At 42.2% G+C, this 72,089-nt stretch overlaps 1 long non-coding RNA gene across 1 annotated transcript; it reads right to left on the reverse strand.

The window, feature by feature from the left end:
- Positions 1 to 29,362: 29,362 nt before the first annotated feature.
- On the reverse strand, positions 29,363 to 30,254 carry LOC122723142. Its single transcript, XR_006350081.1, has 3 exons — positions 30,111 to 30,254; positions 29,897 to 30,004; positions 29,363 to 29,639 (listed from the first exon to the last, which is right to left on the reverse strand). It is a non-coding gene; the product is annotated as an uncharacterized LOC122723142 (long non-coding RNA).
- Between the last annotated feature and the right edge of the window lie 41,835 nt (positions 30,255 to 72,089).

The raw sequence follows: 72,089 nt of genomic DNA on the forward strand, positions 1-72,089 counted from the left end.
AGTTCGTGACAGCCTGTGAGGTTTGTCAGAGGGTGAAATTAGAGCATCAGAAACCAGCCGGAATGCTTAACCCATTACCGATTCCAGCGTGGAAATGGGAGAACATAGCCATGGATTTTGTAGTGGGTTTACCAGTAGCGTCCAACAGGATAGACTCGATATGGGTGATTGTGGACAGACTCACGAAATCTGCTCATTTTCTTCCAGTACGGAGTAACTATTCTGTGGATAAGTTGGCACAGGTCTATCTGGATGAGATAGTGAGATTACATGGAGTTCCAGTGTCTATAGTTTCAGACAGAGGACCTCAGTTTACCTCCCGCTTTTGGCGGAGTCTGCAAAGTGCGATGGGCACGAGATTAGAGTTTAGTACTGCTTTCCACCCACAGACTGATGGACAGTCAGAAAGGACCATCCAAACCATAGAGGATATGCTTCGCCTATGTGTGTTAGACTTTGGCGGTTCTTGGAGGCAGCATCTACCTTTGGTGGAGTTTGCCTACAATAACAGCCATCATGCGAGCATCGGGATGGCTCCTTATGAAGCTTTGTATGGGAGGAAGTGCAGATCCCCTGTTTGTTGGGAAGAGGTAGGAGAGAAGGCTCTTGCAGGGCCAGAGTTAGTAGACATTACCAGTAGAATGGTGCCCATGATCAGAGAGAGAATCAGAACAGCTCAGAGTAGACAGAAAAGTTATGCAGACGTTCGCAGAAAGCAGTTAGAGTTTCAAGAGGGTACTTGGGTATTGCTGAAAGTGTCTCCAATGAAAGGAGTGGTTCGTTTTGGCAAGAAGGGTAAATTAGCTCCACGGTACATTGGACCCTTTGAGGTGTTGCAGAGGATCGGAAATGTGTCGTATAAGCTGGATTTACCTGCTTCTATGGAGAGAATTCACCCGGTATTTCATGTTTCTATGCTACGACAGTTTGTGTCAGATCCGAATCAGGTTCTGAGTGAGCCTGAGGTGGAGATTCATACGGATCTCACCTATATAGAGCAGCCAGTGCGGATTCTGGACACGCAGATCAGACAGCTAAGGAACAAGGAGATTCCGATGGTGAAAGTTCTATGGAACCACCATAATTTAGAAGAGTGCACCTGGGAGACGCGGGAGTCTATGCTCCAGCAGTATCCATATTTGTTTTGAGGTTAGTTTTCTCCGTTTCCTATGTTCATTGTGTGTTTTACATTCGAGGACGAATGGTCTTAAGGAGGGGAGAATGTAATACCCGGCTAGCGTCCGGCACCGGAATTCTTGTCGTCCGGTGGACTCCGGGGTGTTGGGATTCTATAGAAGGGTAGGAGTTATGTGTTTCTACGTGTTATGCTGTGTTTTATGGTTTTACAGGTCGATAGTGTTGAGTTGAAATGAACATTGCACCCAAGGCAGAGGAGCCAAGTTCGGCCGCCGAAGATAAGTTCGGCCGCCGAAAGTGCCCAATGTGTGGCTTCCGAAGGTCAGGTTCGGCCCCCGAATGTTGCATGATTTTGCATGCGATTCGGCAGCCGAAGCTGAGTTGCTTAGCCAGCAGGTTTGTATCCCTTAGTCAGCATTTTGGACAGGTGTTATCACCAGATCATGTCCAGAAGTTGGCCACGTCTCTCCTGGTTTATTTGCTGAGTTTGAGCAGCTCTTGCAGAGTGTTTTGATAAGTCACAAGGTTTTGACTGTTGTGAAGCAAAAAGCTCCGTTTGTGCGAGTTTGAGAGTTTGAGGAGAGTTGGTCCGTTTTCCTTAGTTCAGAGTGTTCAGCTTCTTGGTACAGGAGGTAAGTAATGCTCTTGAACCTGTTTATGTGTTTTCTGAAGGTTGTATGGAAGTTAAGGGAGAGAGATGCATGTTTAAGTGAGAAGTAGTGGTTTTGATGAGTTATGCATGTATATATGTTTCTGTGTTATGTTTGATTTGTTGTTTGGGGTTATTAGATAGTTTTGGACCCCTGTGATCATATACGTGAGTATATGTGTGTCGAGGAGTTGGAGTATATATGGTTGAGTGGTTGAAGGGAAGGAGAAGATGGTTTGCCGTTGAAGCTGAGTTCTGGATGAACTCAGGTTCGGCAGCCGAAGGTTCATTCGGCCGCCGAACCTCTTGCATGGTGGCTTGGCTGCCACAGCCTGTTTTGCATGTTCGGCTCTGTTTGGGGGATTCGGCCGCCGAAGGTGCCGCCGAAGGTGCTTGAGTTTCGTCTCTGGAGAGGACATTCGGCCGCCGAACCTGCCGCCGAAAGTGTCCTGTCCAGCTTTCTTTTGCATGCTTTGCATGGATAGTTGAGTGAGTTTAAGGGGATTCTTGGGGCAGTTTAAGAGAGTTATTTCTACGTTTGTTTGGTCCCTCATTTGAGTCCATCTGTATAGGTACAGACCAGAGGAACCAGAGAGAGCAGCAGTGACTACTGCTCCATCAGAGCCTGCAGAGTCAGTCAGTCCAGATAGCCAGAGGTGAGTGGAACTAAACTTATGACTTTTAATTGAACCACAAACTGCTTTTAGCATATCTCATGCATCATGTTTATGCCATAAGTTGATTGCATTAGTATTCACGAATATGTTGCATTGCATCGTTATTTGGTGATGTGAGTGAATGCTGAATGATCCAATAGTCTCAGACAGGAAGTCCAGGAGCCTTTGACTACGCCCTGGCAGGTATAGCGAAGTCCAGGAGCCTTTGACTACGCCCTGGCAGGTATAGCAAAGTCCAGGAGCCTTTGACTACGCCCTGGCAATGGTAAGTACAGAGGTGTTATATACACATATACATATATGACAGGAAGACCAGGTGCTCGATTCTACGCCCTGGCACAGAGTTACTGGGACTATGTGGTGACAGGTTTACTCTTGATGTGGCTTGTCTGTGATATGGTGCATTCCATGAGATCATATTTTACTGAGATGCTTTACTGTTCTACTCACTGGGCTATAGAGCTCATCCCACTCCCTTAACCCCAGTTTTGCAGGTTCAGTGTACAGTGTACAGGGACAGTCCAGCAGAGTACAGGAAAAGTAAAGAGATCTGTAATAGCTTAGAGTGGACATGTAATATTAAAGAGATGTAATAGTTGTTGCTTGACCTAGTGATGTATGTGTTGTACATGATCTGTATATGTATATATGTTTTCCTGTATGTGACAACTAGGCTTAACAGGTATGAGTTAACCCATCTAGAGCAAGCTCTAGTCAGGGATACAGAGTACAGAGATAGTGCATGCACAGGTTAAGCCTTGGTTCAGAAAAGAGTTTTATTTTCACAGAAAATGTATGATCATGTATGAGGTTTACAGGTACACAGAGAGTATAGCAGGCTTGCTACGGGTTCTGGCGGCCTTAAGCCGACCTGAATCCTAGCGCCGGTGACGGTCCATTTTGGGGTCGTTACACCGAGGGAGAGGGTCAGCTTCTTCTTCAGCAGGTTACAGAGGGGAAGGTCCGTCAGCTCCAGCACGGATCTTCACGATGACACAGCAGGAGGCTAATACATCCAACACCGTGGTGTCAGGTAATATCATCATTGGTTGTTCAGATGTTTATGCCTTAATGGACCCGGGTGCATCTCATTCTTTTATTGCTCCGAGAGCCGTCGAAAGGTTAGGTTTGATGGTCTCTGGGTTAGAGTGTCCCCTATGGGTCAGTGGACCCAAGTGTGACCCGTCAGTGGCAGAGTCAGTCTGCCAGTATAGTCCAGTTTTTGTTGAGGGAAGATGCCTTTCTGCCGACCTTGTGGTTCTAGATTTGACAGATTTTGACGTCATTCTAGGGATGGATTGGCTATCTACCTATGGTGCTACCTTGGACTGCAGGGACAAGGTAGTCAAGTTCAGATGTTAGGATGGGTCAGAGGTCGTCTTCAGAGGAGACAAGGGGAGTACACCTAGAGGTCTGATATCAGCTCTTCAGGCTCGCAGGTTGCTTAGGAGGGGATGTCAGGGGTTTTTGGCTCACGTGAGAGAGCTGGACAGTCAGGTTAGGGAGCCCGCCTCAGTGCCTGTGGTTAGAGAGTTTTTGGATGTTTTCCAGGACGAGTTGCCAGGTTTACTGCCTGCTAGGGAGATAGAGTTCGAGATAGAACTGGTACCAGGAACTAGACTGATCTCTATCCCTCCCTACAGGATGGCGCCAGCAGAGTTGAAGGAGCTTAAGGAACAGTTGCAAGAGTTGGTAGACAAGGGTTTCATCCGATCAAGTACCTCACCATGGGGTGCTCCAGTACTGTTTATAAGAAAGAAGGATGGATCCCTTAGACTTTGTATCGACTACAGGCAGTTGAACAAGGTCACTACCAAGAACAAGTACCCGTTGCCTAGGATCGATGATCTATTTGACCAGCTAGTCGGAGCAGGTTGTTTCTCCAAGATAGATCTGAGATCCGGGTATCATCAGCTGAGGATAAGAGAGGAGGATGTACCGAAGACAGCATTCAGGACCAGATATGGGCACTATGAGTTCCTTGTAATGCCGTTCGGGTTAACAAACGCCCCTGCAGCATTCATGGATCTCATGAACAGAGTATTTAGCCAGTACCTGGATCACTTTGTTATTGTCTTCATTGATGATATCTTAGTGTATTCCAGGAATGCAGAGGAGCATGCCCATCATCTGAGGACAGTTTTGCAAACCTTGAGGGAACACGGCATGTATGCTAAGTTCTCCAAGTGTGAGTTCTGGTTGAGGAGCATTTCATTCTTGGGGCATGTGGTGTCAGAAAATGGAATAGAGGTGGACCCCAAGAAGGTAGAAGCTGTAGCTAACTGGCCTAGACCCACTACAGTGACAGAGATCAAGAGCTTCTTGGGTTTAGCAGGTTACTACAGGAGGTTCGTTTAGGACTTCTCGAAAATTGCCGCTCCTATGACCAGATTGACTAAGAAGAATCAGAAATTTGTATGGACTGACCAATGTGAAGAGAGTTTTGAAGAGCTCAAGAAGAGGTTGACTTCAGCACCAGTGTTAGCTCTGCCATCTAGTGATGAGGACTTCACAGTCTATTGCGATGCGTCCCGTGTGGGACTGGGTTGTGTGCTGATGCAAAATGAAAGGGTAATTGCTTACGCTTCTAGGCAGCTGAAAAAGCATGAGTTGAATTATCCCACACATGACCTTGAGATGGCAGCAGTAATCTTTGCACTCAAGATGTGGAGGCACTACCTTTATGGGGTAAAATGTGAGATCTTCACCGATCATAAGAGCCTGCAGTACATCCTGAGTCAGAGAGAGCTGAATTTGAGACAGAGAAGGTGGGTAGAACTGCTCAGTGATTATGATTGTAAGATTCAGTACCATCCGGGTAAGGCGAATGTTGTGGCAGACGCCTTAAGCCGAAAATCACTTGGCAGTTTGTCCCATATTTCGACAAAGAGGAGGCCACTGGTGAGGCAGTTCTTCGAACTCATGAATGAAGGTCTACAGTTGGAGTTATCTGGTACAGGTGCTTTGGTTGCCCAGATGAGAGTGGCACCCGTGTTTCTGGAGCAGGTGGCTCAGAAACAGCATGAGGACCCCGAGTTGGTAAAGATAGCAAAGGCAGTCCAGACAGGCAAGAATGAAGAGTTCAGATTTGACAACAAGGGGATCCTCCGCTATGGGAGTAGGTTGTGTGTACCAGATGATGTGGGACTGAAAGGAGACATTATGAGGGAAGCTCATAATGCCAGATACAGCATTCACCCTGGAGCCACCAAAATGTATCAGGATTTGAGGAGAGTGTATTGGTGGCCAGCAATGAAAAGAGAAGTGGCACAGTTCGTGTCAGCCTGCGAAGTATGTCAGAGGGTGAAGCTGGAACATCAGAAGCCGACTGGAATGCTTAACCCACTGCCGATTCCATAGTGGAAATGGGAGAATATTGCTATGGACTTCGTAGTGGGGTTACCGGCAGCGTCCAATAGATTAGACTCTATATGGGTGATTGTGGACAGACTGACCAAATCTGCTCACTTCATCCCTATCAGGAGTGGCTACTCTGTGGATAAGTTGGCGCAGGTGTTTGTAGATGAGATCGTCAGGTTGCATGGGGCTCATGTTTCAATAGTGTCTGATAGGGGACCCCAATTCACCTCCAGGTTTTGGCGGAGTCTGCAGAATGCCATGGGTACCAGGTTCGATTTTAGCACTGCTTTCCATCCTGAGACAGACGGACAGTCAGAGAGGACCATCCAGACTATAGAAGATATGCTTCGAATGTGTGTGCTAGATTTTGGCGGTTCTTGGAGGCAGCATCTACCTCTGGTAGAGTTTGCCTACAATAACAGCTATCATGCTAGCATAGGGATGGCTTCTTATGAAGCTTTGTATGGAAGGAAGTGCAGGTCACCTGTCTGCTGGGAAGAAGTTGGAGAAAAGGCCTTGGCAGGGCCTGAGCTAGTAGAGATCACCAGCAGGGTAGTACCCATTATCAGAGAAAGAATCAAGACTGCTGTCAGTAGGCAGAAGAGTTATGCAGACATCCGCAGAAGGCAAGTTGAGTTCCAGGAGGGGGATTTGGTATTGCTTAAGGTGTCTCCTATGAAAGGGGTGATCCGTTTTGGGAAGAAAGGTAAACTGGCTCCGCGGTACATCGGACCCTTCGAGATCTTGCAAAGGATTGGGAATGTATCGTACAAGCTGGATTTACCTGCTTCCATGGAAAGAATCCATCCGGTTTTCCATGTTTCCATGTTAAGAAAGTTCGTGTCAGATCCGGGCAAGGTTCTTAGTGAGCCTGATGTGGAGGTCCAAAAGGATCTCACTTATGTTGAGCAGCCAGTGCGGATTCTTGACACTCAGATCAGAAAGTTGAGGAACAAGGAAATCCCGATGGTGAAAGTCCTTTGGAATCACCACAACATTGAGGAATGTACCTGGGAGACACGGGAGTCCATACTCCAGCAATATCCTCATCTCTTTTAAGGTAAATGTTATGTGTTTTGTTTATGTTTTATGCTTATGTATGTTATGCCTTGTATGTATGTTTGGTGAACATTCGGGGACGAATGTTCTTAAGGGGGGAAGAATGTAATACCCGGCTAAACTCCGGTATCGGAATTCCTACCGTCCGGTGGAATCTCGGATGTCGGGAACCTCTAGAAGGGTGATATCATGTTTTTATAAAATGTTTTAATGTATTTTAAGGTTTTAAGTAAGTTTGAAATTGAGTTTTTGAATGAAAAGACCAAGGAGGCATTTGCCAGGTTCGGCCGCCGAAAGTCAAGTTCGGCCGCCGAACATGGAAAGGTTTTGGGAGTGCTTTCGGCCTCCGAAATCCTTGTTTGAATGAACCAAGGTTCGGCCGCCGAACCTCAAGTTCGGCCGCCGAACATGGGATAGTTTGGGGGGCATGTTAGGCTTCCGAAAATGGCTCAAGGTTCGGCCGCCGAACCTCATGTTCGGCCGCCGAACCTCATGTTCGGCCGCCGAACTTGCATGAGATGTGGGGGCACGTTCGGCTGCCGAAAGGTGGTCTGGCAGCCCCTATATAAGAGCTCCATGGCCGAAACGAGCGAGCTTTCTCCCCATTTTTGGCCACAATGAGTTCATGCTCTCCCATGGTTCGTTTTTGATGATTTTTCCTCCGATCTTTCATGTTTTAACAAGCTTTATGTTGATTTGAAGAGATTTGAGCAAGTTTTGGAAACTTGGAGACCAAAGAGCGGATCTCTCCCATCTCCAAGTTGGATCGTCTCTCCTCTCGTTCTACAAGAGGTAAGAGTAGATCCATAGTTCCTTTCATGTTTTAAGTTAGTTTTATGAAGTTTCTTGGGGTAGAAATGCATGTGTAGGTTTATGTTGAGTTTTTGGTTAAATGTGCATTTATGAGCAATGTATGTTAGATTTGCATGTTTGATGTGTTGTATATGGGGTTTAGGATAGTTTGAAGCCCTAGGAGCATGTATGCTTGAGTATGCATGTTCTAGAATAGGAAAATGCTTGATTGGATGGTTTGGGAGGCAAAATGTGCTTGTGAGCCGAGTTTCTGCCCTTTTGGGAGAAACCAGGTTCGGCAGCCGAACCTGCCTGACTTTCGTCTCTGGAGGGCATTTTTGGCCGCCGAAGGTGCCGCCGAACCTGCCTGACTTTCGGCTCTGGAGGGACTTTCGGCCGCCGAACCTGCCGCCGAAAGTGCCCTGTTCAGCCCTCCTTTGCATGATTTCTATGGATGTTCTAAGGTGTTTTAGGGGGTTTTTGGGGAGTATTTTAGAGTCATGTTCATGTACGTTTGGTCCCTCATTTGAGTCCACCTGTATAGGTTCGGACCCGAGGAACCGGGGACCCCAGCAGTGAGTTAGCTGCTTCTGAGTCGTCTGAGCTTCAGCTAGAGGTGAGTGGAATAAACTCTTACATTTTAAAGCAAATGAAAAATAAAAATTGAGCATGTTCATACATCACGGATGCCATGTGATATTTTAGGTTGTTTGCATTAGAATTCACGAATATGTTGCATTGCATAATTTGATGATGATGTGGATGGATGTTGGATGATCCATAGTCCTCGATATGTTACGATATGATGAGATACGGTATGATATGTATGGAAGTCCGGTTGACCCATTCTACGTCCCGGCACTATGTAAGAGAAAGTCCGGTTGTACCCATTCTACGTCCCGGCACTATGTAAGAGAAAGTCCGGTTGTACCCATTCTACGTCCCGGCATTATTGGAATGTTATGTTATGTTATGTAAGAGAAAGTCCGGTTGTACCCATTCTACGTCCCGGCACTTTGGAATGTAGAGGACTACTGGTGACAACACCATTCTTGATGTGTTTTGTTTGTGATGTGTTGCATTTCATGAAAGCATGAATTTAAATATAATGTTTTATTATTCTGCTCACTAGGCTCTAGTAGCTCACCCCTTTCCCTTAACCCCTAGGTTTGCAGGTACGGGATAGGCCAGGAGGTCAGGAAGAGTAATGTGTGGATGTTTATGTAATAGCTAGTTAGTGGACATGATAGAATGAATATGTAATGTATAGTATAGAATGATGTAATGTAATAATGTCCTTGAAGTTTAGAATTGTGCTTGACCATAGCTTGTCTTTAATCCCTTTGAGTTCATGGTTTTAAATGTTTAATGATGAATGTTTATGTTTAACCAAGCTTGATGTAGGAATCGGCAGGAGCTGTAGTACACCTGCAAGTGAGGCTGCCTCATACTTGTTCCTTTGGCAGATTAAATACTCTACTAGAAAATGTTTAATTTTTTTCATCATTCTAGGCCATAATAGGTTGGCTACAATCCTTTTATATGTTCAAAATGCTCCTGAATGACCTCGCGTTGGAGAAGTATGGAACTCAGCTAATAACTTTGGAATGCATGAAGAATTTGTAGGAATTACTAATCTTCCTTTGTAAAATAATCTATTTTTTGTCAAGGAGTAGTTTCCATGAGAATTTAACTACTTCAAGTATTGAATGATTTGTTGAAGGTTTTTTTTCAGCTTCTATTTCTTTTGCAATCACAGTCTAATCAACCCATTGAGAATAACTCAGAATTTGTAACTCACACTCTTCATCTTTTCTGGACAATACATTGGCTACAAAATTTTTTTACCCGCCTTATACAAAATTTTGAAATCATAGACAAGCAACTTAGCTCCCCAGTCTTGTTGGCCTGGTGAATGAATCTGTTGATCCAGCAGATGACACAAACAACTCTGATCAGTGTGTACAACAAATTTGTGACCCAGAAGATATGGCCTCCAATGCCGAATAGCCAATACTAAAGCCAACATTTCTTTCTCATATGTGGACTTACTAACATTTTTAGGAGAGAAGGCTTTACTAAAGTATCATATTGGGCATCAATCCTGCGTCGAAACTACCCCCACACCCCTTCCAGATGCATCACATTCGATAAAAAATATTTTAGAGAAATCAGGGGTTGAGTCAAAGGTTGAGCAATGGATCCATATCCCTTAATAAAACATCGATAATAACCAGTCAATCCAAGAAACCCCCGCACTGCTTTTAGATTCATCGGAATTGGCCACTTCAATACTCTGGAAATCTTATTAGGGTCCATTGCCACCCCCTGATGTGAAATCAAATGGCCGAGATACTCACTTACTCTCATCCTAGTGGAACTCTTTCTCTGGTTGACCTTAAACTTCTCTTTCAGTAGTAGCTGCAAAGCTATCTACAAATGTGCCAAATGGTCTACCCATGTCTTGCTAAAAATTAAGATATCATCGAAGAAAACTAGAATAAATTTTCGTAGATAGAGTAAAAAAAGATCGTTCATTGTGGCCTGAAATGTTGTTGAGCATTGGTAAGGCTGAATGACTTAACCACAAATTCATGATGACCCGAATGTGTGCAGAATGTCGTTTTAGGAATTTTTGCTTCTTTGACTCAATAGATTAGTTATGGAGATGGAAAATGCTTCTCACCACCATGTCTTTCCTTGTGATTAAATCAATTAGGGAATGTCCTCTAATCAATTACTAATTAACAAATTGCCAAGGAACGTCCTTGGGTCATAGGCATCAAAACAATTGTCAATTGCATGAAGAAATAGAGAGATTCAATCCTAACTACTCCAAACGCATGAAGATGATGCTAGATCATACAATTCCTTGGTTTTTACACCAAGTGTTCTTAGGTCAGAATATTTTCAGCAATTACAGACTAAAAATTATCCCAACTAACAATCAATTACCTTGCAATCAAGAATCAAGTGGCCAATTTGATCAAAATAACAAAGTAATCATGGAATTAAAGCATCAATTGCATGAATTTTGAACAAATCAAAGACAAATAGTTTATGATCAGATATCACAATCCATAAAACAACCTTAGTTTCAACCAATCCTCAACTAGAATAGGGGTTTCAGCCACTCATAGCTGAACCAAAACAAGAAAGTAAAGAAGAAGAGGAGAGAAGGAGGAACCGGCGATGGAGATGGTGGGCGATCGGCGGCCGAACCTTGGAGGAGATGGGGGGTGATGTAATCTGCCACTTCTTGTCTTCTTAAAGCCTTTAAATATGTCTTGAGAGGCTGCCTAGGGTTTCTTAGCAGTCCATGAGTCTTTTAGAGGTTGCCCTAAATGCCCTTGGTCCAAGGTGTGCCTTCTATGTGCATGTGTGAAGGGAAAAACGTGGAGCATGTATCAAATTGCAAGAGATGGGTTCTTTGGTCTTTTACTTGCTGCCCAAGGTCTTCAAGATGCTGCCCAAGCTGCCCAAAGATTGCCTTCACACTCTTCTTGCCGCCCATGCAATAATAAGGAAGGTGGAGCCTCCTTTTGAAATTTGAATATGCATGGCATGAAGTGGGAAACATGTGATCTTCAAGATTTGGCTTCCTTAGCAAGCTGGATTTTGAAATTTAAAATTTGAATATGAATCTTGAAGATTTGAATTTCAAAATACTTTTCTTATTTGGCCCTCCATTTATGGTAACTTAAGATATGGCTTCTTGAATAAGGAAAAGGCTACTTGGAGATTTGAAATTTGAATTTCAAATATCTTTGGCTGAATGTTTTTTTCTTCTTTGCCACTTTCCTTATTTAGAACCTTCCATATTTAGCTTTTCTTGATTTCAACTTGGCAGGCTTGCACTCTTTTGCTCCAAATAAGGCAGTTTTAGGGGCATTTTTTCCAAAGTGTCCTTTTACACTATTTTCTGCAAAACAATGCCAAGAGCACTAAATTAAGCAGAAATCATGTAAATAATCATCAATAATATCAAGATAAAATGGACTAAAATATGTTCTATCAAATACCCCCACACTTAGCCTTTTGCTTGTCCTCAAGCAAATAAACATAGTCAAACAAGCTTTTTTTGCTACTTGATCCTTATTTCCACTTTAAGCTCTGACTCAAAACACTTATTTTGAATCATTGCAATGAAGAATATATGCATGAAGATTACTCACCTTCTTTCCTTGTTTCCCTTTACTTACCATGGCTAGGATTTATTTTCTTTAAGAGAGATCATACATGCACATTTATTTGTTCAGATAAGACTTTTTTCTAGCTTTCAGAGTGACTTGCCTTACCTTGAAGTACTTTATTCAGGCTTTTGCACTTAGATTTTACTTGGAAAGGTCACAACCTATTTGATGTGAAAGTATATATTTTAAGTTGGTCACCTGTCCAAGTGGCTACTAGCCTTATTCATAGTCTTTTGACTATTGGAATAGTTTTTGGTTTGTGCTTTTGAGGTCTTTGCCTTTGTTGAATTTTCTTTCTCTCAATGATTTGGAAAAATCAACACCAATTGCTAAATCAAGTCATGTTAAGTTCATTCACACAACTTTCAATTCATTCTCTCAATTGAGGGTCATCAATATATTTTTCACCATGGAAAGCTCAAAGATTCAATTCAAAAAGAAATTCTCAAGCATGAATATAACTCATTGCAATTAATTCAACATAAGTTTAAAGAGTCATCACATCAATGGGATCATGGAAAGAAAAACTCATCCAACATAGTTCATCAGTTTGAGTAGAGCAAATCAAAAAGAAGAAGAAGGTTGTGGTTGTGTGTGTGTTATTGAAAGCAGAAACTAAAACAAACTAAAAGAAAACTGAAAGCAAAAATCGCATAAACTGAAATTGAAAGGAAGCTTAAATCGCAAATCTGAAGGAAAAAAGAGAAAAAAATTCGCAGACTGACTGTAACAAGCAAAATCGCAAATCTGAAAGGAGAAAGGAGAAGAAAAGAAGAAGAAGAAGAGAAGAAGAAGAAGAAGAGATATGCACCCCCACACCTAAATCGTGCATTGTCCTCAATGTATAAGAAAAGAAAAGAGAAAAGGAAACTGAGTACTCCCCTGGGGTGTGGTGTGCATGGTGTGATCATCCAGGCAGAATGAGTGACGAACAGATGTTCGTCTGGGAAGTCTTCTTTGATTGGACAAGGCACAGAGCTAGATGGAAGTCGGCTGAGGTGGTCAGCTACAAGATTTTTTTTGCCTTTCTTGTCTCTTATCTCCAGATCAAACTCTTGTAGGAGAAGAATCCACCTAATGAGTCTTGGTTTTGCTTCCTTTTTCTTGATCAGATATCACAAAGCTGCATGGTCAAAATAGACAATGACTTTAGTTCCCAAAAGGTAGGGTCTGAACTTTTCCAAAGCAAATACAATTGCCAAGAGCTCTTTTTCAATTGTTATGTAGTTGCTTTGTGCAGCATCCAGTGTGTGAGAGGCATAGTGAATGACATGGGGTGAGTTTCCCACATGTTGCCCCAAGACTGCTCCTACTGCATAATTGCTTGCATCACACATGATTTCAAAAGGCAAGTTCCAGTCAGGTCCCTGAATAATTGGGGCAGTCACAAGCAATTCTTTGATCAAATCAAATGCCTTTTTGCAATCTGCATCAAAATCAAATGTTACATCCTGTTGGAGCAATTTGCATAATGGTAATGTAATTTTAGAGAAATCTTTAATGAATCTTCTATAGAACTCTGCATGGCCAAGGAATGACCGAATTGCTCTAACGTTTGTGGGATAAGGCAGATTTTTGATGGTATCCACCTTAGCTTTGTCCGCTTCAATGCCCTTAGCTGAAACAACATGACCTAAGACCATACCTTGGTTAACCATAAAATGACATTTTTCATAATTAAGCACAAGGTTAGACTCAATGCATCTTTGTAAGATCTTTTCCAAGTTGGCAAGGCATTCCTCAAAAGAGTTGCCATGCACTGTGAAATCATCCATGAACACTTCAATTGTCTTACCCACATAGTCAGAGAATATGCTCATCATGCATCGCTAAAAGGTGGCAGGTGCATTGCATAGTCCAAACGGCATTCTTCTAAAGGCAAAAGTGCCAAAAGGACAAGTGAAGGTGGTCTTCTCTTGGTCCTCTAGAGTAACTGGAATCTGATAAAAACCTAAATAACCATCAAGACAGCAATAATGGGACTTACCTACAAGTCTTTCTAGCATATGATCAATGAAGGGCAGTGGGAAGTGGTCTTTTCTTGTTGCAGCATTGAGCTTCCTATAGTCCATGCATACTCTCCATCCATTTTGAACTCTAGTGGGGACAAGTTCCCCTTTAGCATTTGGAACAATGGTGATCCCAGTTTTCTTTGGGACTACATGCACAGGACTCACCCATTTGCTATCAGAGATTGGGTAGATGATACCTGCGTCAAGGAGCTTGACTATTTCTTTTTTCACTACCTCCATCATAGGTGGATTCAGTCTTCTTTGAGCATCTCTGACTGGTTTGCATTCTTCTTCCATGTGTATTCTATGTATGCATGTGGAAGGAGAGATACCTTTTATGTCATCTATGGTCCATCCTATGGCTCCTTTGTGTTTCTGCAGTACCTTCAAGAGGCTTGCTTCTTCATGTTGGTTCAATTCATTGGACACTATTACTGGTAGTGTCTTGTCAGCTCCCAAGTACATGTATTTCAGATGGTCTGGAAGAGGCTTCAAATCTGAAGAGTGTTGCAAAGATGTCTGTGCAGATGTGGTTTCAGAAGTCTCCTTCTGCGCAAGGCTTGACTGCAAAGGAGGACTGGAAGAGTTTGCTTGCGTCGGAGACTGAGGTGAGAGGTTCGGCGTCTGAAAGGCAGTCGGATTCGGCGGCCGAAAGGTGGCTGGATTCGGTGGCCGAAAGATGGTTTCAGTCTGCGATGGGAGCTGAGGTGAAGGATTCGGCGGCCGAAAGGTGGTGGAGTTCGGCGGCCAAAAGGTCATGGCTTCAGTTTGTGCGAGATCAATCTGAGATGGTGCAACAAAGTTTCCTTCAGTTTATACTTGACTGCAATTCATCTGTTGGATGCTACAGACAGTCTCTTTCAGTTTTGGTTCGTTTTGACTTTCATTCCTGTAAAGATCATCATTCAAAATAAAATCTTGATTCTCATCAAATATTTCTTGGCTCAAGCAGTCAATAACATCAAGACCATAAACAGGGGACATATCATGTGGATATTTCATAGCATCATAGACATTGAATTTAATGACTTCCCCTTCAAACTCCATAGTCAAAGTACCATCATGTACATCAATCTTAGTCTTAGCAATACTCAAGAAAGGATGTCCAAGAAGGATATTAGAACTAGTATTGCAACTGTCTTCCTTAGTATCAATCACATAAAAATCTGCAGGAAAGACAAGTTCATCTACTTGCACTAACACATCTTCTAGAATACCTATGGGATATACCACAGATCTATCAGCTAATTGAATCACAACTCTTGTGTCTTTCAGTGCACATGCATTCAGAGATTTATAGATGGAAAGAGGCATAACATTTATGGATGCACCAAGATCACACATGGCTTTCTTAATTCTAACATTCCCAATCTTGCAAGAAATAGCAAACATACCTTTGTCTTTGCATTTAGTAGGGAGTTCTCTTTTAATTACAGCAGTAACTACTTCACCTACACTTACTTTCTCTCTCTCAGCAAGCTTTCTTCTGTTGGTGCAAAGCTCTTTCAAAAGTTTTGCATACCTGGGAATCTGCTTAACAGCATCTAGTAGAGGTATGTTGATTTCCACCTTTCTGAAAGTCTCAAGGATCTCCTTTTCTTCTTTTTCTTTTTGTGTTCTTTCGAATCTTTTTGGAAAAGAAGGTGGAATATGAAAACTTACTTTTTGATCAGTCTTCTACGCAGGTGGTGTTTCAAATGGAGCTCGGCTGGCTGGCTCCTAGGGATGGGGTTGCGCAAATGCTTCAATTTGCGCAGGGATGGTCTCAGATTGCACAGGCTTTGGCGCAATTTGCTTTTCTTCCTCAGATCTTGAATTTTGAAGCTCTTTTCCACTTCTCAAAGTAATGGCACTAACATTATGTCTAGGATTAGTTTCAGTTTGAGAAGGGAGCTTACCTTGGGATTCAGATTTACTTATGGACGCAGTCAGTTGTCCTATGTCCTGTCGCATGCCTTGCATGGCATTCACCATTGTTTCCATCATTTTTTTTAAAGTTCTGGATGGAATTCTGAGGTGCTGGTTGGGCTTGATTTCTTTGATAGTCTTGGTAATCATTAGCCTCTTCATAACCGAAGTCTAGATAGGCTCCCCAACCTGGATTGTATGTGTTATGGTAGGGATCATGTCTAGGCTGTTCATAGAATCCTCCATATGCATGCACTGGTTGGTCATAGTGATAAAGTGTGGGACAGTGATCAGTTGGGTGTCCCACATATCCACAGATCCTACATGGCCTTAGTGGCTGGGATGCTTGAACCTATTGAACTAGTCCTATGGCAAAATCTTTCATAAAAGATGTCAGAAAAGAAAGATCAGATCCACTTACCTCATCCATGATTCAGATCTGCGATGGTGACTGTGCCTTTGGTGAGACGATGGGCGGCCGAATGAGGATGAGATTCGGCGGCCGAATGGTGAAGAAGTTCGGCGGCCGAATGTGTTTTACAAGGTGCTCCTGCGATGGAGTGCTCTCCCCCTTTTTTTTTTAGATCTGCGATATGGTGTTCTGCGGGTTACAGATCAGGTCCTGAAAGAAAAATAAATAAGTTAAATCAATTCCCCGGCAACGGCGCCAATTTTTGACTCGCGGTTGTCGAAACCGGTCAAAAATAACCTTTCTGGTTATCAACAATTTTACAACTATAGATAGTGGTGAAAGGATCGAATCCACAGGGAATTGAGAACTTACCTATTTTCCTTATCAAGACCAAGAGAATTAACTGAAATAAAAATAAACTGAAAGAGAAATAAACAGAAAGCAAAATAAACTGAAAGCGAAATAAACTGAAATGAGATAAAACTGAAAGAGAAATAAACGGAAAGCAAAATAAACTGAAACGAGATAAAACTGAAAGAGAAATAAACGGAAAGTAAAATAAACTGAAACGAGATAAAACTGAAACCAACTAAACTGTAACGACCCGGAAACCGAACCGCTACAGGCGCTAGGATCCAGATCGGCTTAAGGCCGCCGGGACCCGTAGCAAGCCTAACATACATCCTATCACCTGGTCAAATCCCATACATGATTCAAACGTTAGCATAAAAACTTAAAACATCTGACGAACCCAAACCTGACCTGTTCATGCATCAAGACCATAATCATAAAACCTCCACTAGAGTCCTCATCAAATACTCTAGCATGATAAACATAACATGCCTCAAGTTTGGTTCGTACACAACTCATCATTAAAACATTACATACATCATGTACTAAAAAGGGATTAACCAAGCCTTAGGGCCAAGCACAATACTAATCCATGAACATAACTCTACTTTACGTTACATTACATCACATTATCTTACAATACTTTATGTCAATTTACATTACATGTCCACTCTAATAAGCTAATCTATTACATTAACATAACCTTTACCCTTGATGTCTTCCTGGACTACCTCTGACCTGCAAACCTTGGGTTAGGGGAAAGGGGTGAGCTAAAAAGCCCAGTGAGCAGAAACTATAAAACAGTTCATTAATTACATGCTTTCATGAAATGCATCACAGCACAGACATTTCACATCACAGATGAACATGACCTCAAAACTCCCTCTGTCGGTGCTCGGCCCCCACAGGAGCTCACACAGGACTTTCGTTACATATCATAGTGCTAGGCCCCCAAGGGAGCTCACACAGGACTTATCTAAACATAGTGCCCGGGCCCCAAAGGAGCTCACACAGGACTTTCATTACATAACAGATCTTGGGCTATTGAGGTCACCTTGGTCCATCCACATTAACAGTAAATAATGCAATGCGTCATATTCATGAAACTAGTGCAATCAACCTATCACATATAAACATGATGCATGAACATGCTTTAGGCATTTGATTTCTTAAAATAAAATATTAGTTTTAGTTCTACTCACCTCTGGTGGACGCTGGACTGACTCTGCAACAGCTAACACTGCTGGCCTCCTCAGTACCTCGGGTCCGATCCTATATAGGTGGACTTAAATGAGGTGCCAAACACACTCTAAACAACTCATAAACAACTACCCAAAAAACCCCCTAAAACATCATAGAACAATCAAAGGAATCATGCAAAGGAAGGCTGGACCGGGCACTTTCGGCGGCCGAAAGTCCCTCCAGAGTCGAAACTCAGCTACTTTCGGCGGCACCTTCGGCGGCTGAAAGTCTCTTCCAGAGACGAAACTCATGCATGTTCGGCGGCACCTTCGGCGGCCGAAACTCCCTTCAGAGCCAAAAGTCCACTTTCGGGGGCAGGGTTCGGCAGCCAAAAGCTTGCCTCCACAGGCAGGTTCGGCGGTCGAAACCACCTTCGGCGGCCGAACCTGAGTTCATCCAGAACTCAGCCTCATGCACAAACAAGCCTCCCAAACTTTCCCAACTCCCAAAACATGCATCCAACCTCTTAAAAACATGCATAGCTCATACAATAAGCATATAGGAGCTTAAAATAAGTTTAAACTCCAACAAACAACCTCATAGCAACACAAATAGCTTATGACCCACATAAGCCAAAACCATGTAAACCATGCAACTCATGCATTAAAACCCCCATAACCCTTCATTAAACTCACTTAAAACATCATAAAAGATAAGGATCTACACTTACCTCTTGAAGAACGAGAGTTGGTGCGACCCAAACTTAGAGATATAGAGAATCCAAGCTCCAAAAGTCTCCAAGCTCTCCAAGCTCTCAAACCTTGATCAAGCTTAAAACTCTTGAAAACAGGGATAAAACTCATAAAAACTTGAGGGATTTGAAGAAAAAGCATGAAAACAACCAAAGGAGAGCATGAACTCACCTTAGCCCGTGAATGGAGAGAAGACTCCCCCATTTTCAGGACAATGGTCCTTTTATAGGTGGCTTGGTCAGCCATTTCTGACGGCCAAACCTGCACCCGCAACACCCCATGTTCGGCTGCCGAACCTGGTTTGTTCCATCAAAGCCTTCGGAGGCCTAAAGCGCTCCCGAAACAGCCTCATGTTCGGCGGCTGAACTTCACTTTCGGCGGCCGAACCTGGAAAATGCCTCATTGGTCTTTTCTTTTAAAAACTCCATTTTCTTTTCATTTAAAACCGAGAAATCATGTGAAAACATTTTGAAAAACCTCTGTTTAACCCTTCTAGAAGACTCCGACATCCGAGATTCCACCGGACGGTAGGAATTCCGATGCCTGATTCTAGCGGGGTATTACATTCTCCCCCCCTTAAGAACATTCGTCCCCGAATGTTCAAACAACAACAAACAAGCAAGCAAAGCCTAAAACCTCTCTCCAAAGAGAGACACAGGTACTGCTGGAGTATGGACTCCCGGGTCTCCTAGGCACACATTCATACTGTGGTGATTCCAAAGGGCTATCACCATTAGGATTCCTTGTTCCTCAACTTCCTGACTTGTGTGTCTACGATCCTCACAAGCTGCTCAACATAGGTGAGATCCCCTGAGATCTCCACCTCTGGTTCCTTATGAACCTAACTTGGATCTAACACGAACTTCCATAACACAGGAACATGGAAATCCAAATGGACTTCCTCCCTCGAAGCAGGTAAATCTAGCTTAGATACATCCCCAATCCTTTACAGGACTTCAAAGGGTTCGACGTACCTTGGAGCCACTTTACCCTTCGACCCACAACGTATCACCTCCTTATTGGAGACACCATAAGCAATACCCCAACCTTCTCCTGAACTCCACAACCTTTTGTTGCGCACTCTGATCTTTTCTCTTCTCCCTTTTTCTCTACTAAACTGACTTCTTCTCTAACCCTCAACAAGTAGTACCCGGATCTCAGATCTATCGAGAAAAACAACCGGCTCCTGCTAGCTGATCCAGTAGACCATCAATCTTGAGTGGGAATACTTGCTCTTGGTAGTGACCTCGTTCAACTGCTTACAGTCGCTACAAAGTCTCAAGGATCCATCATTCTTTCCCACAACCACACTGGAACACTCCAGGGCGAGGTACTAGGTCAGATGAAACCCTTGTCTACCAAGTCTCGCCACGGCTCCTACAACTCTTACAATTTTGCAGGTGCCATCCTGTAGGGAAAGATAGAAGTGGTTCTGGTACCAAGTACCACCTTTAAACCAAACTCTATCTCCCTGACAGATGGTAAACCTGACAGCTCGCTTGGGAAGACATCTAAGAACTTTCTCAAACAACAGACACGGAGGCTGGTTCCCTGACCTGACTACTAAACTCTCAAACAAGAGCTAGAACCCTCTGACAACCCCTCCTGCGCACCTTACGAGCCTATAGGGCTGATATCAAACCCCTAGGCATCCCTACTCTGTCCCCTCTAAGGACTACCCCTGATCCATCCTGATCTCTGATCCTGACTACCTTGCCTCTGCAGACTCAGGTAGCACCATGAGTAGCTAGCCAATCCACCCCTAGAATAACGTCAAACAGTCAATTTTAGAACCACTAGGTCGGCTGGAAGGCATCTACTCTCAACAAACTCTGAACTAAACCGGCAGACTGACTCTGCCACTAATGGATCACACTTGGGTCTACCAAACCAAAGAGGACACTCTAAGCCCATAAGCTATCAACCCAACCTCTCTATGGCTCTCAAAGCAACAAGGAAAGAGAAACATCAGGGTTCAAAACAACATCACACACATCGAAACAACCCAAAAGTGAGCATACCTGGCACCACCGGGTTTGATGTGTTTGCCTCTTGCTGAGCCTGAATGAAGATCCGAGCCGGAGCTGACGGACCTTCTCCACGGGAACCTGCAGAAGAAGAGGCTGCCCCTCTCCCTCCGCCTCGACTACTGCCCTGCAACAACGCTGGAGCTGCTGGCTGAGCCGCTCTACCCGAAGCTGTCCGCTGGGACTGTGCCAACCAGGGCGCAATGGGACACTCACGTGCTATGTGCCCCTCTTGTCCGCATCTGTAACATAGATTGGTCCCATACTGATAGAATCCCTTGTGCGGCCTCCCACACCTCATGCATCTTGAACTGCCTGAGCCAGAGCTTGAGCCACTACCAAAACCCAGACTAGCCTTCAACCTCTTTCAAAACTTGCTCTTCTTCGACCTTCTGAGGCCTCTGCCCCCTTTCTTAGTGGTGTTTCCCCACCTTTTATCTCTTATGGCAGCTGTACTCAGAGTGGAGGGATCAATTCCTCCTGAACCCGAGATTCTGGAATCCTGAGTCTGAGCGTCTTCTTGAGACTCTCCCATGCCCTCTTCAAACATATTCACATCCAGACCCCCATCTCTCCTTTGTACATCCCTCTCTACTTCCCTCATATCTGCAGACATTCTCCTTAGATCCATTCCTTCTCTGCTCGCATCAAAAGACCTCCCAGGGTCCCTTGATGTTCCCCATCTGCCGACTTCACAAGACTGCACTCTTGGCAGAGTAAGGGGAAAGGTGTCCATACCTTCCCTCTCAGACGGAACTCCAGTCGATTCCACAGATCGACGAGTGCCTCGCATCTTAGCTCCTCTCTGGCACAACACACAAGTATACAAGCATTAGCATCATACGGTTCATATGGGAACACATGAACCTGCACACATGCAAAACATAACATTAATGCACATGCATAAAATCATGGCATTTCACATCATCATTCAAGACAGGACTCTACATCCTATCCTAGTGGACATGATCTTTCCTATTGTGCTTGCCCTTCTATAACCTCTATGAGCCCAAAACACTCTATAGGTCCGATCATATGAACCTAGGGCTCTGATACCACTCTGTAATGACCCGAAAATCGGACCGCTATCGGCGCTAGGATCCAGATCGGCTTAAGGCCGCCGGGACCCGTAGCAAGCCTAACATACATCCTATCACCTGGTCAAATCCCATACATGATTCAAACATTAGCATAAAAACTTAAAACATCTGACGAACCCAAACCTGACCTGTGCATGCATCAAGACCATAATCATAAAACCTCCACTAGAGTCCTCATGAAGTACTCTAGCATGGTAAACATAACATGCCTCAAGTTTGGTTCGTACACAACTCATCATTAAAACATTACATACATCATGTACTAAGAAGGGATTAACCAAGCCTTAGGGCCAAGCACAATACTAATCCATGAACATAACTCTACTTTACGTTACATTACATCTCCTTATCTTACAATACTTTATGTCAATTTACATTACATGTCCACTCTAATAAGCTAATCTATTACATTAACATAACCTTTACCCTTGACGTCTTTCTGGACTACCTCTGACCTGCAAACCTGGGGTTAGGGGAAAGGGGTGAGCGAAAAAGCCTAGTGAGCAGAAACAATAAAACAGTTCATTAATTACATGCTTTCATGAAATGCATCACAGCACAGACATTTCACATCACAGATGGACATGACCTCAAAACTCCCTCTGTCAGTGCCCGGCTCCCAAAGGATCTCACACAGGACTTTCGTTACATATCATAGTGCCCGGCCCCCAAGGGAGCTCACACAGGACTTTCGTTACATATCATAGTGCCCGGCCCCTAAGGGAGCTCACACAGGACTTATCTAAACATAGTGCCCGGCCCCCAAAGGAGCTCACACAGGACTTTCATTACATAACAAATCTTGGGCTATTGAGGTCGCATTGGTCCATCCACATCAACAGTAAATAATGCAATGCGTCATATTCGTGAAACTAGTGCAATCAACCTATCACATATAAACATGATGCATGAACATGCTTTAGGCATTTGATTTCTTAAAATAAAAGATTAGTTTTAGTTCTACTCACCTCTGGCGGATGCTGGACTGACTCTGCAACAGCTAACACTGCTGGCCTCCTCAGTACCTTGGGTCCGATCCTACACAGGTGGACTTAAATGAGGTGCCAAACACACTCTAAACAACTCATAAACAACTCCCCAAAAAAACCCCTAAAACATCATATAACAATCAAAGGAATCATGCAAATGAAGGCTGGACAGGGCACTTTCGGCGGCAGGTTCGGCGGTCGAAAGTCCCTCCAGAGCCGAAACTCAGCTACTTTCGGCGGCACCTTCGGCGGCCGAAAGTCTCTTCTAGAGACGAAACTCATGCATGTTCGGCGGCACCTTCGACGGTCGAAACTCCCCTCCAGAGCCGAAAGTCCACTTTCGGAGGCAGGGTTCGGCAGCCAAAAGCTTGCCTCCACAGGCAGGTTCGGCGGCTGAAACCACCTTCGGCGGCCGAACCTAAGTTCATCCAGAACTCAGCCTCATGCATAAACAAGCCTCCCAAACCTTTCCAACTCCCAAAACATGCATCCAACCTCTTAAAAACATGCATAGCTCATACAATAAGCATATAGGAGCTTAAAATAAGTTTAAACTCCAACAAACAACCTCATAGCAACACAAATAGCTTATGACCCACATAAGCCAAAACCATGTAAACCATGCAACTCATGCATTAAAACCCCCATAACCCTTCATTAAACTCACTTAAAACATCATAAAAGATAAGGATCTACACTTACCTCTTGAAGAATGAGAGTTGGTGCGACCCAAACTTAGAGATATGGAGAATCCAAGCTCCAAAAGTCTCCAAGCTCTCAAAACCTTGATCAAGCTTAAAACTCTTCAAAACAGGGATAAAACTCATAAAAGCTTGAGGGATTTGAAGACAAAGCATGAAAACAACAAAAGGAGAGCATGAACTCACCTTAGCCCGTGAATGGAGAGAAAACTCTCCCATTTTTTGGACAAGGGGCCTTTTATAGGTGGCTTGGTCAGCCATTTCTGGCGGCCAAACCTGCACCTGCAACACCCCCATGTTCGGCGGCCGAACCTAGTTTGTTCCATCAAAGCCTTCAGAGGCCTAAAGCGCTCCCGAAATAGCCTCATGTTCGGTGGTCGAACTTCACTTTCGGCGGCCGAACCTGGAAAATACCTCCTTAGTATTTTCTTTTAAAAACTCCATTTTCTTTTCATTTAAAATCGGAAAATCATGTGAAAACATTTTGAAAAACCTCTGTTTAACCCTTCTAGAAGACTCCGACATCCGAGTTTCCACCAGACGGTAGGAATTCCGATGCCTGATTCTAGCGGGGTATTACATAAACTGAAAGTAAAATGGAGGGTTTTGAGATTGATTTGATTAACAAACTACTGAAAGCAATTAAATCAGCAAGTAATAAAAATAAAAGGGAATTCAATATGAGAAAGGTCTAGTTGAAGATATGGATCCACCTTGGTTGTTTGGATTGATCATTGAAACTTATTTTCTCTTGATTGATTCAATAGATTAGTTATGGAGATGGAAAATGCTTCTCACCACCATGTCTCTCCTTATGATTAAATCAATTAGGGAACATCCTCTAACCAATTACTAATGAACAAATTACCAAGGAACGTCCTTAGGCCATAGGCATCAAAACAATTATGAATTGCATGAAGAAATAGAGAGATCCAATCCTAGCTACTCCAAACGCATGAAGATGATGCTAGATCATACAATTCCTTGATTTTTACACCAAGTGTTCTTAGGTCAGAATATTTTCAGCAATTACGGACTAAAAATTATCCCAACTAACAATCAATTACCTTGCAATCAAGAATCAAGTGGCCAATTTGATCAAAATAATAAAGTAATCGTGGAATTAAAGCATCAATTGCATGAATATTGAACAAATCAAAGACAAATAGTTTATGATCAGATCTCACAATCCATAAAACAACCTTAGTTTCAACCAATCCTCAACTAGAATAGAGGGTTTCAGCCACTCATGGCTGAACCAAAACAAGAAAGTAAAGAAGAAGAGGAGAGAAGGAGGAACCGGCGGTGGAGATGGTGGGCGATCGGCGGCCGGACCTTGGAGGAGATTGGGGGTGATGTAATCTGCTACTTCTTGTCTTTTTGAAGCCTTTAAATATATCTTGAGAGGCTGCCTAGGGTTTCTTGGCAGTCCATGAGTCTTTTAGAGGTTGTCCAAAATGCCATTGGTCTAAGGTGTGCCTTCTATGTGCATATGTGAAGGGAAAAATGTGGAGCATGTATCAAATTGCAAGAGATGGGTTCTTTGGTCTTTTACTTGCTGCCCAAGGTCTTCAAGATGCTGCCCAAGCTGCCCAAAGATTGCCTTCACACTCTTCTTGCCGCCCATGCACTAATAAGGAAGGTGGAGTGTAATACCCGGCTAGAATCCGGCATCGGAATTCCTGCCCTCCGGCGGAATATAGGGTGTTGGATCTCTCTAGAAGGGTAAAATGTATTTTCTAAATGTTTTCACATGATTTCATGGTTTTAAATGAAAGAGAATTGAGTTTTGAAAAGAAAAGACCAAGGAGGCGTTTGCCAGGTTCGGCCGCCGAAAGTGAAGTTCGGCCGCCGAACATGGAAAGGCTTCGGGAGCGCCTTTGGCCTCCGAAAGTCTTGTTTGAACGAGCCAAGGTTCGGCCACCGAAAGTCAAGTTCGGCCGCCGAACATGCATGAGATTAGAGGGCACGTTAGGCTGCCGAAGGTCTTCGACCAGGCCACCTATAAAAGGCCCTCAGATCGGAAATGGGTGAGTTTTCTCCCCATTCTCGAGCTCAGGTGAGTTTATGCCTTCCTTTGGTCGTTTTCGTGTTTTCTCTACCCATCTCTCAAGTTTTTCATGATTTCTACCCTTGTGTTTGAAGATTTAAAGCTTAAAGGGAGTTTTGGGAGCTTGGAGCTTTTGGAGCTTGGATTCTCCACACCTCCGAGTTAGGGGTCACACCACCCTCGATCTTCAAGAGGTAAGTGTAGATCCTTGCTTCCCTAGTGTTTTCATGAAGTTTTATGAAGTTTTGATGGTTGAGTATGGGTAGATATGCATGTTTAGGTTTATGTGGGTTTTATACCCAATGTATGTTATATGATGTTTGTGTTGAGGAGTTTATGTTAGTTTATGCTCCTTTATGCTTGTGAGAGTGAGTATACATGTTTGGGAGAGAGTATGTGAGGATTTGGGTATATTTGAGTTTGGTTTTTGGCTTGGCAGAATCGGACCTGTCGTCCAGAGGGGACCAGGATCGGCCGCCGAAAGGAGTTTCGGCCGCCGAACCTGCATGGGAGGCAATCTTTAGGCTGCCGAATGTGCCCCCGAAGGAGGGACTTTCGTTTCTGTCCAAGGGTTTTGGCCGCCGAACCTGCCGCCGAACCTAACCGAGTTTCGTCTCTGGAAGGGACTTTCGGCCGCCGAAGGTGCCGCCGAAAGTGCCCTGTCCAGCCGTTTCTTGGGTGTTTTCCATGCATGTTTAAGTGATGTTTAGAGGGGTTTTTGGGGAGTTGTTTATATGTTGTTAGAATGTGTTTGGCACCTCATTCGAGTCCACCTGTGTAGGATCGGACCCGAGAGACCGAGGAGGCCATCAGTGTTAGCAGTTGCAGAGTCAGTCAGCGTCTGCTAGGAGGTGAGTAGAACTAAACTTAATCTTTTATGCACAAAATCTAATGCCTAAAGCATGAGCATGCATCATGATTATGTATAGTAGGTTGATTGCACTAGTTCACGAATATGTTGCATTGCATTATTTCATGTTGATGCTGAGGTAGGGTGGACCGAGGCGACTTCAATAGCCCATATCTGTCACGAGTCTTGTCTTAGTCCTTTGAGAGCCGGACAAGTACATGTAGGAAAGTCCATGTGAGCTCTCTGTGGACCAGACACCATGTCATGTATGTTACAGGCCTTTGTGAGCTCCTATGGGGGAGCCGGGCACCGACAGAGGGATTTTTGATGTCATGTCCATCCTCTGAGAGGAAAAATGCATGCAAAAAGTCAGACTCTCAGAAACCAGGGTCCGTGGGGAATACATATTGCATAAGCCCCGAGGCGGACAAGATTATGTGATTTCTCTGTGTTATGGCGCATTTCATGAAAGCATGAATAAGAAAAAGAAAGAAGAAGTTAAATGAATAATAATATACCAAAAAATGGAGGAATTAAAGCAAATGTTTTTAGTAAAATGAAATCATAATTAATGAACTGTTTTCTCTGTTTCTACTCACTGGGCTTTTTAGCTCACCCCTTTCCCCTAACCCCAGTGTTGCAGGTTTAAGTCAAGTCCAGAGTCAGCAGGGCAAAGTCAAGGTTAAGATATGCATGTTGTAATAGCATAGTTTATGTTTATGTATCAGTTTAGTAGTTTTAGAAGTGGACATGTAATATAAGTTGATGTAATGTAATTTGAGATAATGTATGTAACTGATAGTAGAGTTTATGTTTATGGATTAGAGGGTGCTTGGCCCTATAGACTGGTTAATCCCCGTTGATGCATGGTTATGTAATGTTTTTATGTTGAGTTGAGAACCAGGCTTGTTGTATGTAATGTTGACCCAGCTAGAGCATTTGATGAGGGCTCTAGCATGGGGAAGTTTATGTTCACAGTTATGTTGTAGCATACGGATCAAGCTTGGTGTATGTTCAGTTTTACAGGTTTTATGTTAAAGTTTTTAATCATGTATGGGATTTGACCAGGTAACAGTATGTATGTTTGGCTTGCTACGGGTCCCGGCGGCCTTAAGCCGATCTGGATCCTAGCGCCGGTGATGGTTCGGGCCGTTACAGAGGGGTATCGGTTTCCGGGTCGTTACATGGAGCCTCCTTTTGAAATTTGAATATGCATGGCATGAAGTGGGAAACATGTGATCTTCAAGATTTGGCTTCCTTAGCAAGCTGGATTTTGAAATTTAAAATTTGAATATGAATCTTGAAGATTTGAATTTCAAAATACTTTCCTTATTTGGCCCTCCATTTATGGTAACTTGAGATATGGCTTCTTGAATAAGGAAAAGGCTACTTGGAGATTTGAAATTTGAATTTCAAATTGCTTTGGCTGAATGTTTTTTCCTTCTTTGCCACTTTCCTTATTTAGAACCTTCCATATTTAGCTTTTTTTTATTTCAACTTAGCAGGCTTACACTCTTTTGCTTCAAATAAGGCAGTTTTAGGGGCATTTTCTCCAAAGTGTCCTTTTACACCATTTTTTGCAAAACAATGCCAAGAGCACTAAATTAAGCAGAAATCATGTAAATAATCATCAATAATATCAAGATAAAATGGACTAAAATATGTTCTATCAATTGGTTAATAAGGTTAAACTCTTCAAGGTGTTGGACTTTCATACTTTGGCCCAGGCCCTAGTTTAGACGTCCATCTTTGAGTACCACCTACAGAAATTTTGACCTGCGTAGAGGAAGGAGAAAGAAACTGATTCTTAAATTCCACCTTTGAGAAATCACCGTAGTTTGACATAAATCAATAGCTTCATGGGAATGAATTCAGACGCGGATGTCATCATGCAATCCATTTGGAAATAGCTAAGGGACTATTGGTTGGATGTCCCATTCACCTGAGACACCAAAGTAATGAATTCATCAATAAACTGATCCACTAAAGATTGTTGTCGCAAGGTAGCCAATCTTTTAAAGACATTTGTGCACATATCTCCCCCATAATGATGGATAAGCTCATGAGTAAGTTGATTCCATGAAAGTGTGGGGATGTTCTGCTTAATCCAAGGAACCTAGTGCAAAGCCGGCCCTTCCATGCACACTAATGCCAACTGGAGCTTTGTATCATCTCGTGTATTATTGATGGCGAAGTAGCTCGAGCCAACCATGCAACAATATCTATGCCATCAAAATTGGGCAACTCGACTCTTTTGATAGCCATGGATGAATCATCTAAAACCACCATTTGGTGCAGATGGCGAATTATTGAGTGAGTACCTTCTATGGGAGATTTGGTTGGTGGATGCTTTCGCATCGTCAACAGGGGCTTTATCACATACCAAGGTTGTAAGTAAGGTCTCAAGGTGAGCAAAATATTGTTTCTGCTCCGTTTGGATTGTTTGTAGCCTGCAGTCTTGATCTAGTTTCAGGGAAGCAATGACTTCTTCTATACTTGACATGCTCCTATCCATTTGATTGATTCGAGCTTCTAATCCTTTGTCCATTCGTGTCTTGATCATAAGGAAACACCACCGGCAGGTCAGAATAACACTACAAAAAAACAGGGTATCAGTGACGGATTTTTCCGTCGCTGAAAGTAAAAAATCCGTCGCTGAAACTTTCAGCGATGGATTTGCGACGGACTCAAGTCCGTCGCTTAAAGTCACGTCGCTAATTTTTTCCAACGGATCGGGCTGCCGTCGGAAATATTAGCGACGGATTTTAACTCCGTCGGAAAAATTTGCGACGGATAATTCCGTCGGAAAATTTTAGCGACAAATTTTTTCGTCGCTAAATCCGTCGGAATATCTAAATTCATCCTATAACAATCCGTCGGTAATCTGTCAAAAATAATTAGCGACAAAAATTTTCCGTCGGAAATCCGTCGGAAATATTAAGACAAAAAAAAATTATTGCTTTTATTCAAATAATTTATAATTAAGAATCATATTGAATATAAATCAAATATTTCATAATACTTAACAATATTCATAAAATTTAAAATAAATCCATAATATTTAACAATATTCATAAAATTTAAATTAAATTCATAATATTTTACAATGTTCATAAAATTTAAAATAAATCCATAATATTTAACAATATTCATAAAATTTAAAAGTAATCTATGAATTTGTTGAACCATCTGAATCTGCAGTTGTGTTATGCGGTGAAAATCTATTTTTGTTCTTCAATGATTTCATCTGATCTTTTATTTGTTTTTCTATCTGCACTCGCATTTGCTCTTGCATTTGCTCTTGCATTTGCTCCATGTCTTGTTTCATTTTGATCCGGTTTTGCTCTAATATTTGTTCAACCTCCTCTAAAGAAAACATAGTTTGAGAAGGTCCTCCAGGATGAGCTGATGTGCATGAGAAAGATGTAGTTGGAGTTCCTGATTTTGCAATATCAGAGGATCCAAAACCATAAACTCTTCCTTTGCTACTTCCAGAAATTTCAATCCACTTATTCAAATCAAAAGCAGACTGATTCTTACAATTGTCATTCACATTTTCAGCAATTGCACTCAAATAAGCTCCCTAAGTAAAAAAAGAAAACATAATAAACATTTCATGAATCATACACAACTAATGATAACATAACAATTAGAAAAATAATGTGATAAAATTAAATAAGCAAAAAGTAACTTACATCAACTCGTCGTGATTTTCCATCAATGTAAACACCTTGACTCCCCTTTTTTGTGTGAGTTGCACGAAATAGTTCAAGTTGAGTTGGTTGTATACCCAACTTCTTTGCCTACAAAAAAGAAATAATCACACAACACAAGATGCACGAATAATTTCTAACCATATATATAAAAATAGAATTGTATAAATAAAAGTAAGAAATAAAAGAGTTATACCAATCTATTCTCATGAACCTCCAATTTTATTGAACCACCAGAGTGTTTCGTAATAGTCCCATCTTTTTCTACGTTTCTATTTGTTTTACCAGCTTCTGATTTCTTTCTCCACTCTGGTGTACTCCAATATGCAACAAGTTCATTCCATATCTCTGTCTCCATCCAATCTGGTCCTAAATTGTATAGATAAGCAACATCTGTCTTCTTGTGCTTGCGCAACAATTCGCTCCTAACTCTATTAAGAATGTCTCGCAGTCTTTCTTTACCTACCTTTTCCCAAGCAATTCGAACCATACCTTCTTCACTCTCATCCCATGCATATCGACTCTACAAATAACAATCAGTGTTAAGTAAATTTAAAAAACTTAAAATGCATATTATAAATTTTAGAATATAAGTTGTATTTACCCGAAAAAGTCCGAAGAGCTCGTCTTTTGTCTTTAAAGGTATTTCTGACCAAGTTTTCCATGGAGCAGTATAGCGCATCTTAATGTCATTAGTGATTGATCTAGTAACCGTAGAATCTAAAAAACTGCAATATTTTTATATATAATGAGTAGTTGTAAGTAATAATACATATTAAATCAATAGCAAAAAGTTGTATATGACTTACACAGTTCCTTTCAATCTAATCAATTGTCGATCAGACGGGTTTGATGGGATAGGATGTCCCAAATTCGGACCTCTAGTTCGAACTGATGATGATGAGGATGCGTTTGCTTGGCCCCCTAATGCTTGTGGAGTGTGCTCCAGTATTTCCTCTTGCACCTGTACTGCCTCATCTATTTTATTCATAGACAGATGCTGGCTATGTTCTCTACCTCTGGATGATACTGCTCTTCGAGGCATCTAAAAAAATAATTGTCCATAAGTAACATATCAAAGTAGAGTTGAAAGGAAGGCATGTAAAGCAAACCCACAAATACTATTTTAATTCATGTCTTTAATTAACTAACTACTTTTAAATATTATTATTTTTTAAAAAAAAGTTAAATTAATAGATTAGTTTGTTAATCCATTCATTAATATACTAATCAAATCAAATTAATTTCTGAAATTTATTTTTTTATTCTTTTTTCTGTAATTCCTTAATCACAAGAGTCTTTGCTAAATCCAATACTGCTTTATTAGACAAAAAGGAAAAAAAAAAGCAGTTTAAATGATGACACAATTAGATAAAATAAATTATTATTTGATTTATTGGCCCACAATTATTATTTGATCTCTTTTTTCAATTAAAATTATATATATTTTAAATAAAAAATTAAACCCACATTAACTACAACAGCACCCAGCATGCTGCTGTGCGATGCTGTTGGGCAACAAGCAGCTGCTGCTGCCAGCAGCAAGCAGCTGCTTCTGCCAGCAGCAGGCAGCAGCAGCTGCTGGCAGCAGCAAGCAGCTGCCCAGCCAGCTGCTGCTGCCAGCAGCTGCTGCTGCTGCTGTGCTTGCTGTTGCCCTCAATTTAATTTTTTTTAAAAAATAATTAGTAAAACTAAAAATAAATTTTGATTAACACAAATTTATAACTAAATGAATAATATTTTCACTATATCATAACATATTCAAAAACTAAAACTCAAAATTTCAATAATATAACAAAAAGAAACTAAAAATCAAAGTAGACACTTACTTGATAGGCAGTGGCGAGCGGCAACGCAGTGATGGCGAGAGGAGCGTCCAGCAGTGGCGAGCGTCCAGCAGCGGCGACAATCACGGGATCAACGGCGGCGGCGGCGGTGATTGCGGCAAGGAGAAAGATGTGGCATCCAGGAGAGGAGAGGAGAGGAGAGGAGAGGAAGTGGGCGGCTAAAATCAGAAGTGAGAATGAATGATTAGGGTTTTTTTTTTTTATATGATTTGTATTTTCTGACGGATTAGCGACGGAATTTATTCTGTCGCTAATATTTTTATAATCCGTCGCTAATCCGTCGGAAATCTGTCAGAAATGCCAAAATGCAATATTCGTCGCTGATTCTGTCGCTAAATTTTTTTTTTCCGACGAAAGTAATTTCCGTCGCTAAATCCATCGCTGATAGTCTGTTTTTTTGTAGTGTAAAAATGATAGAGTGAGAAGCAATTAAAAGGGTATAAGACAAAGAAAGTATTAATATTACTCAAAAAGAACCTCCTCAGAAGAGACAATAAGAATTCCAAAAGCAATCTCCCATCTCACTCAAGTTAGCTAAAACAGTAATGCTTTTTAGAAAGAAAATAAGAATACAGATAATACCACTACCCTTTTTTTATGTATACCCTGGTTTCAAGCCGCAATCATTTTTTAGTGGTTGTAATCCGCAATTCCCACTAACTGAATTATCCTTTTTATCTCTATTCCCAACTGTTCTGATTCTTCATTTTTCGTAGATTGATCTCCTGTGTGTCTTTCTTTTGTTGCCTGTAGTAGACCTTCAAAAAGTTTTGGATCGCTAATATATTAATTTTTTAATTAAAAATTAAATTCTCATTACTAAATGAATATATTATCACTTTGTCATTCTATTCTAATAATTTATTATTTTCAGTAATCTTATATTAAAATTTCTGATTTTTTACTATTAATATATTTCCCAAATTTCAAATTTTCAATTACTAATTCAAAATTAATTTAAATAATAAGAGTTATTCTTTTACTTTAAAATTTAAATTTAATTATAAATAATAAAAAGTTCAACACATTCTTAATAATTTTATATTATCAAAATTATTGTTTATATTCCTTTTCAAAATTATTTAAAGTTTATATTTAATCGTTATAATTTAAAAATCACCTAATATCTATTAAATTTATAATATCCAAGTTATTTTTTACATTCTTTTAGGATGATTTAATATTTAAATGTGTTATTTTAATAATTTTAGTTCAAAATTTTGATTTTTAAGTATGTATGTATATCCCAAATTCAAATTTTTTTATTAAATTAATTTAAATAAAAAAGTATTATCCACTTTAAAATTATCTTTTTATGTTATATAATTTAATATTTAAATATGTTATTTTACTAATCTTATCTCCAAAATTTTATTTATTAGTTTTATCCTAGAATTTAAGTTTTTTTTATTAATTTAAATAATAAAATCAGTATCTATTTTAAAATTTTAAATTATTTACTGATAACTAAATAACTTAAGGGCATCATCGGTAATCCCGATATTTCCTTTCCTCTTTCTATATTTATATAATCTAAATTTATTTTATGTATCTAAAAAGTTAAAACGTTGCTTTAATTTATATAATAAATTTATTAGAAGTAAAAAAAAATTAAAAATTACATTAAAATATATAAATAATAGAAAATATTATAATACTGAATTATTTAATACTATTAAATTAAATTTATTGTTCATTATATTAAATAAATTAAAATATTCTTATTATATTTATTTTTAAATTCAATCATTATTGAATAATAAAATTTTTAAATAAAAAAGTTTATAGGAGATATTGGGGTTTGTGGGAGCCATCTCTTAGTCCGCAATGTAAAATGACTTCAGGATGGTATCAATTGTTTTTTCTTTTGATTATATAATTACAAATTAAAATTTTGACCTTATTTTCTATCAATTATTGAATTATTAGACTAGCAATAGCAAAACCAAAAAAAAAAAAATATTTGCATTCGAATACAATCCTTTCAGATACCAACTTGACTCCTGAGTTCATTTAGTAATAAATGTAGGACAAGGATTTATTAATTAGTAAACCCTTTAAAGGGGCTCAACATTGTTGATATGTCGGATAGAGGGAAGGTAGGGCTGAGCAGAATCCGGTTCAAACCGAAAAAACCGACCGAATCGAACCGATTTGAAAATTTGGTTCGGTTTTTTATACATTTCGGTTCGGTTCGGTTTTAAATTTCAGAAATTCCGGTTATTTTGGTTCGGTTCGGTTTTGATCAGAAAAAACCGAAAAAACCGAACCGAACCGATTAGGGATAATAATATATTTTTTCAATAATATAGAGAAATTAAATTATATTAAAATTAAAATATTTTAATTAAATTTTAAAATACTAAAAATAAAGAGTAAAAAATTAAAAAAATATTAAAAATCGAAACCGATCAAACCGAACCGAACCGAACCGAATCAGACCGGTTCGGTTCGATTCGGTTTCTGACCAAAATCGGTTCGGTTCGGTTTTCATAAAAACTAAAATTTCGGTTTTCGGTTTATTCGGTTCGGTTCGGTTTTGAACCGAACCGACCGAATGCTCACCCCTAGGAAGGGTTGGGCTAATTGAACCGACCCACATCTAAAAGATTAGATCAAGGCAATCGGATAAAAAACTCGGACGACTTGTGCCCACTAAGGTGTTAAGACACACCTCTGAAGAGCGTGTTGGAGTTAGTTAAACAGGTCCGATTAAGACGACCGAACCCAAAGACACAATCTCTCGTTCTAGCCAAACAGAAACAAAAGACACAATTTTGTTCGAATAACCGAATCCTAAGCGAATGTTTCGGTACCATTGTTGAATCTCGACCACCAAAGGAATGAGACATATGAACATAAAAATGAAATGGAGTCTTACACCAGCTCAACCAGTTACAAATAAAGAATATCAAAATCTATATGGATCTGGTATCCACACTAACAAAATTACTCCTAGTCCAACTCTATTAAAACGATCTAAGACTGAGATAAATTCTATGAGGAATTATAGTCTAAGAAGGATTTAGATAGCCCAACATCCATACCCACAGAGAAGATCAGGGCAGCATCATTGCCATCATTTATGGGGAATCGTCTTCTTAAAATCTCACAAGAAAATTGCATTCGAGGTTGTTCTGTTTTTCCTTCAACTACCATGGCATCAAATCCTGTGCACTGCTAGTAACCTCAACTAAGGCAACAACAACCAAACAACTACCATCCAGATTTTCAATTAAGGAGGGAACTTGGAAGATATACAACTTGGCGAGTCCTTGACCATGGAGCAGCTATTGGAAAAATTGAAGTTGATGCTAATTGAACTCAGGCAACGAGAGGGTTCAGGTACTCCTCAAGGGAGCCAAATCTTGAAAGAGAACAGGAATATTGCAAGTGAAAAGCACACTGAAAAGTCAGCAAAAGTAGAGGTTTGTCACGCTTAATCCGATGAAAAGCTTCTCAATATAGTCAGCAGAATCAAGGAGTATCAGAATGATGATTTTTGTAGTGGAGATGCCTCTCCCTTGTCAACCAAAATCCTAGTTGAGCCCTTATTACCCAAATTCAAACTTTCAAACTTTGGACACGTATGATGGAAAGTCTAACTCCAGGAGTCATTTAGCGAATTTTAAAATTATAAAGTTGCGTAAAGATGGTAGTGATTCAATTATGTGTTGCATTTTTCCATTCTCTCTAACGGGTTTAGCCTAAAGGTGGTATCAGCACCTCCCTCATTATTCTATCCATGACTTCAAGTAGTTAGCTAATACTTCAAGTAAAAGTTTATCATATTCGTTCCTTCAAAAAAGTTATCATCAGATTTATAGAAGGTTAGGTAGGAGAAACATGAATCCCTTTGGAGCTGCATCAACAAATTCAATGTTGAAGCCTTTCAAGTTGATAACCTACCTATTGAAACTGGTTTCAAAGCAATCAAAAAGGATGGCAACACTAAATTTATGGAGTCCTTAATAAAAAAAATTCAGCGAGAGACCATTTCTAGCTAATGAAAAATATCTAAAAATTCATCAGCCTTGATGATGAGAATTAAATGCGAGACGATGCATCGGTTACTCTAAAAAACCCTTCATCTCCCTTACCTACCATGTATCGTCACGTAAGCCATAAAAAATTTTCTATAATGAACCTAAAGATTCATTATTCAAAGGTCAGAGTGAACATTCGCTTGGTCTTATTTCAAATTGAATCGAAATTGAAAAACCGAAAAATTGAATTTATAAAAAATACAACCGAAATCAAACTAAAATTAAAGAAAAATTAAATCAAATAAAATCGAATCAATTTGGTTCGATTAAAAATTTAAAAATCAAAATTAAAGATAACATATCCTTTGTCACATATTCACTCTTTCAAGCAATTGCAAAATAAATAAATGACAAAGACAATTCCATCAATAATAATTTACTCAAAAAGAAAAAGAAACAAAGAAACACTCAAAACAAATTAAAAGAAACAAAGAAACAAAAGCTTTTGCTGTACAGATTAATGAACACTCTCAAACACAAAGTCATTTACAAGATCTAAACACAAACACCCAATATTTGTTGCATGGTTATGTCATCCTACTGTTGGGACAAGACCAACATGGAGAACAACGATTCTTGCAATGTTGCACGACTAGCATTCATGCCACATGAGGGTGTCTAACTATGGCCAAAATTGTTCTAGGACCAATTTTTGTTTTTTTTATTTTCTTGTTTTAATGGACTTGTTTAAAATAATTTTAGGCCTTTTTCTATACAAAATTCAGCCATCAAATCTTGAAGAAGAGGTTTTTTTAGTCTAATTAGGCATGTGATCTTCTATAATCTTAGAAGGAAGATTTTGACCTGGAAATCACTTTTCCATTAGAAATTAGGTTTAGCAGGGCTATTTAAGCCTCCATTTCAAGCATAGCCGACAATCCCAATACTATTTTGGACAATTTATTTCAATTAATAATACAAGTAAATAATTTTTATGCTACTCTTGTGCTGTATTGAGAATCAACATCTTATTGATATTAGTAAATTTCATGGTAATTCATTATATTTTTTCATTTGATTATCTATGTTGTTATTTATTTTACTATTCAGTGGTATAGTAAATATCTTGGAATTAATGTGACTAGCTACTATTGTGTGATAACGTTTTAGATTACATTGTTTGTCTAGGTTCCACATCAATTAATAATAGAGCATAGGTCATAGATAAATTCTTATTTAACTATCCTATTTGTTAGCTTTTTCTATCTCAATGAAATTATTGTTATAATTGTTCTGTTATTTCAATTGTTAGTGCTCGTTTGAGTTGCTAGTTTATTGTTTTGTTGCTTCTTTTTCTTTTTGTTTCAAATTTAATGCACATTCTAGTAAAAAAAAAAAATTCTCGTACAAAATTAAAATTGAACATTAGACCTGCTAAAAATGGTCATAAGAATATATTTTCAAGTGAACTCATACTTACAATATAGAAAACAATTACATGTTTGCATTAGTGAAATAGTTGTCCTTGTATGTCTTAAAGATGATAAATATATTGTTCTTGTTGAATTTATTTGAAAATATAAACTATAATTGCTATTACATATTTAAATTAGATACTCACATGTCTTGAGGAAGTATTGAGTCATCTGTATTTGAATACAAAAATAATGAGCCTCCACTTTCAATGCTAAGAAACTTGAGGAACGCTAAATTCGTGTACTCATTTGTAATAGCAAAAATACCCACACATGCACTTGCTTGAACAGTGATAGTAGCCTGTAAAGTACATGTTATTGCACACATTTCCTAGAAATTAAAACTCAAAAGATAATAAACAATAGTTAAGCTAGACTACTAGATCTTTGTAGAATGGTGTCTGTTCCAAAAGTAAAGCCTGTCTGCATCGTCACCCTTACTAACATGTTATTCACCATACCTCCTTCTGTCCAATTGCCCAGCCCCACAATCAGGAAGACCAGATATAAAGGCAAAGACTCTAACTGCAATTTTCTCAATCAGGCAACACCATGGATCACATCTTCAAAATACATAGAAACATTCTAAACCAATGATAAACAATTGGCCCTTAATTATTTTAATTCTAAGAAACTAAAATGCTATATGAGCTTTAAATAGCAACACAAACCTAAAGTAAAATGTTCCCGCACTCTGATCCAAGGTAATCAAATAATTGTAACCATTAGTGTGATTTTGCGATTCTATAATTGGAAAAAAAAACAAGTTCCATTATTGGATAGGTATAGTGGTAGATATGTGAAATATAATATCTTTATCTTACAATGTAAATATAAAGAGAGATAGAATATTAAGGATATATTAAGTTAAAAAGTGTTTCCTTCTCCTCCATAACCATCTATTCAATACATAGCACAGAAATTGTAATACCCAGCTAGACCCCGGCATCGGAATTCCTATTTTTCGGCGGAAGTCTCCGTTGGAATTAGGGATTCGAGGATGTCGGAGCCTTCCAGAAGGGTAAGACAAAGGTTTCCCAGAATGTTTTTACATGTTTTTTGCATGCTTTTATGCTTATGAGTAAAGAAAAATGAGTTTTGAAAAGGAAAAGATCAAGGGGAAAATTGCCAGGTTCGGCTGCCGAAGGTGAAGTTCGGCCGCCGAACATTGCATGGTTTTGCATGCAGTTTTGGCCGCCGAAGGTGAGGCGGTTGGCCACCTATAAAGGCCCCTTTGACCGGAGATTGAGTGTTCTTTCACTCTCTTTTTGGTCAAAGATAGGGTTCTTGCTCTCCTTGGATGTTTTCATGATATTTCTTCAAATCTTGCATGTTTTAACATGTTTTGAGCTTGGTTTTAGAGCTTAGAGCAAAAGAAAACAAAGTTGGTGAACTTGGAGGTTTTGAATCGTTTTTCCACCACATCTCCGAGTTAGAACGAGTGATCCTCTCGTTCTTCAAGAGGTAAGCATGGATCCTCACCTCCCCTTACGTTTAAAGCATGTTTTAAGAGTTTAAGAGAGTTTTGTGGGTTAGTTTTTAGTGTATCCTAAGGTTGAGGCATATGTTGGTCATATGCCATTTGATGGTGTTTGATGTTGTTTGTGGGGTTTGAACTAGTTTTTAGGCCCCTATATACATGAGATGTGGTATATGCTAGTTGTTGAGAGTTGGTATGCATGTTTTGGGTGTTTTATAGGTTTTTGGAGGCTAGAACCATGAGTTGAGCATGGGTTCTGCCTTTCTGGAGAACCCAGATTCGGCCGCCGAAGGAAGGTTCGGCCGCCGAACCCCTTAGGGAGGCTGTTTCGGCTGCCTAAACTTGCCCCCGAAAGTTTGGACTTTCGGCTCTGGAGGGCAGTTTCGGCCGCCGAAGGTGCCGCCGAAAGTGGGTGACTTTCGTCTCTGGAAGGACTTTCGACCGCCGAACCCGCCCCCGAAAGTGTCTGACTTTCGGCTCTGGAGGGACATTCGACCGCCGAACCTGCCGCCGAAAGACCCCTGTCCAGCCTTCCTTTGCCCATTTTTCCATGCATGTTTATGATGTTTTAGGGGGGGTTTTGGGGAGATGTTCAGAGTTATGATAAGAGTATGTTTGGTCCTCATTTGAGTCCACCTGTGTAGGTGCGGACCCGAGGAACCAAGGAGGCCCACAGAGTTAGAGTTTTAGAGACTGCTCAGCAGTTGTCAGAGGTGAGTGGAACAGAACCATGTTTTTAAATTAATGAATGTTTTAGCATGATCCATACATCATAAATGCCATGTTTATGTAGGATGTATTGCATTAGCAATCACGAAGATGATGCATTGCATTTTATTACTTGTTGATGGGGACGGACACTGTATGGACCCTTTAGCCCTCTGAGTTTATGTGACAAAGTCCTGTGGTGCCCCTTAGAGGGCCGGGCAATCAATTAGGGTCACAAAGTCCTGTGGTGCCCCTTAGAGGGCTGGGCAAACAGTTATGTCACTAAGTCCTGTGGTGCTCCTTAGAGGGCCGGGCAAACAGTTTGAGTCTCAAAGACCTGTGGTGCCCCTTAGAGGGCCAGGCATTGAGCTGAGGGATTTTTGGGTCAGTCCGTCCGTGATGTGAATTGTTTGTGTTGTGATGCATAACATGATAGCATGTTTTAAATATTTTTATAGTTCTACTCACTGGGTTCTAGTAGCTCACCCCTCTCCCTAACCCCATGTTTTCAGGGCCTCAGAGAAAAGACCAGTACAGCAAGGGTAAAGGCATATGTAATAGTATAGAGTAGTGGACATGATGTACAGTATAGGCATGATGTAATGTATAAAGATGATGTAATAGTTATGTTATGTACAGAGTTATAGTATTGTGCTTGGCCCTTAGTGTATGTCTTATCCCTTTTGTACATGATCAGTTTTATGTGTATGATGTTATGATGATGAGACTGAGCTTGGTGTGTGATAGTATAACCCATCTAGAGCATTTGATGATGGCTCTAGTGAAGGGTTTCTATTCTGTATGGTACCACAGCAGGTATTACTCTCAGAATGCATACAGAGCATGTTTAGTCCAAGCTTAGTATATAAAAATGATCAAAATTTTTATAGAAATGTACGATCATGTATGGGTTTTATCAGGTACACAGAGCTCACAGTAGGCTTGCTACGGGTCCCGGCGGCCTTAAGCCGACCTGGGTCCTAGCGCCAGTGGCGGTCTGGTTTGCAGGCTGTTACAGATTAGTATTAGAGCTTAGGGCCTCATGAGTATGGTGTGCTGAGCAAAGATGGTCAGGGATCAGAGGTATCCCACGTTGGAAAGAGGTTTTCACAGTAGAGGGTAAGCACAATAGGAAAAATCATGTCCACTAGGATAGAATGTTGAGTCCTGTCTTGATGATGATGTGTAATGCCATGATGTTATGCATGTGCATTTAGTGATATGATATGATATGTTATGTGATGAGGGTTCATGTGCTTCCACATGGACCATATAATGCTGATATTTATGTGCATGTTACGTCTTCAGAAGTCCAGATGAGAGGAACCTGTCGATTTGCTAGATTGACTGGAGCTCCGCCCGAGATTGAGGGCATGGAGGCTCAACCCCCTACTTTGCCAAGGGCTATGTCTCAGAGGACAGGCAGAGAAAGAGCATCAAGGGACCCTAAAAGGTCTTTTGATGAGAGCAGGAGGGAAACATAACAGGGTGGAAGGTTTGAGGATACGAGGGAAGAGATGGATGTTGATCCGAGAAGGGATGGAGGGTTAGGTATTGGCATGTCAGAGGAGGATGTGGGATCATCACAGGGAGGCACTCAGGCCTCGGGGTATGGTTATCCGCCCCACTATCAGCCCTTCCCATAGGGCCCAGGATATTCGATGGGAGGTACATCGGAGTATCCTAGTTTCCACCCATATCCCACCTATATGCCTTATCCACCTTTTTACCCACCATATCCACCATATCCCATGTATCCACCCTCACCTTTCTACCCCAGTCCAGCACACCCTACTCCAGGGAGTTCTGCACCTCCCCCACCACCAGCAGAACCAGTGGCCCCAGTTATCCAAACACCACAACCTGGCCCATCTAAGAGGAGCAAGGTAAAGATGACTGATTACCTGAAGTTGGATGCTCCTAAGTACCAAGCTAGAGATGATCTGTTTGGATACATTAAAGCTGTTAAGATGATAGCATATGAGCTAGGGGCAGATGACACCAGAGCCATTCAGATGGCGGGGTTCACTTTAAAATGTAAGAAAGCTAAGGAGTGGTTTAGCAACTATGTGCACCCTAGATTGGATATCATGTCTTGGAAAGAGTTTGCGAACGAGTTTGCTGGATGGGCGTTCCCAGATAGCTCTAGAGAGCTGAAGATGATAGAGTTTGAGCAGTTGAGACAGACAAATGATATGAGTGTCGATGAGTACACAGATAGGTTCATGGAATTGCTGCAGTATGTGGGTCAGGCCTATGATACTGATCAGAAAAAGGCTAGGAGGTATACTATGAGGCTCCATCCTAGGTATTCCTCCTTGATCCTAGCAGCAGAGAGGGAGAGTTTCCACACGGTGGTGGATATAGCAAGGAAGATGGAGGCTAGTGCCATTATACAGGGTACAGTTAGACAGTAGGTGGCACAGTCTTCAGGTTCTAAGACCCCAGATAGGGGTAAGTTAGATCCCTCTCTCTAGAGTTCAGTAGCTTCAGGCGATAAGAAGTGGAGTGGTTCCACTCATAAGCCGAGAAAGAACAAGTTCTGGAACAAGCTAAAGGCAGGTCTAGGATTAGGCAATGGCTCGAGCTCAAGTTCAGAGGTACCAGTGTGTATGAGATGCGGTAAGCCGCATAGAGGAGGTTGTCATTTTGGGACTACAGGATGTTTCAGGTGCGGCCAGGAGGGACACATAGCTCGTGAGTGTCCTTAGGCAGCTTTCACGGCACCGTCCCATCAGACAGCTCCAGCTAGTATGCCACAGCCAGTAGCTCCAGTTATGACTCAGGGCAGAGGCAGAGGGAGAGGGTCAGCCTCATCTTCTGCGGGTCCCCGAGATGAAGGTCCGTCAGCTCCAGCTCGGATCTTTACTATGACACAGCAGGAGGCAGACACTTTTAACACCATGGTGTCAGGTAATTTCATCATTGAGTGTTTTGATGTGTATGCTTTGTTAGACCTTGTTGTTTCTCATTCCTTTATTGCTCCTAGAGCCATAGAGAGAGGGGGTTTGATGACGTCTGGGTTAGAGTTTTCCCTTTGGGTCAGTGGACCCAAGTGTGATCCATCTTTGGCAGAGTTAGCCTGCTGTCGTAGTCCAGTGTTTATAGATGGTAGATGCCTTCCAGCCGACCTTGTAGTTCTAGATTTGACAGATTTTGATGTCATTCTAGGGATGGATTGGCTATCTACATATGGTGTTACCATGGACTGCAGGGACAAGGTAGTCAGGATTTGAGGTGAGGATGGATCTGAGTTTGTCTTCAGGGGAGACAGGAGGGGCACGCCTAGAGGTTTGATATCAGCCCTACAGGCTCGTAGGTTGCTCAGCAGAGGATGTCAGGGGTTTATAGCTCATGTGAGAGAGCTGGATAGTCAGGTTAGGGAAACCGTTTCAGTGCTCGTAATCAGAGAGTTCCCAGATGTCTTCCCAGATGAGCTTCCAGGACTACCACCTGATAGGGAGATAGAGTTGACGCCTGGTACTAGACCGATCTCCATCCCTCCCTACAGGATGGTGCCAGCAGAGCTTAAGGAATTGGTAGATAAAGGTTTCATCCGACCGAGTACCTCACCCTGGGGTGCTCCAGTCCAGTTTGAGAGAAAGAAGGATGAATCCTTGAGACCTTGTAGCGACTGTAAGCAGTTGAACAAAGTTGCTACCAAAGACAGGTGTTTCCACAAAGGATTGATGATCTATTGGAACAGCTAGTAGGAACTGGTTATTTTCCGAGATAGATTTGAGATTCGGGTACTACCTGTTGAGAGTTAGAGAAGGAGCCAGTTTAGTAAAGTGATAGAGCCAAATTTAGACCCATTTTCCATATTGATATTTATGTTAATTTACACATTTTCTATCTAATTTTGTGGTTTTAACCTTATTTTGCAGAAAATGGAGTAAAATGGTAATTTGGCAAAAATGGCCTTAAATCTGCCCAAAAGAGAGCAAAATTGCACAAGCATGGTTTGCCCAAATTGTTTGCCCAAACCAAAGTTGAAGCTGAAATGGAAGAGGAACAATTTGCTGTTTGACCAGACTGTTTGCCCAAACAGACTGGGCAAACAGACCAGCAGGGCAGAAGTAGAGCACAGACAACAGGAAAACCAGACTGTTTGCCCAAACAGACTGGGCAAACAGGCCAGCAGTGCGCAGGCAACAAGGAAAACAAACTGTTTGCCCGAGCTGTTTGCCCAAACAACCCGGGCAAACAGCACCAGCAACCAGCAGACAGTAAATTGCGGGAAAATCAAAATTCAAATGCTCAAGAAGTGTTTTCCCTCCCAAACACGTGTGGACAGCTCAACAAACCCTAAAGACACCTCAGCACTCAATCCCACATATTTAGGAAGGCAAATCTCATCAAAATACAATTACCTTCCAAGAATTCAACTCTAATTGGGAAAAGGAGTCCCATCTCAACAAGGAAACCTAGGGCAGCCTCTTCAGCTATAAAAGGGCATGCAAACCAGCAGATCAATTATCTTTGGATCATCCTGGGATCAAGAATACCTGCGACAGAAGCACCACAGCAGCTGCGCCCTTGTGCCAGCCCTTCTTCTTCCTTTTTCCTGTTTTCTTTCTTTTATTTTTGTGTTAGTCTCAGCCATGAGTGGCTGCAACCCTTTTTCTAGTTGAAGAATAAGGTGAAACTTTGGTTGTTTATGGATTGGGAGATCTGAACCTTTATGTTATTCTTTTATTAATCAGTATTTATGTAATTTTGTGCTTAATTCCTTGTTGCTTTGTTGTTTTGATCAAATTGGCCACTTGATTCTTGATTGCAAAGTAATTCTTTGTTAGTTTGGATAATTTTTAGTCCGTAATTGCTGGAATTATTCAAACACAAGTAACCCTTGGTGTAAAAACCTAGGAAATTGCATAATCTAGCAATATCACCATACGTTTGGGTAGCTAGAATTAGGTCTCTCTATTTCTTAATGCAATTAACAGTTGTTAGATGCCAAAGGCCCAAGGACGTTCCTTGGCAACTTGTTGATTAGTGATTAATTAGAGGACGTTCCCTAATTAATCTATGCTTAAAGAGGGATATGGTTGGTGAGAAGCGTCTTCCACCTCCATAACTAATTTATTGAGTTAAGTAAGAGAATATAAGTTTCAATGATCAATCCCAACAACTAAAGTGGATCCAACTCTTCAACTAGGCCTTTTTCATTATTGAATTTCTCTACTTTAATTATTTGCTTTTCTCTATTGCTTTCAATATTAGTTTAGTTTATCAAACCTCAAAACCCCCATTTTACTTTTATTGTTTGTTTCTTTACTTGGTCTTGACAAGGAAAATAAGTAAGTATCAATTCCCTGTGGATTCGACCCTATTGCCACTATCTGCAAGTTTATTGTTGATTGTTTAATAGGTTTATTTTTTACGGCTTCGACAACCGCTATCAAAAATTGGCGCCGTTGCCGGGGAATTGTTTTAACTTATTTGTTTTTCTTTCATTACCAGATCTGGACTTAAGAAACTGATTCATGGATGAGGTAAGTATATCTATTCTCACTACTCAACTTTCTGAACTAACCTCTATTGTGAGAAGTTATGTCATAGGTGAAGCTCAACAACTTCAGCAGTCTCGGCCATGTGGGATTTGCGCATACGTAGGACACCCAACTGATCAATGTCCTACACTTTATGAGGATTACCAGTAAGTACATGCCTTTGGAGGATTCAATAGCCAGCCAAGACATGACCCCTACCTTGATACCTACAATCCATGGGACAATCCGAATTATGGCTATGCAAGGGCTGACTACTACCAAAACTATCGAGCCCAAGCAACACCTCAAAGCTCCAATATGGAACTTGAAGAGATGGTGAGGAAATTGAAAATTTCTAGGAAAATTCTCCAACAGCAAGTGGATCAAGCGGTCAACTCAGTGGACACATACATATTAAGAAGAGAGGAAGAGCTTCAAGATCTATGGGACGATGATGAAGGTTCCTAAGAGACAGACCGAGCTGTTGAGTCTGCTGCACAAATCACCACTACACTTGAATCTGAACCAGCTACTGCCCAAACAACACTTGTTGAAGCTTCTGCCATCCAAGAGACAGCAACTACTGTCAAAAATTCAGACTTTGCTGTTGTCCAACCTACTGCAAATAGAGACAGCAGTTGTTGTCCACCTGCTGAAGCTCAGATTGCATCCCCTGTTGCTGTCCAAAAACCAGCAACTGCTGAATTTGCTGAACCAGCACAGCCCTTTACTGTGTTTACCTAAACAGCTGCTGATATGGCAGAATACAATACCCAAGGAGATGAAAGAAGTCAAGTACAGCTGAAACGGACAACAATGGACTGCTGCATGCATGGGACAGATTGTTGTTTGCCCAAACAGCCTGGGCAAACAAGCAGACAGAAGGCGGAACAAGTAGACTGCTGTCTGCCCAAACAGCCAGCAAAGGCAGATCAGGCAAACCTCTGCTTGCCCAAACAAGTTCAGCAACCAGGTGAGACTAATGGCAAGCGGCCCACACCAAACCAGCAAGAAGAACTCTGTTTGCCCAAACCAGTTGGGCAAACAGCTCCAACAGAATACGGTTCACTTGAACAGCCAGAAGAAAAGCAACAAGCAGATTGTTATCTGCCCAAACAGCAAGTCAAGGCAGAAGCTTGTTTGCCCGAACAGCAGCCAGCGAAGGAGCATGAGGAAAGTTGTTGTTTGCCCAAACAGCAGGGAGAAGGAGAATCCAGCTTTTCCAAACAGCAAACCAAGGCAGAAACTTGTTTGCCCAAACAAGCTATACAGATTGGACAAGAAGATTGTTGTTTGCCCAAACAGCAAGATAAGGTAGAATTTGTTTTGCCCGAATTCAAATTGCAGCCACATATAGAGAAATATGAATTGGAGTTCGAAGTGCTGCCTAATCATCTCAAAAATGCACACATAAGGGCTAGAGGCACGCTTCATCTAAAAGAGGAGAAACTAATCATGTTACTTTGTGAGTACATGAAAGAAATAGGATGGGTTGTGACCAAATCAAAAGGCGCGCTACACTTTTTACTTAATGCAGTTGGAACCCTTTTTCCTCCTCCAATTACTTGAGCCTTGATCAAGTCGAGAAAGTCCAGCCCGCAACTTTAAACCAGGGCGCTACTGGGAGGCAACCCAACGGAGACATGCCCAATCAAGGAAGATTTTCCAGACCAAAAAAAAAATAAAAAAAAAAAAAACAAAACACAGAGATATGTGACTGTTTGCCCAAACAGCATGGGCAAACAACCAGAGATGTAGGAACCAGATGATGTAACCCAAGTCCAGGTTTTAACTGTTTTGCAAGCAGGGAGCTGTTTGACCAAAACTGTTTGCCCACACAAGCTGGGCAAACAGTAGAGATGACTCAGAAAAAGTTGACATACTGTTTGCCCACACAACCAGTCCACCTGTTCGACCAGCTTGTTTGCCCACGCAGCTGGGGCAAACAACAAGCCTTCACACAGAATGCTGCAGAAATTCCATCTGTTCGACCAGCCTGTTTGCCCACGCAACTGGGCAAACAACAGGCCCGTGCGTGAAAAGTTGCCAGACCACACCCAAGATCACTGTGCGACCATGCTGTTTGCCCACGCAACTGAGCAAACAACCCAGATAGAGAAAGTGACAAAGAAGAAATTAAAACAGGGCAGTACCTACTTCCTCTATATTCAGTATTATCTTATGCCCTTTCCATGACAACTCTTCTTCTCAAAACTTCTTGTTGCTGCACAAAATGGGCAGCACCTTTTGCATTCTTCTGCTGTCCCACTGCATGACAGCATGACTGGGCCTCACACAACAGCACCAGCAGGCCAATCAGCAGCATACCAAGCTGTTTGCCCACACAAGCTGGGCAAACAACTGCAGCAGCTTAGTAGACCTACCAGCACACCAGCAGGCCAACCACCAGTGCAGCAACTAGTACCAGCACACATCTACAGGCAGAAGCACTTGAAGCACACAGCTGTTTGCCCAAACAGCCTGGGCAAACAACCACACCAGGAAAGTAACAGTTTTTCACTTAAACTTTAATTTTTCATACATTGAGGACAATGCATGATTTAGGTGTGGGGGTGCATATCTCTGAATTTTGATGCTTCATGCATACTTTTTTGATTCCTCTTAATTTCTTTTAAGCTTTAATTTTCAATTAGCACACATTAGGTTAAATTTTTTTATTTTTAGTTATTTTTGCTTTCAACTCACACACATTCACATAGCCACAGTCTTTTCTTTTTACTGTTTTGATATGCTTTACTCAAACACATAGGCTATGGTGAATGAACTTTCTTTCCATGACCCCATTGATGTGATAACCCTTTAAACCTAATTTGAATCAATTGTAGTGAGTTGTATTCATTTTTGGGAATTTCCTTTTGAATTGAAACTTTAAGCTTGCCACGGTGAAAAATATATTGATGACCCTCATTAGAGAGAATAAATTGAAAGTTGTGTGAATGAACTAAATATGACTTATTTTGGCAATTGGTGTTGATTTGCCCAATCATTGAGAAAAAGAAAAAGAAAATTCAGCAAAGGCAAAGACTTCAAAAAGCACAAAGTAAAAACTGTTCCAATGGTCAAAGACTATGAACAGAGCTAGTAGCCACTTGGACAAGTGGCCAACTGAGTAACTGGGGGTGGGTATCATAAATATGTACCTTCACGTCAAAAGGTTGGTGACTTTTTCAAGCAAGAATAAAAGTGCAAAAGTTGAATAAAAGAGTAAAGTGCTTCAAGAAAGGGCAAATCACTCTGAAAGCTAGAAAGAGTCTAAAAATAAACAAATATGTGCATGATATATCTCTTGAGGAAAATAAATACTAACCATGGTAGGTAAAGGGAGACAAGGAAAAGAGGAAAGTAACCTTGGTGCATATACACTTCACTACAATGCTTCAAAGTAGGAGTCTAGGGTATGAGCTTAAGTGGAAATAAGGATCAAGTAGTAAACAAAGCTTGTTTCACTAGGTCTATTTGCTTGAGGACAAGCAAAAGGTTAGGTGTAGGGGTATTTGATAGAGCCAAATTTAGACCCATTTTCCATATTGATATTTATGTTAATTTACACATTTTCTATCTAATTTTGTGGTTTTAACCTTATTTTGCAGAAAATGGAGTAAAATGGTAATTTGGCAAAAATGGCCTTAAATCTGCCCAAAAGAGAGCAAAATTGCACAAGCATGGTTTGCCCAAATTGTTTGCCCAAACCAAAGTTGAAGCTGAAATGGAAGAGGAACAATCTGTTGTTTGACCAGACTGTTTGCCCAAACAGACTGGGCAAACAGACCAGCAGGGCAGAAGCAGAGCACAGACAACAGGAAAACCAGACTGTTTGCCCAAACAGACTAGGCAAACAGGCCAGCAGTGCGCAGGCAACAGGGAAAACAGACTGTTTGCCCGAGCTGTTTGCCCAAACAACCCGGGCAAACAGCACCAGCAACAAGCAGACAGTAAATTGCGTGAAAATCAAAATTCAAATGCTCAAGAAGTGTTTTCCCTCCCAAACACGTGTGGACAGCTCAGCAAACCCTAAAGACACCTCAGCACTCAATCCCACATATTTAGGAAGGCAAATCTCATCAAAATACAATTACCTTCCAAGAATTCAACTCTAATTGGGAAAATGAGTCCTATCTCAACAAGGAAACCTAGGGCAGCCTCTTCAGCTATAAAAGGGCATGCAAACCAGCAGATCAATTATCTTTGGATCATCCTGGGATCAAGAATACCTGCGACAGAAGCACCACAGCAGCTGCGCCCTTGTGCCAGCCCTTCTTCTTCCTTTTTCTTGTTTTCTTTCTTTTATTTTTGTGTTAGTCTCAGCCATGAGTGGCTGAAACCCTTTTTCTAGTTGAAGAATAAGGTGAAACTTTGGTTATTTAAGGATTGGGAGATCTGAACCTTTATGTTATTCTTTTATTAATCAGTATTTATGCAATTTTGTGCTTAATTCCTTGTTGCTTTGTTGTTTTGATCAAATTGGCCACTTGATTTGCCCAAACAGACTGGGCAAACAAGCCAGCAGTGCGCAGGCAACAGGGAAAATAGACTGTTTGCCCGAGCTATTTGCCCAAACAACCCGGGCAAACAGCACCAGCAACCAGCAGACAGTAAATTGCGGGAAAATCAAAATTCAAATGCTAAAGAAGTGTTTTCCCTCCTAAACACGTGTGGACAGCTCAGCAAACCCTAAAGACACCTCAGCACTCAATCCCACATATTTAGGAAGGCAAATCTCATCAAAATACAATTACCTTCCAAGAATTCAACTCTAATTGGGAAAAGGAGTCCCATCTCAATAAGGAAACCTAGGGCAGCCTCTTCAGCTATAAAAGGGCATGCAAACCAGCAGATCAATTATCTTTGGATCATCCTGGGATCAAGAATACCTGCGACAGAAGCACCACAGCAGCTGCACCCTTATGCCAGCCCTTCTTCTTCCTTTTTCTTGTTTTCTTTCTTTTATTTTTGTGTTAGTCTCAGCCATGAGTGGCTGAAACCCTTTTTCCAGTTGAAGAATAAGGTGAAACTTTGGTTGTTTATGGATTGGGAGATCTGAACCTTTATGTTATTCTTTTATTAATCAGTATTTATGCAATTTTATGCTTAATTCCTTGTTGCTTTGTTGTTTTGATCAAATTGGCCACTTGATTTGCCCAAACAGACTGGGCAAACAGGCCAACAGTGTGCAGGCAACAGGGAAAACAGACTGTTTGCCCGAGCTGTTTGCCCAAACAACCCGGGCAAACAACACCAGCAACCAGCAGACAGTAAATTGTGGGAAAATCAAAATTCAAATGCTCAAGAAGTGTTTTCCCTCCCAAACACGTGTGGACAGCTCAGCAAACCCTAAAGACACCTCAGCACTCAATCCCACATATTTAGGAAGGCAAATCTCATCAAAATACAATTACCTTCCAAGAATTCAACTCTAATTGGGAAAAGGAGTCCCATCTCAACAAGGAAACCTAGGGCAGCCTCTTCAGCTATAAAAGGGCATGCAAACCAGCAGATCAATTATCTTTGGATCATCCTGGGATCAAGAATACCTGCGACAGAAGCACCACAGCAGCTGCGCCCTTGTGCCAGCCCTTCTTCTTCCTTTTTCTTGTTTTCTTTCTTTTATTTTTGTGTTAGTCTCAGCCATGAGTGGCTGAAACCCTTTTTCTAGTTGAAGAATAAGGTGAAACTTTGGTTGTTTATGGATTGGGAGATCTGAACCTTTATGTTATTCTTTTATTAATCAGTATTTATGCAATTTTGTGCTTAATTCCTTGTTGCTTTGTTGTTTTGATCAAATTGGCCACTTGATTCTTGATTGCAAAGTAATTCTTTGTTAGTTTGGATAATTTTTAGTCCGTAATTGCTGGAATTATTCAAACACAAGTAACCCTTGGTGTAAAAACCTAGGAAATTGCATAATCTAGCAATATCACTATACGTTTGGGTAGCTAGAATTAGGTCTCTCTATTTCTTAATGCAATTAACAGTTGTTAGATGCCAAAGGCCTAAGGACGTTCCTTGGCAACTTGTTGATTAGTGATTAATTAGAGGACGTTCCCTAATTAATCTATGCGTAAGGAGGGATATGGTTGGTGAGAAGCGTCTTCCACCTCCATAACTAATTTATTGAGTTAAATAAGAGAATATAAGTTTCAATGATCAATCCCAACAACTAAAGTGGATCCAACTCTTCAACTAGGCCTTTCTCATTATTGAATTTCTCTACTTTAATTATTTGCTTTTCTCTATTGCTTTCAATATTAGTTTAGTTTATCAAACCTCAAAACCCCCATTTTACTTTTATTGTTTGTTTCTTTACTTGGTCTTGACAAGGAAAATAAGTAAGTATCAATTCCCTGTGGATTCGACCCTATTGCCACTATCTGCAAGTTTATTGTTGATTGTTTAATAGGTTTATTTTTTACGGCTTCGATAACCGCTATCATAAAGATAAAAAGAGAAGGGCAAGGATCAGAGTGCGCAGCGGAAGCTTGTGGAGTTCAGGAGAAGGTTGACTTCAACACCGGTGTTAGCTCTGCCTACCAGTGACGAGGACTTCACAGTGTTCTGTGATGCGTCTCGAGTGGGTTTGGGTTGTGTGTTGATGCTGAATGATAGAGTGATAGCTTATGCTTCTAGATAGCTATAGAAGCACGAGCTAAACTATCCTACACATGATCTTGAGATGGCAGCTGTTATCTTTGCACTCAAGATGTGAAGACATTACCTCTATGGGGTTAGATGTGAGATCTTCATAGATCATAAGAGCCTGCAGCACATCTTGAGTCAGAGAGAAAGTTAAAGTTAAGGCAGAGACGGTGGATAGAACTGCTCAGTGACTATGATTGTAAGATCCAGTATCATCCGGGTAAGGCTAATGTTGTAGCTAATGCCTTAAGCCGAAAATCACTAGGCAGTTTGTCCCACATCACAGCAGAGAGGAGGCCGGTGGTGAAAGACTTCTATAGGCTAGTCAGTGAAGGTCTACAGTTAGAGTTATCTGGTACAGGTGCTTTGATTACACAGATGAGAGTTACACCCGTGTTTCTGGAGCAGGTAGCTCAGAAACAGTATGGGGACCCAGAGTTGGTCAAGATTGCCAGGACTATTCATTCAGGCAAGAGTGATGAGTTTGGACTCAATGACAAAGGGATTCTCCGTTACGGGAACATGTTATGTGTACCGGATGACATCAGTCTTAAGGGAGACATTTTGAGGAAAGCTCATAATGTTGGATATAGCGTTCACCCTGGAGCCACCAAGATGAATCAAGATCTAAAAAGAGTGTAGTGGTGGCCAGCTATGAAAAGAGAAGTGGCACAGTTTGTGTCAGCCTGCGAGATATGTCAAAGGGTGAAGTTGCGTGGGGCTCCCGTTTCTATAGTGTCAGATAGAGGATCTCAGTTCACCTCCGGGTTTTAGCGGAATCTGGAAGATGTTATGGGCACAAGGTTGGACTTTAGCACTGCTTTCCTATGGGAGGAAGTGCAGGTCGCCTGTTTTTTGGGAAAAGGTTGGAAAAGGTCCTTAGCAGGACCTGAGATGGTAGAGGTTACTAACCGAGTGGTGCCCATTATCAGAGAGAGGCTCAAGACTGCTGTTAGCTGGCAGAAGAGCTATGCAGACATTCGTAGGAAGCACATAGAGTTCCAGGAGGGGATCTGATATTGCTGAAAGTGTCTCCAATGAAAGGGGTGGTTCGTTAAAAGAGGAAAGGTAAGCTAGCTCCACGGTACATTAGGCCTTTTGAAATCTTGCAGAAGGTCGGGAATGTGTCATACAAGCTAGATTTGCCTACTTTTATGAAAAGAATCCATCCGGTCTTCCATGTTTCCATGTTAAGTAAGTTTGTGTCTGATTCGGGTTAGGTTCTCAGTGAACCAGATGTAGAGACCCTAGCAGATCTCACCTATGTAGAGCAGCCAGAGCGGATCATAGACACTCGGATCAGAAAGTTGAGAAACAAAGAGACCCCGATGATGAAAGTCCTCTGGAACCACCATAATCTAGAAGAGTGTACCTGGGAGACTCGGGAGTTTATGCCCTAGCAGTACTCCTACCTCTTTTGAGGTTGGTTTTGTTTTTTTTTTTTTATGTGTTTCAAGTTATGTTTTTAGTATGTATGTGTTTGAGGAGGAACATTCGAGGACGAATGTTCTTAAGGGGGGGAGAATGTAATACCCGGCTAGAACCCGACATCGGAATTCCTATTTTTCGGCGGAAGTCTCCGTTGGAATTAGGGATTCGAGGATGTCGGAGCCTTCCAGAAGGGTAAGACAAAGGTTTCCCAAAATGTTTTTACATGTTTTTGCATGCTTTTATGCTTATGAGTAAAGAAAAATGAGTTTTGGAAAGGAAAAGACGAAGGGGAAAATTGCCAAGTTCGGCCGCCGAAGGTGAAGTTCGGCCGCCGAACATTGCATGGTTTCGCATGCAGTTTTGGCCGCCGAAGGTGAGGCGGTTGGCCACCTATAAAGGCCCCTTTGACCGGAGATTGAGTGTTCTTTCACTCTCTTTTTGGTCAAAGGTAGGGTTCTTGCTCTCCTTGGATGTTTTCATGAGATTTCTTGAAATCTTGCATGTTTTAACATGTTTTGAGCTTGGTTTTAGAGCTTAGAGCAAAAGAAAACAAAGTTGGTGAACTTGGAGGTTTTGGATCGTTTTTCCACCACATCTCCGAGTTAGGACCAGAGATCCTCTCGTTCTTCAAGAGGTAAGCATGGATCCTCACCTCCACTTATGTTTAAAGCATGTTTTAAAAGTTTAAGAGAGTTTTGTGGGTTAGTTTTTAGTGGATCCTAAGGTTGAGGCATATGTTGGTCATATGCCATTTGATGGTGTTTGATGTTGTTTGTGGGGTTTGAACTAGTTTTTAGGCTCCTATATGCATGAGATGTGGTATATGCTAGTTGTTGAGAGTTGGTATGCATGTTTTGGGTGTTTTATAGGTTTTTGGAGGCTGGAACCATGAGTTGAGCATGGGTTCTGCCTTTCTGGAGAAACCAGGTTCGGCCGCCGAAGGAAGGTTCGGCCGCCGAACCCCTTAGGGAGGTTGTTTCGGCTGCCTAAACTTGCCCCCGAAAGTTTGGACTTTCGGCTCTGGAGGGCAGTTTCGGCCGCTGAAGGTGGGTGACTTTTGTCTCTGGAAGGACTTTCAGCCGCCGAACCCGCCCCCGAAAGTGTCTGACTTTCGGCTTTGGAGAGACATTCGGCTGCCGAACCTGCCGCCGAAAGACCCCTGTCCAGCCTTCCTTTGCCCATTTTTCCATGCATGTTTATGATGTTTTAGGGGGGTTTTGGGGAGATGTTCAGAGTTATGATAAGAGTATGTTTGGTCCTCATTTGAGTCCACCTGTGTAGGTGCGGACCCGAGAAACCAAGTAGGCCCACAGAGTTAGAGTTTCAAAGACTGCTCAGCAGTTGTCAGAGGTGAGTGGAACAGAACCATGTTTTTAAAGTAATGAATGTTTTAGCATGATCCATGCATCATAAATGCCATGTTTATGTAGGATGTATTGCATTAGCAATCACGAAGATGATGCATTGCATTTTATTACTTGTTGATGGGGACGGACACTGTATGGACCCTTTAGCCCTCTGAGTTTATGTGACAAAGTCCTGTGGTGCCCCTTAGAGGGCCGGGCAATCAGTTAGGGTCACAAAGTCCTGTGGTGCCCCTTAGAGGGCCGAGCAATCAGTTAGGGTCACAAAGTCCTGTGGTGCCCCTTAGAGGGCCGGGCAAACAGTTATGTCACTAAGTCCTGTGGTGCTTCTTAGAGGGCCGGGCAAACAGTTTGAGTCTCAAAGACCTGTGGTGCCCCTTAGAGGGCCAGGCATTGAGCTGAGGGATTTTTGGGTCAGTCCGTCCGTGATGTGAATTGTTTGTGTTGTGATGCATAACATGATAGCATGTTTTAAATATTTTTATAGTTCTACTCACTGGGCTCTAGTAGCTCACCCCTCTCCCTAACCCCATGTTTTCAGGGACTTAGAGAAAAGACCAGTACAGCAAGGGTAAAGGCATGTGTAATAGTATAGAGTAGTGGACATGATGTACAGTATAGGCATGATGTAATGTATAAAGATGATGTAATAGTTATGTTATGTACAGAGTTATAGTATTGTACTTGGCCCTTAGTGTATGTCTTATCCCTTTTGTACATGATCAGTTTTATGTGTATGATGTTATGATGATGAGACTGAGCTTGGTGTGTGATAGTATGACCCATCTAAAGCATTTGATGAGGGCTCTAGTGAGAGGTTTTTATTCTGTATGGTACCACAGCAGGTATTACTCTCAGAGTGCATAAAGAGCATGTTCAGTCCAAGCTTAGTATATGAAAATGATCAAAATTTTTATAGAAACGTACGATCATGTATGGGTTTTATCAGGTACACAGAGCTCACAGTAGGCTTGCTACGGGTCCCGGCGGCCTTAAGCCAACCTGGGTCCTAGCTCCAGTGGCGGTTTGGTTTGCGGGCTGTTACAGAAATATATACTCTAAAAACTTGAGTGGCAGCGAACACAAATCCAGCTCCTCATACTACAATGCATAAATTAGCATTCATAATATAAATTAGGTTCCAATTAAGGTGCACAAAGAATTGAAGTAACTAGTTACATGATAGAGCATATTTTAGTCCATTTTATCATGATGTTATTGATGTTTATTTACATATTTTTTGCCTAATTTTGTAGTTTTGGTCTTGTTTTGCAGACAATAGGTGTAAAGAGACAATCTGGTGAAAATACTCTTAAAACTGCCAAAAAGTGCCAAATATGGAAAGTGCCAAAAAAGGAAAGTTTTCAAATAAGGCAAGTTTTCAGAAAAGGAAAGTTTTCAAATATGGAAAGTACAGAAGCAAAAGCAAATAAGGAAAGCGCAGTCAGAAGATTATTTGAAATTCAAATTACAGATCTTTATTTCCTTGTTTAAAGATGTGCAGACACTTCCGCAGTGAAATCTTCCTGTTTAGGTAGCAAGATTTCAAGAAGACGCACTTGCCTCTTCCGTATTCAGCATTCAAAATTTGAAATTCAAACGAAGGCTCCACCTAAATAGGAAAGACTGGACATCATATCCTTTGCACAAGGCTTGCCGCGCGCCAACCTTCCTTTTGAAGAGCCATCCGCGCGCCTCCTTCCTTCTGAAGACCTTGCAACGCAATTCTTTCCTTTTTAGTCACAACTTGGGCAGCAAGTACCTCCTGGGCAGTAAGGTCAGCATCTAAAACCTATTTAAAGACCTCTTAAAGGCCAACTGACTCTCTCCCTTTTTTGCAACACCTTCTGCGCAAGCCTCTCATCTGGCTCCTTCTTCTCTTCATCTTATTTTTCTCTTCTCTTTTTGTTTTTGATTCAGCCATGAGTGGCTGAAACCTTTTATTCTAGTTGAAGATTGGTTGAAACTTAAGTTGTTTTATAGATTGTGAGATCTGAACATAAGTTGTTTGTCTTTGGTTTGTTTAATATTCATACAGTTAATGCTTGATTCCATTATTGGTTTGTTATTTTGATCAAATTGGCCACTTGATTCTTGATTGCAAGGTAATATATTGTTAGTTTGGATAATTTTAAGTCCGTAATTGCTTGGATTGTTCAAACATAAGAACACTTGGTGTAAAAAACTAAGGAAATTGTATGATCTAGCAACATCTCATGCATTTGAGTAGCTAGGATTGGCTCTCTAAGCCGGAAATCACTTGGCAGTCTATCTCATATATCAGCAGAGAGAAGACCGGTGGTGAGGGAGTTCTATAAGCTCATGGATGAAGGGCTACAGTTAGAGTTGTTTGGTACAGGTGCCTTGATAGCTCAGATGAAAGTGACACCCGTGTTTCTCAAGCAGGTGGCTCAGAAACATCATGAGGACCCTGAGTTAGTGAAAATTGCCAGGACTGTTCAGTCAGGCAAGAATGAGGAGTTCAGGTTCGACAGCAAAGGGATCCTCCGCTATGGGAATAGATCATGTGTACCAGATGACATCAGTTTGAAGGGAGACATTATGAGGGAAGCTCATAATGCCAGATACAGTGTTCACCCTGGAGCCACCAAAATGTACCAGGATCTTAAACGAGTTTATTGGTGGCTAGCTATGAAACGAGAAGTGGCACAGTTTGTGTCAGCCTGCGAAGTGTGTCAGAGGGTGAAGCTAGAACATCAGAAGCCAGCTGGAATGTTGAACCCACTGCCGATTCCATAATGGAAATGGGAGAATATTGCTATGGACTTTGTAGTGGGGTTACCAGCAACGTCCAACAGATTAGACTCCATATGGGTGATTGTGGACAGACTCACTAAATATGCTCACTTCATCCCTGTCAGGAGCAACTATTCTGTGGACAAATTGGCGCAGGTGTATGTTGAAGAGGTTGTCAAGTTGCATGGGGCTCCTGTTTCAATTGTGTCTGACAGAGGACCCCAGTTCACCTTCAGGTTTTGGCGGAGTCTGTAGAATGCCATAGGTACCAGGTTGGATTTTAGCATTGCTTTCCATCCTCAGACGGACGGACAGTCAGAGAGGACCATCCACACTATTGAAGATATGCTCAGAATGTGTGTGCTAGATTTTGGCAGTTCTTGGAAGCAGCATCTACCTCTGGTGGAGTTTGCCTACAATAACAGCTATCATGCTAGCATAGGGTTGGCTCCATATGAAGCGTTGTATGGGAGGAAGTGCAGATTGCCTGTCTGCTGGGAAAAAGTTGGAGAAAGGGCCTTGGCAGGGCCTGAGCTAGTAGAGATCACCAGCAGGGTAGTGCCCATAATCAGAGAAAGGATCAGAACAGCTGTCAGTCGGCAAAAGAGTTATGCAGATATCCGCAGAAGGCAAGTAGAGTTTCAGGAGGGGGATTTGGTATTGCTCAAGGTGTCTCCTATGAAGGGGGTGATTCGGTTTGGAAAGAAGGGTAAGCTAGCTCCACGGTACATCGGACCCTTTGAGATCTTGCAAAAGATTGGGAGTGTATCGTACAAGCTGGACTTGCCTGCTTCAATGGAGAGAATCCATCCGGTTTTCCATGTTTCCATGTTGCGAAAGTTCGTGTCAGATCCGGGCAAGGTTCTCAGTGAGCCTGATGTGGAGATCCAAGAGGATCTCAGTTATGTTGAGCAGCCAGTACGGATTCTTGACACTCGGATCAGAAAGTTAAGGAACAAGAAAATTCCGATGGTGAAAGTCCTTTGGAATCACCACAACGTAGAGGAATGTACGTGGGAGACACGGGAGTCCATGCTCCAGCAATATCCTCATCTCTTTTAAAGTAAGTGTTATGTGTTTTGTATGTATGTTTATGTTTTATGCTATGCATGTATTGTTGGTGAACATTCGGGGACGAATGTTCTTAAGGGGGGAAGAATGTAATATCCGGCTAGACTCCGGTATCGGAATTCCTACCGTCCGGTGGAATCTCGGATGTCGGAAACCTATAGAAGGGTAAAACCATGTTTTCATAAAATGTTTTAATGTATTTTAAGGTTTTAAGTAAGAAAGAAATTGAGTTTTGAATAAAAAGGGCTTTGGAGACTTTGCCAGGTTCGGCCGTCGAAAGTCAAGTTCGGCCGCCGAATATGGGAAGGTTTTAGAAGCGCTTTCGGCCTCCGAAAGCCTTGTTTGAATGAACCAAGGTTCGGCCGCCGAACCTCAAGTTCGGCCGCCAAACATGGGATAGTTTGGGGGGCCAGGTTAGGCTTCCGGAAATGGCTCTAGGTTCGGCCGCCGAACTTGTATGAGTTTTGGAGGCACGTTAGGCCGCCGAAAGGTGGTAGGGCCAGCCCTATAAAAGGACCCCATGGCCGAAACGAGCGAGCTTTTCTCCCCACTTTCGGCCAAGGTGAGTTCTCCATTGTCCCTCAACGATTTTGAACTTCTTCCTTCGAGTTTTCATGTTTTTCTTATGAGTTTTCACTTGGTTTTGAAGATCTCGAGCTTAGATCGAAGTTGTGAAGCTTGGAGACCCAAGGAACAAGATTTCTTAGATCTCCAAGTTAGGTCACGCTCTCTCGATCTTCAAAAGGTAATAGTCGATCTTGAGCTCATTTTATATTTTAAGCAAGTTTTATGAAAGTTTGTGGGGTAGAAATGCATGTTTAGGCCTATGTTGAGTTTATGTGTTTATGTGGAGTTTTTGAGCAATGTGGGTTGCCTATGCATGTTTGATATGTTTTAGTTGGGGTTTAGGATAGTTTGAAGCCCCTAAATGCTTGATGGTATGTGTATGCATGTTGTAGAGTAGGGTAATGCATGTTTGAATGGTTTGGGAGGCAAAATGTGCATGAAGAGGCTAAGTTCTGCCATTTGGAAGAACTCAGGTTCGGCAACCGAAGGGACTTTCGGCCGCCGAACCTGCCTATAGAGGCATGCTTTCGGCAGCCAAACCCTGCCCCTGAAAGAGGACTTTCGGCTCTGGAAGGGACTTTCGGCCGCCGAAGGTGCCGCCAAACATGCATGAGTTTCGTCTCTGGAGCTCACTTTCGGCCGCCGAAGGTGCCGCCGAAAGTGGCTGAGTTTCAGCTCTGGAGGGACTTTCGGCTGCCGAACCTACCGCCGAAAGTGCCCTGTTCAGCCTTCCTTTGCATGATTTCTATGATTATTCTAAGGTGTTTTAGGGGGGTTTTTGGGGAGTATTTCAGTGTCATGTTTTTGTTTGTTTGGTACCTCATTTGAGTCCACCTATGTAGGTTCGGACCCGAGGAACCGAGGACCTCAGCAGTGAGTTGGCTGCTTCAGAGTCTTTAGAGCTTCAGCCACAGGTGAGTGGAATAAACTTTCATGTTTTAAAATAAATAAATCCTGAGCATGATACATGCATCACGGATGCCATGAAATATTCTAGGTTGCTTGCATTAGATTTCACGAATATGTTGCATTGCATAATTTGATGATGATGCGGATAGATGTTGAATGATCCTTTAGTCCTCATATGTTAAGGTATGATGATGATACGGTATGGAAGACCAGCGAGGCCCATTCTATGCCCCTGGCACTATGTTAAGAGAAAGACCAGTGAGGCCCATTCTACGCCCCTGCCATTATGGAATGTTATGCTATATTATGTTATGTTAAGAGAAAGACCAGTGAGGCCCATTCTACGCCCCTGGCACAATTGGACTATGTAGAGGACTATCAGTGACAAGTCTATCCTTGATGTGATTTGTTTGTGATGTGACGCATTTCATGAATGCATGAATGTAATAAAATGTTTTATTATTCTGCTCACTGGGCTCTTGTAGCTCACCCCTCTCCCTTAATCCCCAGGTTTGCAGGATCAGGACAGACCGGGCGGTCGTCAAGAGTAGAAGGCATGTGTTATGAAATAGTTAGATGTGGACATGAATATGATGTAATGTTTAGTATAGTATTGTAATGTATGTTACAGAGTATATTGAGGATAGAATTGTGCTTGGCCCTAGTTTATGATTAATCCCCTTTTTGTACATGATCCTAATTGTTATGAACATGTTTTTATGATTTATGTAAACCAATCTTAACATATGTTATGTTACCCCATTGGAGTATTTGATGAGGACTCCAGTGTGAGGTTTTATGTTTATGGTTGTGCATGCACAGGTTGAGCTTGGTGAGTGAATGAATGAATAAGAAAAGTTTTAATATTTATGTATATTGTTGATCATGTATGGGATTAAACAGGTATACAGGATGTATGTTAAGGCTTGCTATGGGTCCCGGCAACTTTAAGTCGATCTGGATCCTAGGGCCAGTAATGGTCCGGTTTCCGGGTCGTTACACCTAGAAATCATGCAAAAGAAGGCTGAACAGGGCACTTTCGGCGGCAGGTTCGGCGGCCGAAAGTCCCTCCAGAGCCGAAACTCAGCCACTTTCGGCGGCACCTTCGGCGGCTGAAAGTGAGCTCTAGAGACGAAACTCATGCATGTTCGGCGGTACCCTCGGCGGCTGAAACTCCCCTCTAGAGCCGAAAGTCCACTTTCGGGGGCAGGGTTCGGCAGCCAAAAGTTGGCCTCCACAGGCAGGTTCGCCGGCCGAAAGTCCCTTCGGCTGCCGAACCTGAGTTCTCCCAAAATGGCAGAAACTCAGCTCCAACATGCACAAAAGCCTCCTAAACCATTCAATCATGCATTAAACTACTCTACAACATGCATACACACATACACCAACACATAGGAGTCTCAAACTATCCTAAACCCCGACCAAAACACATCAAACATGCATAACCAACCCACATTGTCCAAAAACTCAACATTTACCCATAAACTCAAAAATAACTTAGCAGGCATTTCTACCCCATGAACTTTCATAAAACTTGCTTAAAACATAAAATGAGCTCAAGATCGACTCTTACCTCTTAAAGATCGAGAGAGAGCGTGACCTAACTTGGAAATCTAAGAAATCTCGTTCCTTGGGTCTCCAAGCTTCACAACTTCGATCTGAGCTCGAGATCTTCAAAACCAAGTGAAAACTCATAAGAAAAACATGAAAACTTGAAGGAAGAAGTTCAAAATCGATGAGGGACGATGGAGAACTCACCTTGGCCGAAAATGAGGAGAAAAGCTCGTCCATTTCGGCCATGGGGTCCTTTTATAGGGCTGGCCCTACCACCTTTCGGCGGCCTAACGTGCCTCCAAAACTCATGCAAGTTCGGCGGCCGAACATGAGGTTCGGCGGCCGAACCTTGAGCCATTTTCGGAAGCCTAACTTGGCCCCCCAAACTATCCCACGTTCGGCGGCCGAACTTGAGGTTCGGCGGCCGAACCTTGGTTCATTCAAACAAGGCTTTCGGAGGCCAAAAGCACTCCCAAAACCTCCCCATGTTCGGCGGCCGAACCTGGCAAATTCTCCAAAGCCCTTTTTATTCAAAACCCAAATTCATTCTTACTTAAAACCATAAAATACATTAAAAAATTTTATAAAAACATGGTTTTACCCTTCTAGAGGTTTCCGACATCCGAGATTCCACCAGACGGTAGGAATTTCGATACCGGAGTTTAGCCGGGTATTACATTCTTCCCCCCTTAAGAACATTCGTCCCCGAATGTTCACCAACAACACATGCATAGCATAAAACATAAACATACATACAAAACACATAACACTTACTTTAAAAGAGATGAGGATATTGCTGGAGCATGGACTCCCGTGTCTCCCACGTACATTCTTCTATGTTGTGGTGATTCCAAAGGACTTTCACCATCGGGATTTCCTTGTTCCTTAACTTTCTGATCTGAGTGTCAAGAATCCGCACTGGCTGCTCAACATAACTGAGATCCTCTTGGATCTCCACATCAGGCTCACTGAGAACCTTGCCCGGATCTGACACGAACTTTCGCAACATGGAAACATAGAAAACCGGATGGATTCTCTCCATTGAAGCAGGCAAGTCCAGCTTGTACGATACACTCCCAATCTTTTGCAAGATCTCAAAGGGTCCGATGTACCGCGGAGCTAGCTTACCCTTCTTTCCAAACCGAATCACCCCCTTCATAGGAGACACCTTGAGCAATACCAAATCCCCCTCCTGAAACTCTACTTGCCTTCTGCGAATATCTGCATAACTCTTTTGTCGACTGACAGCCGTTCTGATCCTTTCTCTGATTACGGACACTACTCTGCTGGTGATCTCTACTAGTTTAGGCCCTGCCAAGGCCCTTTCTCTAACTTATTCCCAGCAGACAGGCGATCTGCACTTCCTTCCATACAAAGCTTCATATGGAGCCATCCCTATGCTAGCATGATAGCTGTTATTGTAGGCAAACTCCACCAGAGATAGATGCTGCTTCCAAGAACCGCCAAAATCTAGCACGCACATTCTGAGCATATCTTCAATAGTCTGGATGGTCCTCTCTGACTGTCCGTCCGTCTGAGGATGGAAAGCAGTGCTAAAATCCAACCTGGTACCCATGGCATTCTGCAGACTCCGCCAAAACCTAGAGGTGAACTGGGGTCCTCTGTCAGACACAATTGAAACAGGAGCCCCATGCAACCTGACAACATCTTCAACATACACCTGCGCCAATTTGTCCACAGAATAGTTGCTCTTGGCAGGGATGAAGTGAGCAGATTTGGTGAGTCTATCCACAATCACCCATATGGAGTCTAGTCTATTGGACATTGTCGGTAACCCCACTACGAAGTCCATAGTAACATTCTCCCATTTCCATTCTGGAATCGGCAGTGGGTTCAACATTCCAGCCGGCTTCTGATGTTCCAGCTTCACCCTCTGACACACTTCGCAGGCTGACACAAACTGTGCCACTTCTCGTTTCATAGCTGGCCACCAATAAACTCGTTTCAGATCCTGGTACATTTTGGTGGCTCCAGGGTGAACACTGTATCTTGCATTATGAGCCTCTCTCATAATGTCTCCTTTCAAACTGATGTCATCTGGTACACATAATCTATTCCCATAGCGAAGGATCCCTTTGCTGTCAAATCTGAACCCATCATTCTTGCCTGACTGAACAATCCTGGCAATCTTCACTAACTCGGGGTCCTCATGCTGTTTCTGAGCCACCTGCTCGAGAAACACGGGTGTCACTTTCATCTGAGCTATCAAGGCACCTGTACCAGACAACTCTAACTGTAGCCCTTCGTCCATGAGCTTATAGAACTCCCTCACCACCGGTCTTCTCTCTGCTGATATATGAGATAGACTGCCAAGTGATTTCCGGCTTAGGGCGTCTGCCACGACATTAGCCTTACCCGGATGGTACTGAATTTTGCAATCGTAGTCACTGAGCAGTTCTACCCATCTTCTCTGTCTCAAGTTTAACTCTCTCTAGCTCAAGATGTACTGCAAACTCTTATGATCTGTGAAGATCTCACATTTCACCCCATACAGGTGGTGTCTCCACATCTTGAGCGCAAAGATTACTGCTGCCATCTCTAGATCGTGTGTAGGGTAATTCAACTCATGCTTCTTCAGCTGCCTAGAAGCATAAGCAATCACCCTTTCATTCTGCATCAACACACAACCCAGTCCCACACGGGACGCATCACAATACACTGCAAAGTCTTCATCACTGGTCGGCAGAGCTAACACCGGTGCTGACGTCAACCTTTTCTTCAGCTCTTCGAAACTCTCTTCACATTGATCTGACCACACGAACTTCTGATTCTTTTTGGTCAATCTGGTCATAGGAGCAGCAATCTTTGAGAAGTCCTGAACGAACCTCCTGTAGTAACCTACCAAACCCAAGAAGCTTTTAATCTCTGTCACTGTTGTCGGTCTAGGCCAGTTAGCCACAGCTTCTAACTTATTGGGGTCCACTTCTATTCCATTTTCTGACACAACATGCCCCAAGAATGAAATGCTTCTCAACCAGAACTCACACTTGGAGAACTTGGCATACAAGCCGTGTTCCCTCAAGGTTTGCAAAACTGTCCTCAGATGATGGGCATGCTCCTCTGCATTTCTGGAATACACTAAGATATCATCAATGAAGACAATAACGAAGTGATCCAGGTACTGGCTAAACACTTTGTTCATGAGATCCATGAATGCTGCAGGGGCATTGGTTAACCCGAACGGCATTACTAGGAACTCATAATGCCCATATCTGGTCCTGAATGTTGTCTTTGGCACATCATCTTCTCTTATCCTCAGCTGGTGGTATCCAGATCTCAGATCTATCTTGGAGAAACAACCTGCTCCTGCTAGCTGGTCAAATAGATCGTCGATCCTAGGCAAAGGGTACTTGTTCTTGGTAGTGACTTTGTTCAACTGCCTGTAGTCGATACAAAGTCTGAGAGATCCATCCTTCTTTCTCATGAACAGCACTGGAGCACCCCAAGGTGAGGTACTCGGTCGGATGAAACCCTTATCTACCAGCTCTTGTAACTGCTCTTTCAACTCTTTCAGCTCTGATGGCGCCATCCTGTAGGGAGGGATAGAGATCGGTCTGGTTCCTGGCATTAACTCAATTTCAAACTCTATCTCCCTAGCAGGTGGTAATCCTGGAAGATCATCTGGGAAGACGTCTAAGAACTCCCTAACCACAGGCACTGAGGTGGGCTCTCTAACATGACTGTCGATCTCTCTCACATGCGCTATATAACCCTGACAACCCCTCCTGAGCAGTCTACGAGCCTGTAGGGCTGATATCAGACCTCTAGGCGTACTCCCCCTGTCTCCTCTGAAGACAACCTTTGACCCATCCTGACATCTGAACTTGACTACCTTGACTCTGCAGTCCAGGGTAGCACCATGGGTAGATAGCCAATCCATCCCTAGAATGACGTCAAAATCTGTCAAATCTAGAACCACAAGGTCGGCAGAAAGGCATCTTCCCTCAACAAAAACTGGCTTATACTGGCAGACTGACTCTGCCACTGATGGGTCACACTTGGGTCCACTGACCCCGAGGGGACACTCTAACCCAGAGACCATCAAACCCAACCTCTCGACTGCTCTCGAAGAAACAAAGGAATGGGATGCACCCGGGTCCATTAATGCATACACATCAGAACAGCCAATGATGAGATTACCTGCCACCACGGTGTTTGATGTATTTGCCTCCTACTGTGTCATGGTAAAGATCCGTGCTGGTGCTGATGGACCTTCACCTCTGAAACCCGCTGAAGAAGAGGTTGCCCCTCTCCCTCTGCCTCTGCCACTGGCCTGCGTCGCGGCTGGAGCTACTGGTTGAGCTACACTACCAGAAGCTGTCTGCTGGGACTGTGTCACAAAAGCTGCTCTGGGGCACTCCCGAGCCATGTGCCCCTCCTGCCCACATTGGAAACATGCATTCGTCCCAGCCCGGCAGATCCCTTTGTGTGGTCTACCACACCTCATATATACTGCACTGTCTGCACCTGAGCTCGAGCCACCTCCTAATCCCAGACCTGACTTGATCTTGCTCCAGAACTTATTCTTCTTTGACTTCTTGGTGGTACTACTCCACCTCTTACTGCCTGAAGCTGCTGCACTCAAAGAAGAAGGATCTAACTTGTCCCCACCAGGGGTCTTGGAACCAAAAGACTGTGCCACTGACTGGTTAACCTTTCCTTCGATTATAGCACTAGCCTCCATCCTCCGGGCCATATCCACTATGGCATGGAAACTCTCCCTCTCTGCTGACTGGATCAAGGAGGAATACCTGGAATGGAGCCTCATGATATACCTCCTTGACTTCTTCGGATCTATGTCAAGATTCTACCCAGCAAACGGCAACAGCTCCAAGAACTTGTCTGTGTACTCTTCCACACTTATCTCCTCTGACTGCCTCAGCTGCTCAAACTCAATCATCTTCAGCTCCCTTGAACTATCAGGGAAAGCCCATCCTGCGAACTCATTCGCAAACTCCTCCCATGAAAGACTATCCAACCTCGGGTTCATGTAGTTCTTGAACCACTCACGGGCCTTCTTGCATTTTAGTGTGAACCCAGCCATCTGAATGGCTCTACTATCATCAGCTCCTATCTCATCTGTAATCATCTTGACCCTCCCGAGGTACTCAAACGGGTCATCACCTGTTTCATACTGGGGAGCACCCAGCTTCATGTAATCGGTCATCTTGACCTTGCTCCCTCCAGATGAGCTAGGTTTAGGTACTTGGGCTTCTGGAACATTAGGTTCTGCTGATGGTGGAGGAGGTGCAGCATCCCCTGGGGTAGGGTTTGCTGTGCCTGGGTAGAAGGATGGGGGTGGGTACATAGGGTACTGAGGGTATGCTGGGTAGAAAGGTGGGTATTGCATGTGAGAAGGGTAAGGGTTAAAGCTAGGGTGATCCGATGTACCTCCCATCGAATACCCGGGATATTGTGAAAAGGGTGGGTATTGGGGTGGCTGAACAAACCCCGAGGCCTGAGTGCCTCCCTGAGACTCACCCATGCCCTCTTCGGACATGCTCACACCAAGACTGCTATCCCTCCTCTGATCCATATCCATATCATCCCCCACATCTTCTGACATTCCTCCCTAAACTGTTCCTCTAACTGATCTGCTTCTGCTCATATTCATAGACCTTCTAGGGTCTCTTACTGCTTTTTCCCTGCTAGACCTGCTAGACATTGCCCTTGGCAATGCTGGAGGACGGGCGCTCATGCCCTCATCCTCCGGTGGTACTCCAGTCAATCTTGCCGATCGACGAGTTCCCCTCATCCTGTTTACTGAAAAACAGCACACATAGCACAACATTAGCATCAAATGGTTCATGTGGAGTCACATGAATCCGCATCACATACATCACATACATAGCATATCATTAATGTACATGCATAAACTCATGGCATTTCATAATATCATTCAAGACAGGACTCCACATCCTATCCTAGTGGACATGATTTTCCTATTGTGCTTGACCTTCTAAAACATCTATGAGCCCGACACTCTAGGTCCGACCATGTGAACCTAGGGCTCTGATACCACTCTGTAACGACCCGGAAATCGGACCATTATCGGCGCTAGGATCCAAATCGACTTAAGGTCGCCGGGACCCATAGAAAACCTTAACATACACCTGTAAATCTGTCTAATCCCATATATGATCAACAATATACATAAAAATTTTAAACTTTTTCATCAACCAAGCTTGACCTGTGCATGCACCATAAACATAAACATAAAACCCCAACTAGAGCCCTCATCAAATGCTCTAGTGGGTTCACCTAACATATGTCAAGCTGGTTTCATAACACATAAAATATCATCATAACAAATAAAGATCATGTACAAAAAGAGGATTAACCATAAACTAGGGTCAAGCACAATTCTATCCTCAATACAATACTGTACTATGATCATACATTACATTCCTTTAACACATTACAATTCATGTCCACAGCTACTAACTATTACACAGACATAACTTCTACTCTTGACGACCACCCAATCTATCCTGTACTTGCACACCTGGGGGTTAAGGGAGAGGGGTGAGCTACTAGAGCCCAGTGAGCAGAATAATAAAACATTATATTAAATTCAATCTTTCATGAAATGCAACACATCACAAAACAAATCACATCAAGGATAGACTTGTCACCGATAGTCCTCTACATAGTCCAATCGTGCCAGGGGCGTAGAATGGGCCTCACTGGTTTTTCTCTTAACATAACATAACATAGCATAACATTCCATAATGTCAGGGGCGTAGAATGGGCCTCACTGGTCTTTCTCTTAACATAGTGCCAGGGGCGTAGAATGGGCCTCACTGGTCTTCCATACCGTATCATCATCATACCATAACATATGAGGACTAAAGGATCATTCAACATCCATCCGCATCATCATTAAATTATACAATGCAACATATTCGTGAAATCTAATGCAAGCAATCCTAGAATATTTCATGGCATCAGTGATGCATGTATCGTGCTAAGGGTTTTGTAACGACCCGAAAACCGATACCCCTCTGTAACGGCCCGAACCGCCACCGGCGCTAGGATCCAGATCGGCTTAAGGCCGCCGGGACCCGTAGCAAGCCAAACATACATACTATCACCTGGTCAAATTCCACACATGATCAAAAACTTTAACATAAAACCTGTAAAACTGAACATACACCAAGCTTGATCCGTATGCTACAACATAACTGTGAACATAAACTTCCCCATGCTAGAGCCCTCATCAAATGCTCTAGCTGGGTCAACATTACATACAACAAGCCTGGTTCTTAACTCAACATAAAAACATTACATAACCATGCATCAACAGGGATTAACCAGTCTATAGGGCCAAGCACACTCTAATCCATAAACATAAATTCTACTATCAGTTACATACATTATCTCAAATTACATTACATCAACTTATATTACATGTCCACTTCTAGAACTACTAGACTGCAACATAAACTATTACATATACATACGACTTGACTTTACCCTGCTGCCTCTGAACTCTCTCAAGCCTGCAAAACTGGGATTAGGGGAAAGGGATGAGCTAAAAAGCCCAGTGAGTAGAAACAGAGAAAACAGTTCATTCATTACATGCTTTCATGAAATGCATCATAACACAGAGAAATCACATAATCTTGTCCGTCTCGGGGCTCATGCAATATTTATTCCCCACGGACCCTGGTTTCTGAGAGTCTGTCTTTTTGCATGCATCTTTCCTCTCAGAGGATGGACATGACATCAAAAATCCCTCTGTCGGTGCCCGGCTCCCCCATAGGAGCTCACAAAGGCCTGTAACATACATGACATGGTGTCTGGTCCACAGAGAGCTCACATGGACTTTCCTACATGTACTTGTCCGGCTCTCAAAGGACTAAGACAAGACTCGTGACAGATATGGGCTATTGAAGTCGCCTCGGTCCACCCTTCCTCCATCAACATCAAATAATGCAATGCGTCATATTCGTGAAACTAGTGCAATCAACCTACTACATATAATCATGATGCATGTAACGCCCCGGAAATCCGGACCGCTACCGGCGCTAGGATCCGGGTCGACTTAAGGCCGCCGGGACCCGTAGCAAGCCTGACATATAACCTGTAAACCTGTACAATCCCATACATGATCAACAACATGCATAAGAATTTAAAACTTTTCCTCATACATACTGTCATCAACTAACTCAACCTGTGCATACTCTGATCATATACATAACATAGTCCCTCTGTGGGATCTCATCAAGCCTTAAAGGCAAAACAACCTGTGTTGAGTCAGTTTACATAAACATCATAACATAAGATCATGTATATACAAAAGGGATTAACGATACATTATGGTCAAGCACAACTCTATCCTCAATAACCTCATTACATAACATTCTGAATATTTTTACATTTCATCATAATACAATTGTCATGTCCACACACTAACTATTACATACATATGACTTTTTCTTCTTGCCTTCTCTATCTATCCCGTACCTGCAAACCTGGGGGTTAGGGGAGAGGGGTGAGCTAGATGCCCAGTGAGTAGAACTGTAAAAAGAATAATTAAAACATGCTATCATGAAATGCGTCACTGCACAATCAAATCACACCACGGATGGACTGATTCAAAAATCCCTCAACTCCATGCCCGGCCCTATTATGGGCACCACAGGACTTCGTATTGCCCGGCCCTATTATGGGCACCACAGGACTTCGTACTCGGAGTTATTGCCCGGCCCTATTATGGGCACCACAGGTCTTCATATATAGAAGGCTAATGAATCATCCTAATGTCCATCCACTATCATCTATCACAACAGTACAATGCGGCATAGTCGTGAATTCTAATGCAAACAACCTATAATATGATCATGATGCATGAAGCATGATAAAAGCATTTCATTTCTTAATTTAAAAGGTTAAGCTTAGTTCCACTCACCTCCTGGCAGACGCTGACTGACTCTGCAACTGCTAACACTACTGGCCTCCTCAGTCTCTCGGGTCCGATCCTACACAGGTGGACTCGAATGAGGTGCCAAACATATTCTATCAACTCATAAACAACTCCCCAAAAACCCCTCTAAACATCACTTAAACATGCATGGAAAACACCCAAGAAACGGCTGGACAGGGCACTTTCGGCGGCACCTTCGGCGGCCGAAAGTCCCTTCCAGAGACGAAACTCGGTTAGGTTAGGCGGCAGGTTCGGCGGCAGGTTCGGCGGCCGAAACCCTTGGACAGATCCGAAAGTCCCTCCTTCGGGGGCACATTCGGCAGCCTAAAGACTGCCTCCCATGCAGGTTCGGCGGCCGAAACTCCTTTCGGCGGCCGAACCTGGTCCCCTCTGGACGACAGGTCCGATTCTGCCAAGCCAAAAACCAAACTCAAAATACCCAAATCCTTACATACTCTCTCCCAACATGCATACTCACTCCCACAAGCATAAAGGAGCATAAACTAACATAAACTCCTCAACAAAAACATCACATAACATACATTGGACATAAAACCCACATAAACCTAAACATGCCATTCTACCCATTCAAAACTCCAATAAACTTACTTAAAACTCATTAAAACATAAAAGGAAGCATAGATCCACAGTTACCTCTTGAAGATCGAGGGTTGCGTGATCTCTAACTCGGAGGTATGGAGAATCCAAGCTCCAAAAGCTCCAAGCTCCCAAAACTCCTTTTAAGTTTTAAATCTTCAAACACAAGGGTAGAAATCATGAAAAACTTGAGAGATGGGTAGAGAAAACACGAAAACGACCAAAGGAAGGCATAAACTCACCTGAGCTCGAGAATGGGGAGAAAACTCACCCATTTCCGATCTGAGGGCCCTTTATAGGTGGCCTGGTCGAAGACCTTCGGCGGCCTAACGTGCCCCCTAATCTCATGCATGTTCGGCGGCCGAACCTCACTTTCGGCGGCCGAACCTTGGCTCGTTCAAACAAGACTTTCGGAGGCCAAAGGCGCTCCCGAAGCCTTTCCATGTTCGGCGGCCGAACCTCACTTTCGGCGGCCGAACCTGGCAAACGCCTCCTTGGTCTTTTCCTTTTCAAACTCAATTCATTTCCCTTTAAAACCATGAAATCATGTGAAAAACATATTAGAAAACACATTTTACCCCTTCTAGAGAGATCCAACACCCTAGATTCCGCCGGAAGGCAGGAATCCCGATGCCGGATTCTAGCCGGGTATTACAGGTTTATTTATTTTAAAACATGAAAGTTTATTCCACTCACCTCTGGCTGAAGCTCTAAAGACTCTGAAGCAGCTAACTTACTGCTGGGGTCCTCGGTTCCTCGGGTCCGAACCTACACAGGTGGACTCAAATGAGGGACCAAACATACATGAACATAACTCTAAAACATTCCCCAAACCCCCCTTAAAACACCTTAAAACAATCCTAGAAATCATGCAAAAGAAGGCTGAACAGGGCACTTTCGGCGGCAGGTTCAGCGGCCGAAAGTCCCTCTAGAGCCGAAACTCAGCCACTTTCAGCGGCACCTTCGGCGGCCGAAAGTGAGCTCCAGACACGAAACTCATGCATGTTCGGCGGCACCTTTGGCGGCCGAAACTCCCCCCCAGAGCCGAAAGTCCACTTTCGGGGGCAGGGTTCGGCAGCCAAAAGTTGGCCTCCACAGGCAGGTTCGGCTGCCGAACCTGAGTTCTCCCAAAATGGCAGAAACTCAGCTCCAACATGCACAAAAGCCTCCCAAACCATTCAATCATGCATTAAACTACTCTACAACATGCATACACACATACATCAACACATAGGGGTCTCAAACTATCCTAAACCCCGACCAAAACACATCAAACATGCATAACCAACCCACATTGTCCAAAAACTCAACATTTACCCATAAACTCAAC

Source organism: Manihot esculenta, chromosome 2 (genome assembly GCF_001659605.2).
Source record: "Manihot esculenta cultivar AM560-2 chromosome 2, M.esculenta_v8, whole genome shotgun sequence".
Taxonomy (NCBI): domain Eukaryota; kingdom Viridiplantae; phylum Streptophyta; class Magnoliopsida; order Malpighiales; family Euphorbiaceae; genus Manihot; species Manihot esculenta.